The sequence below is a fragment of the Chenopodium album genome, chromosome 12 (genome assembly GCF_948465745.1).
Source record: "Chenopodium album chromosome 12, dcCheAlbu1.1, whole genome shotgun sequence".
In the NCBI taxonomy this organism is placed as follows: Eukaryota; Viridiplantae; Streptophyta; class Magnoliopsida; order Caryophyllales; family Amaranthaceae; genus Chenopodium; species Chenopodium album.
Window position 1 is genome coordinate 55737433 of NC_137845.1, and position 69858 is coordinate 55807290.

At 35.9% G+C, this 69858-nt stretch overlaps 9 protein-coding genes and 1 long non-coding RNA gene across 13 annotated transcripts in view; 6 read left to right on the plus strand and 4 right to left on the minus strand.

Annotated features, from left to right (window-relative positions):
* The first annotated feature begins 2744 nt into the window (after positions 1 to 2744).
* On the plus strand, positions 2745 to 11678 carry LOC145570681 (uncharacterized). 2 transcript variants are annotated; one of them, XM_081629838.1, is made up of 9 exons: positions 2745 to 3218; positions 3330 to 4006; positions 4540 to 4616; positions 4705 to 4873; positions 6603 to 6691; positions 6813 to 6977; positions 7062 to 7139; positions 8108 to 8211; positions 11272 to 11678. In XM_081629838.1, the coding sequence occupies exons 2-9, from the start codon at positions 3376 to 3378 to the stop codon at positions 11375 to 11377; spliced, it is 1419 nt and encodes a 472-aa protein (XP_081485964.1). In that variant the 5' UTR covers positions 2745 to 3218; positions 3330 to 3375; the 3' UTR covers positions 11378 to 11678. The 2 variants fall into 2 exon arrangements, with proteins under 2 accessions (XP_081485964.1, XP_081485965.1); XM_081629839.1 differs by having other exon boundaries at positions 3336 to 4006.
* A 1174-nt stretch (positions 11679 to 12852) lies between these two features.
* Positions 12853 to 26435, minus strand: LOC145572702 (uncharacterized). Its single transcript, XM_081631677.1, has 6 exons — positions 25805 to 26435; positions 15303 to 15458; positions 15089 to 15217; positions 14704 to 14943; positions 14178 to 14342; positions 12853 to 13633 (listed from the first exon to the last, which is right to left on the minus strand). Exons 1-6 carry the CDS (start codon positions 26114 to 26116, stop codon positions 13127 to 13129), a joined length of 1509 nt encoding a protein of 502 aa, XP_081487803.1. The 5' UTR covers positions 26117 to 26435; the 3' UTR covers positions 12853 to 13126.
* Positions 26436 to 30510: 4075 nt separating this feature from the next.
* LOC145571424 (uncharacterized) lies at positions 30511 to 31418 on the plus strand. The gene is made up of 2 exons (XM_081630458.1): positions 30511 to 30810; positions 30915 to 31418. The coding sequence occupies exons 1-2, from the start codon at positions 30511 to 30513 to the stop codon at positions 31416 to 31418; spliced, it is 804 nt and encodes a 267-aa protein (XP_081486584.1).
* A 1824-nt stretch (positions 31419 to 33242) lies between these two features.
* On the plus strand, positions 33243 to 35079 carry LOC145572703 (uncharacterized). Its single transcript, XR_014096924.1, has 2 exons — positions 33243 to 33746; positions 34804 to 35079. It is a non-coding gene; the product is annotated as an uncharacterized LOC145572703 (long non-coding RNA).
* A 3311-nt stretch (positions 35080 to 38390) lies between these two features.
* LOC145571425 (uncharacterized) lies at positions 38391 to 41325 on the minus strand. The gene is made up of 8 exons (XM_081630459.1): positions 41318 to 41325; positions 40786 to 41070; positions 40452 to 40504; positions 39510 to 39567; positions 39292 to 39337; positions 38990 to 39088; positions 38713 to 38781; positions 38391 to 38624 (listed from the first exon to the last, which is right to left on the minus strand). The coding sequence occupies exons 1-8, from the start codon at positions 41323 to 41325 to the stop codon at positions 38391 to 38393; spliced, it is 852 nt and encodes a 283-aa protein (XP_081486585.1).
* A 3837-nt stretch (positions 41326 to 45162) lies between these two features.
* Positions 45163 to 53905, plus strand: LOC145572704 (uncharacterized). Of its 2 annotated transcripts, XM_081631679.1 has the most exons (3): positions 45163 to 45297; positions 45504 to 45578; positions 51834 to 53905. In XM_081631679.1, the coding sequence occupies exon 3, from the start codon at positions 51834 to 51836 to the stop codon at positions 53481 to 53483; it is 1650 nt and encodes a 549-aa protein (XP_081487805.1). In that variant the 5' UTR covers positions 45163 to 45297; positions 45504 to 45578; the 3' UTR covers positions 53484 to 53905. The 2 variants fall into 2 exon arrangements, with proteins under 2 accessions (XP_081487805.1, XP_081487804.1); XM_081631678.1 differs by lacking the exon at positions 45163 to 45297 and having other exon boundaries at positions 45347 to 45578.
* A 636-nt stretch (positions 53906 to 54541) lies between these two features.
* LOC145572705 (protein PIN-LIKES 6-like) lies at positions 54542 to 63317 on the minus strand. 2 transcript variants are annotated; one of them, XM_081631681.1, is made up of 10 exons: positions 63123 to 63317; positions 62695 to 62909; positions 62533 to 62612; positions 62207 to 62453; positions 61418 to 61609; positions 59441 to 59515; positions 56003 to 56103; positions 55504 to 55556; positions 55178 to 55366; positions 54542 to 55036 (listed from the first exon to the last, which is right to left on the minus strand). In XM_081631681.1, exons 2-10 carry the CDS (start codon positions 62881 to 62883, stop codon positions 54915 to 54917), a joined length of 1248 nt encoding a protein of 415 aa, XP_081487807.1. In that variant the 5' UTR covers positions 62884 to 62909; positions 63123 to 63317; the 3' UTR covers positions 54542 to 54914. The 2 variants fall into 2 exon arrangements, with proteins under 2 accessions (XP_081487807.1, XP_081487806.1); XM_081631680.1 differs by having other exon boundaries at positions 62695 to 62931.
* Positions 63318 to 64954: 1637 nt separating this feature from the next.
* Positions 64955 to 65536, plus strand: LOC145571426 (uncharacterized). Its single transcript, XM_081630460.1, has one exon. It carries the CDS (start codon positions 64955 to 64957, stop codon positions 65534 to 65536), a length of 582 nt encoding a protein of 193 aa, XP_081486586.1.
* Positions 65537 to 66604: 1068 nt separating this feature from the next.
* On the plus strand, positions 66605 to 67240 carry LOC145571427 (uncharacterized). Its single transcript, XM_081630461.1, has one exon. It carries the CDS (start codon positions 66605 to 66607, stop codon positions 67238 to 67240), a length of 636 nt encoding a protein of 211 aa, XP_081486587.1.
* Positions 67241 to 67966: 726 nt separating this feature from the next.
* Positions 67967 to 69858, minus strand: part of LOC145572706 (uncharacterized) — a 2038-nt gene continuing 146 nt past the window's right edge. The window contains exons 1-2 of the mRNA XM_081631682.1: positions 69734 to 69858; positions 67967 to 69029 (exon numbers count right to left, since the gene is read on the minus strand). The exon at positions 69734 to 69858 is cut by the window's right edge and continues 146 nt beyond it. Of these exons, the coding sequence (XP_081487808.1) occupies positions 68282 to 69028 (747 nt within the window). The 5' untranslated portion in view covers position 69029; positions 69734 to 69858 and the 3' untranslated portion in view covers positions 67967 to 68281. The remainder of the gene's footprint in view (positions 69030 to 69733) is intronic.

Consider the following 69858-nt stretch of genomic DNA (forward strand, 5'->3'; position numbering starts at 1 on the left):
TTGGTCAGTTAAGGGGTTACTCACTCGATCGATCAGCTGTCACACCAAACTGCACACAAAAAGTAGTTGTTTGTGAACATAGCTTAAATTGAATCATATCTAAAACCATAACCCATAATAAATTAGTAATAAGTTACTAAACACAAATCTATAAGCCTATATTAAAGTAGAGCTTTTTTTTAAAGGGAAACTTTATCTTTTATTTATCTTTTGCTCTTCTAGATTTTTGCTAAATTACTACCCGTATTTTATTATTGTTGTTATGATTGACTTATGAATTACTCTTTTCGTATTTTTTTACTTGCTCGACTTCTTTTTTGTGGCCGTGTTTTTTTTATTTGCTCTATTACTTTTTTTGGAAGCTTTCAATAATATTTTATTATTTTCCTCCCTACTTATACCGTTATACTTGCTTTTGTTTTTTAAGATTTTTTTTATTCTTCAACCAATACCATTTCTATAAATATTTTATTACTTTATGCTACTCTTTCTTAAAATACCGCATATAGAGAAATAAAGCAAATGTACCATTACTTTATGCTATTCCTTCTAACATATGGAAAGTGTACAAACTTATAGACACTTCAATATTTGAATTTCAATTACCATTTGTTTTAGGGTTTTTTTTAGATAACCTGAATTGGGGTATGGATTCCCTCGGGAGACGAAACGCTACACTCGTACGGCCTCTAACGATCAATTTAGTGACCGGCAACGGAATTCTAGAGAGAAAAAGTAGAGAGAAGTGATAGCATTTTTTGGGCATTGTACCTTTGGTAATTGTGTAATCCTTCTCCCATCATGGAATTTATGGGGTATTTATAAGGATGTGAGAGATCATAGTCCTAGAGTTTCATAACCTTGGAAGATCAACTACCCTATACGTGGTTGACACGTGTATTAGGGTTTGGTTTATGCTAGGCATGTTTCTTTTAATGGGCTTTGAGTCCTTCATTATTTGATATCTTTCTTTAAGCCACGGGTCATGCTCATATTGGCCTTTTTTAGCTGAGCATGATGCCACATGTCGACTTATAATAGGCCATTTATTGGCCTCTTATTTGTCTATAAAGGGGGTTAAAATACCCCGAAAACACCATTAGTTTTTATAAAAAAGAGCCTGGCTCAAAAAATATTTAAGGGGCGTTTAGTTCCATGTATTAGATTCAATTCTGGAATGAAATCTTTCACTATATTCTCTTTTTATTTGATACCTAAGGGAATGAAATGAACCAAACCCACCTCCCCTCAAAGGTTTCTAAATCCCATACCTCATACCTCATACCTCATGGGTTTGAGATATGTGTTTTAAATTCATACTTTTGACAACCAAACATATGATATGGGCTTTAGTAATTCTAAATCCATACCTCATATTTATATTCCGCAAACCAAATGCCCCCTTATAGTAATACAAAACTAGGCCAACTGACCATATTGGTATAAAAATTTGCACCCTTGTGACATACTGGTAAAAAAATTATCTTCGGCGACATATCGGTATAAAAGTTAACAAGTGGCGACAGATTGGTATAAAAGTTAACCAAGTGGCGACATATTGGTATAAAAGTTAACAAATGACGACACATTGGTGTAAAAGTTAACGAGTGACGACATGTAACCCTTATTCTAACCAGAATAATAAATGCATATTGTACACATGATTTGTTCTTATTCTTGTAACTTTATTCTATTGTTTTTCTGTACTTTTTTTTGCTTCAAAGATTCATTTAATATTTTTTAAACATTATTAAAAGTGAAAAAAAAAATCAAAAGAATTAAAAAAAGAAGGAAAAAGGGGAGGAAATATGAGAATATAGAGGATTAATTAAGATTAAGCATAGGAAATAATCTAGAAAAATTATAAGACTAACCTTTGATTATATAGTCTGAGATTACATTGAGCTTTCAATTTTTTTTGCAATATTCAATATTATATATAAATAAAATTTTTCCCAACTCTTGATTATTAAACGTGCATGGGCATGGAGGAGATAATTATTTGTCATTAATAATGAGTATTAACAACGAAATTTTTTTCAAAAATTAACAATAAAATACTAATTAAGCTCTTAATTCGGCAAGAAAAAAAGGGTTAAATGTCACATCTTGTTAACTTTTATACCAATTTGTCATTGTTTGTTAATTTTTATACCAATTTGTCGCTAGTGCTAATTTATATACCAATATGTCACTAAAGTGCTAATTTTTATACCAATATGGTCAATTGGCCTACTAAACTACGAAAGTAAAGTGTTAGTCGAAAGAGTAACTTTTGTATACATCCGGTGTTCAATAATTTACTGTACATCGGGAGTCACTTTTATCAAATTTAGGGTTAATTTTGCAATTTTTGGGTAACTTTTTATTCGTATCAATAAAGCATAAATAGTTCATAACTTTTATTTATGTTAGGATAACTTTTATTCATATTAGAGTAACTTTTGTTGAATTTAGAATAACTTTATAACAGTTTGTACAATATTTTATTGTACATCTGATTTATTTAAAAGTTTGTCTAGTCGAAATTGGAACGGGGAGGTTGGTTGCTTTGAGGAGTTTGACAATTGAAATTGTGAAATGAATAAAATTGAATAAAAAAAAAAAGAAAAAAAAAGAGGAGGAATAAATATAGTAGTGGCTTAAGTTGACCAACATTTAAGATTGCGCAGTCCTGATTGGATTTGGTCCGCAGATTAGCGGCGAGATATATAAACGGAGATTGTAAATATTAAAAGAGAAAATAAAATGCAAATTAGAATTCAGAGATTTTAATAGCTAGTAGTATTATTATCGTGGGTAAATAAATTGAGTGATTGTAATTGAAATTGTTCATCTTCCATCTCGAAAGAAAGAGAGTCGAAGCTGCTTTTCTTGTTCATTTTTCCATTTCCAATTTATTCTCTCTCCTCTTCTTTCTTGACTTGTTTTCTCCCTTATTCTTATCTTACGAACCATTATCAAACTCAATTCAGTCGATCCATTCTGATTTTGTTTTCATTTTTCTCTTTTTCTTCCCAGTTTCTCTATCAACCCTAGAACAACTACCTCTCCATTTCTTTCATTTCCAATGAATTTCAATTTCAATTCATTAATTATCTGATTTTGGTATTCCCAATAATGAATTGTAAATTGTGATTTTGCTGGATTTCGGAATTGAATTGTCAACGACGATCCCTCTTTCTTTTCAGTCGCCCAACGGAGTTTCCCTACCGCAGGTTTCTTCTTCTTCTTCTTCATTCCCCCTTTTCTTTCTTTTTATTTATTACAATTGCAATTTTGTATTTTTATTCTGATTTCAATTGTAATTTTCTGTGGTTGCTGTTTAGGGTTAGGGTTAGGGTTAGGGTTCGGGTTCGAGGATCATCGGCAAGAATGGAAGCAACTGCTGGAAGTTCTGACGGACACAGAGATAGAGGTAGAGATAGAGATAGAGATAGAGATAGAGATAGAGATAGAGATAGGGAAAGAGGAAGCTCCGCTAATTCCAATTCTAGACGTTATAGGCTGCATTTGTCTGCTTCTAATTTCATACGTTCCCCAGTCTCTGCTCTATTAGAGTATTCCGGTCTGTTACGTCCCCGCTCCACCGCCACCCACGAATCCGATTCTCTCATCCCTGCCACCTCCTCTCCCCATATTCATGATTCTTCGTCTAATGGCGGTGAAGTCTCCATTAGGATTATTGGTGCCTCTGAACACGATCATGACCGAGTTGACCCCTCTACTACCACCTCTACAGGGGTTCAACATCAACCATGCCCTACTGATCAGCCTTTTTCCGTGCCTGTTTCTTCCACCGTGTTGGATGCCCAAGAGGACTCCTCCAGGGCTGCTGACACTCAGTTCTCTGCCTCCTCTACGGATGCTGAAGCCGCTGATGCTGCTAACAGTCGGGATGCTACTTATCAGAGGTATGACATTCAACAGGCTGCCCGATGGATCGAGCAGGTTCTTCCTTTTTCGTTGCTTCTACTCGTTGTCTTTATCCGCCAACATCTGCAAGGTATCATCTTTTCCCTTTCTTGCTCCAAATACAACTACCAGTCTTTTCATAAATTAATGTTTATTATTGTTTTCACTTAGCATACTCCTAATTTGGGCAGAAAGCCGTTCAAGAATGCAAATGCATTGTGTTTTATGCATAAGATGGTTTATCATGCTCTTTTTTTTTTTTTGGTCGTCCTTTGTGCTTTGTACTGGCACACTCAAACTCTCTCTACTTGTGAATAGTACGATGGTTATAGTGACTTAGTGCTGTGGTCAGCATTATCATATTAGTCAGTTTCCTAGATAACTTAGTTTCAACGATAGCTTTCTTGATTACAATGTCTAATGTCAGTGTTTGTTTATAGTACCTCTTTGTTTGTCTAGATCTTTGTAACTCTTATCTAAATTACTCTTTTTCTTCATGAATGTTAAATGGAAGGAATATTTGGTTGAATATGCTGTTTGTTACAGTGCTTTGTGCTTGAAAGGTTTGTGCTGCTTGCATTTTGTATATTGATGTATGTTGCTCAACTTTTGTGTGGAATGCAGGTTTTTTTGTTACAATTTGGATTGCTGTTTTTATGTTCAAGTCTAATGACATCCTGCGTAAACAAACTGCTCTTAAGGTAATTGAATTTTTTTGTTATATGTTGACATGCCTGGGTTATGCTTGCTACTAAATGTTATATATGACATTAATTCTTGCTGATACAGGGAGAGAGGAAGATTCCCATTCTGGTTGGCATCTGTATTTTGTTCACACTTCATGTTGCCGGTGTTTACTGGTGGTACAGAAATGATGACCTTCTCTATCCATTGATTATGGTACCTCCAAAAGAGATACCTCCCTTCTGGCATGCTGTTTTTATCATCATGGTCAATGGTGTGTTCTAACCCTTATTTGTTCCTGCATCTTTAATAATGTGAAACTTAGAAGAATAGTTATTGATGATGCCTTTAATGCCATTAACATACAAAGTATAAAAAAAATGCTAATTAGGGTTTTATTTTGTTTAAATGTGTTAAAAGTGTATGTTTTTATTATACTTGTATTACACTTTATTTGTAAATTTGAAACAGTGATATGCTTAATGGATTAGGTAACTCTTGTCTGAAAGACAACTTACCTTGAGATTGTGATCGGTTTGTAATTTTGTTCATGTTCTTTCAGTGCATATGTTAGCAACATGCGTCTTGATTGATGATCTGTGATATTTAATGATTTTGGCTGCCTAAAGCCTGTAATTTGGTAGTTTTCTGGAGGCCATTGATGAATAATATGTTAATTTCTGTTAAAATTGTTCCTGAAGGATTGATTTTTGCAAGTGCCTTACATCCAAGTGATGTTGGTTGCTTAAAGCTTTGTTGTCTCCCAAGAAGCAACTTTGTAGAGTTACAATTGTTATATGTTAATTTTACGCAGTTTTCATTAGTTCCCAGTATGTGGACCTAGTGTGGGAAAGCAATTACCTTGGTTATATTTGCTGTGGCTCTTAAGGTGTATTGTATGATATCGATACACTTGTTAAGATTGTAATTTGTGGTAATTTTATTAACATGGGTGGCTAGTAGTTTCCAATGTATGATATTAAGGAAGAAATGATGATGAATAAGAAGGCTCACTTTTATATATACCTTCAACACAACAATATCTTACTTGAATATATAACAATCTGTCAGAGAACTATTTGCTGCCATTTATTTTATTTTCATTCCCAAAAGTTATTTACGGTAATCGTTTGTACACAAGTTAAGGCAGTGTGTGTCTGAGAGAGATGTTGGTGTGGTGAGGGAGTTTAAGACCTATGTGGATAAGTGTAAAAAGGTAGATTGATCATTGGTGTAAAAAGGTGAAGAACGTAAGAGGCTGGGTGAAATTGTGTAAATATTGGGGGGTAAGGGGGTAAGGTAGTTAATGAGGTTTGCTAGAAATTGAATAAAGTAAAGAACCTCTAGGAACATACTAAAACTGAAAGCATAAAGATATTTTAAGAGTGGAGATAATATATCTTTCTTAAAATTAAAAGAGGAGAAATAGAAGAGAAGAATATAATCAAACAGAGTTGTGACAGGAGCAGCTTTATGATCAAGTCTTAGCATTTCCAGAGATTATTATACCAATGAGGCGATCAGCTAAATGATAATGGTCACACCAATTTTTTTGTCTACTTCTACAAGAGCCCTAATATTGCAACAAAATTGGTTTTAATTTAAGAGATTTAGGATTTTCTACTCAAACCCTATATCTGAATTTTCTTGAGTTGTTGTTCCTCTCCTCTGTATTGATCTGCTAATTATTGACAGTTAACTTCTTTGGGTTTGATATGCCAACTTGATCACTCTTGGTTGTGCGCCATAGTGATTTGATTGAGCCAAGAACCACAACTTGGTTCAAGTGCACATATTGATGGATTTAGATACACTGTCACAAACTTTTTGATGAAAGCAAAATAGAATTGACTTGGCAAGGGGGCCCCTTTTGGCTGGCCTAATGTATCTTCTGGTTTTAGTTATGTGTTATTGGTTTTGGTGGCATTTTTGAACTTGTGAGTTCTGATTTAGGCTTTGATTGATTGATTGAGTTCTGATTAATGTGCATTTTATTCTTTCAGACACCCTGGTCCGCCAGGCAGCTATGATCGCCAAGTGCATTCTACTCATATATTACAAAAACAGCAGAGGAAGAAATTACCGTAGGCAGGTGGGATGTCACTTATACTTGTTTAAGGTCTTTCACAGATAAAAGGTTTTAAGTAGCTTTATATGCATTCTTTTATATGTGCTGCATCTAGGTTTCTGATTGCTATTTACTTTCTTTCCAGGGGCAAATGCTGACTTTGGTTGAGTATCTTTTGCTACTGTATCGTGCATTGTTGCCAACTCCAGTTTGGTATAGGTTCTTCCTAAACAAGGAATATGGAAGCCTCTTTTCATCTCTAATGACTGGGTTATATTTGACTTTTAAGCTCACTTCTGTTGTTGAAAAGGTCTGTCTTCTGTTGCAATGCTTTCTATGTGCTTGAAGTTGTCCTTGGAGTGTCTCTCATGCATTTTTTTTTGCTGACTTACAGGTGCAATCATTCTTTGCGTCAGTGAAGGCATTGTCGCGTAAAGAGATCCACTATGGAGCTTATGCAACTTCAGAGCAGGTAATTCAGCTGTCTATTTTCAAAAGAAACTGCATATATACCATATCTTTCCAACCATATGCTCCACAGGATTGGCAATATTGCATTTCTTCACAGAAGTTTTATCTTCTTAGCCCTTACTGACCATATAAATTGAAATTGAACCAGTATCTGTTATTTATCTAGCAATTTTAAGACTCCTTGGTCACCACAAATAATCTTCTCCAAAGATCATGTTCCCTTGTCTTTATACACCATAAACGGTTTTTTTTGGCAATGTTTCTGGTTTAGATACTCGTATTGATCTCTACATCTACATTCAACAATATATCTTTTTTAAAGAGAGGGCTGGGGGACAGAATGAAAGCCCTGTTGATTGTGTCTGTTGGGCTAGTTGGCGCCCCTTTGCCTGCTTTATGCTAGGCTTGTATATGCAAATCTTAAAAATTCAGGTTATAAGGAAGGCTGTAATGGAGGGTATATCTGTATGATGTTTGCCGGATGTGAGAAGTTAGATGTGCAAATTGTATTGTAAACTTTATTTTATGGAAGTGGAACTTGCTTGAAGGAATTGTGTCTGACAATAAAAAAGCTTCCTATTTAACTTCTAAGGAAGTGCTTCCCCGTGTAAATCTAATTCTCTTAATTTATCTTGTAAAGTTGTAATATATCATGATGTATAAGCTTCGGACCCTGGACACTCGGACATAGGAATGACACTTGGACACTTCACTTTTGGTTCAAAACCATGGATTTTTTTTCACAAAGTAGCCGAGTCGGACGCTTGGACACATACCCGTGTCGGGCATGGGTACCCAAGTCCATGTAACAAATATAATTGTACATGATTAACTACTTTGACATATCTCATCTCAACCCTTGTGAAGTTGTGAACTAAACCTGGACTGTAATAAAAGGTGATGTGTGAGAGGATTGCTTTTTGTTGAATATTTGACCTTGCATTTTTGACTGGCATTCTTCCACTGTAGGTCACTGCTGCTGGAGATATGTGTGCTATTTGTCAGGAGAAGATGCATGCTCCAATCCTACTCCGTTGTAAACACATTTTTTGTGAAGATTGTGTGTCAGAGTGGTGAGTTTTTATCATCAACTGTTTTTACTGTACTTTTGCCTTTGTTCTTTTGGATTTATGTATTCACAATAAGTCAATACGAAGTACTCCCTCCGTTTTTAAATACTTGCTCCATTCTCTTGGGCACGTATGCCGATGCTAATTATTGATCAATAATATCTTTAATTATCAATAAGTATAAATTCTAACAATTGAAAATTAATAATCTATTCATTGAGATGATTCTAACAAGTACCCAGAAGACTATATTTTTTTCTCATTTTTAAATCACAAACGTTAGTCAAAGTAGCACAAATGAATAGTGTAAAAAATAGAAATGGAGCAAGTATTTAAAAACGGAGGGAGTAATATACAGACAGATATGAGTTTTGTTTTTGACTTGGCCTTGGGTTTTTACTTGTTTGTGACTCTGACCTTCAGTTCTTATGATTAAGGTTTCATTGTTAGTTGAGATTTTAGCAGTATTGTAGCTATAAAGGTCTTCAATGCTGTATACATGATAACATAAAACTATTATGTGAGTATTTTGACAGTAACAAATGTCATACTGATCTGCTCCTTTTGTTTTTTGGGAAATCGTAGAGGCACCTATAGAAGATTAAATTCAACATACTAGAGTAGGTTTCTTACTTTGTAGATGGCCTCAATGGCTGGACTTGTTATCTTTTCAAGTTGCAACAGAAGTAATAAAACTGCAAATGCAGAACAGGCTTGCTGTTAACTTTTGAGGATTCTGTCTGACAAACAGAAACAAGGATGCCTATAGGTGACCAATTTTTTTTCACAAGGACTTTGAAATCTTTTAATTCATCATTGGTTAGGACATTAAGGTCGTACCCTTTTCACCTTTAAAATTTCAGGTCTATATTCTTGTTCTTGACTCCTGATTTTTACCGAAGTGACATGATCTATGCTGATTAAACTTTTTATTACTAACTGAAACTTGGTTTGATTTAAAAAGTTGATTTTTATTTATTAGTAGTGATTTTGATTAATAAACTGATTTTTATAGAGCAGGACTTTTTTTTTTGGTATAAGCTTATTACTACTCTCTCCGTCTCATAATACAATGCCTCTTTGGGTTTTTAAGCGGGAATTAAGAAAGTTGTAAATTCCTTAAAACTAATGATTAGAAATACATATGTGCTTGTGGGGTTAGAGCAATGTATAAAAAAGCTCAAGGCGCACGAAAGCGAGAGGGGTTCTGCTGCGCCTAGGTAGTGCGCCTCTTTGAAGTGAGGCGCACTAAATGGGCAGTTAAAAATTTTTGGCTGAAGTGCGCCTCGGGCGCTTAACCCAAAACGCCTCGCCTAGACTAAAATAAGTGCTCACCCTGATCGCCTTGCGCCTGCGCGTCTTAGGCGCGCTTTTTCAAACACTGGGTTAGAGAGATAGAGAGAAAGAAAAAGTAATTAGGAGTAATTGAAGAGATATAGAGAGAAAGTGTTGGAAATTGATATAAAAAGTACAATAAAGAAGAAAAAAAAAAGATGACAACTTATTAAAAAGAGGGTAATAATGTCAAAAGGTACAACCTTTAAATAGAAAGAGGCATTGTATTTTGGTTTACCCAAACAGGAAAAGAGACATTGTATTATGAGATGGAGGGAGTAGTAGATTATATCTTCTTTAGATGAAGATAACAACCGCTAAGTTAATTTCACTTTACCGGTGTAGATGAATTTGATTTCAACAATATCGTCATTTAAATTCTGTTCTTTCCCCTTGATCTTTTGGTTTTGTGTGTATATTGGTAGTAATTTAATTTGTGACTCTTGTCAAACCATTCTTTTTTCCAAAAAGCTCAATTTCACTCATATTTGTTTACCAATGTTAATCCCTATGCTTCAATAACGTTTATTTTCGGGAAATCCTATGAGCTATGTTGATATCTTATAGCATAGTGTTTCGTTCCATCAATATATACTTCCGACTTTACACTATTCATCACGCTTGTTTGACCACATATTATGATTTATACGTAAAGTAAAAATATATTTATGTGAGGTCTTGTTAGATTCGTCTTGTAAAATACTTTCACAGTATCAACTTTTTATAATTTTTACTCTTATATAATTATAGATATTTAGCATATATAATGTGTTTTGGGATGCGAAATTTCATCCTTGTTGCAATATTTGTGGAACAGAGGAAGTATACTTTATCAGTTTTTATATTATAGCATATGGAAATTATTTTAGCAATTGATATGGAGCTTAAGTGCTCGACCAATGTGATGGGAAACGTACAACATTTTAGCAAATAACATTTGCATAATGTATAATATATACTTTTTTTTTTCTTTTTCTTTTCCATGTAAGGGGCTAAGGGCTCGTTCTCTTCCGCTTAATTTCAGCTCCAATCAGTTGAGTTGAGTTCAGTTCATTTCCTAATTTCCTTATCTCATAAACAATTTATTTCAATTCAGTTTAGTTCAGCTCCAATCAGTTCAACTCAGTTCAATAAATCATGACAGGCCCTAAGGGAAGGGTATAATATCTGGGTGTTTGAGCATCTTAAAGTGTGTGTGTGTGTGTGTGTGTGTGTGTGTGTGTGTGTGTGCGTGTGTTTGGTGTGTGTTTGTGTGGGTGCGTTTGTGTGGGGGTGGGGGTGGGTGGGTGTGGGGTTGGGTGTGTGTGCGTGTGTGTTTCTTGAGCTGATGTTTAAAATAATGAAGAAAAGCTAACTTCTATTTATAAACAATGGGTGTTTATGTGTTCTTCGCTATTATATCTACTTCATTGCTGATCATCCCATTTTTAATTTATGCCTTTTCTACTGGCCTTTTGGTAGTAGTTTGTTCAAAAAAACTTGGCTAGCTAGAGACTGAGGTTTTGTTGACCTCTTAGACTTCTCAATTGGCTTGATCTTCCATTATATTCTTTGGTTGATATGCTATTACTCTGATACATACTTGCTGAGGAGGGAGGGGGTGGGGGCATTAAAGAAAGGAGAAAACTTTTATAATTTTGCGGAGTATAATTCACTAGTGAAATGTTCAGTGGATGTGCAAGTTTTTTAATTTTTTTTTAAATTTTTTTAATCTGGTTCCTTTTTCAGGTTTGAGAGGGAGAGAACATGTCCTCTATGTAGGGCTTTGGTGAAGCCTGCAGATCTTAAATCATTTGGTGATGGATCAACTAGTCTGTTTTTCCAGTTATTCTGAGCAAGGAGTTTTTCTTCCTTGAATCCTTGCTTTGTTGAAAAGCCAATTGTCAACCACTTTCATGATTCATTCAGAACCAATGAAACTGCATTTAAGCTGCTCTGCTGGTGGTTGGCTACAGGAATCTAAGCCACTGATTGACACATAACTCGACAGGGTCTTTGTTTATATGTTGTATTAAAAACATCTACTTGTAACTAAGTTAGCTCGTAAATTTATAGAGAACGCGTACATTAAAACATTGTATACAACTGTGCAATCTCCAGTAATGGAAGTTTTCTGAAGGAAACATTATTGTGCATCCTCTCTGTCACTTTGTTGCTGTTTAGTTACCTTTGTTGCTGAAAAGTTACCTCTTCATTGATTTTCTTCAGTGGTTTAACATGAATTGGCAATATGACAATCCTTATTATTTGGTGAAATACTGGAGCCTTTCTGTTCAAGGTATGCACTGACTCTTTGCAGTCTTGCAGATAGTGTAGTGCAGACTAAACTGGCTTTGCTATTCTGACATCTAGGTGTTTATTGTTTAATGCTTGACATTGTGGTATATGCACATAGACAGGCATGACTTGCATGAGTACAGAAAATACTGAAAATGGATGTAGATACGGGAATATTTGCAATAATGTGTAAAAAGGAATTATATTAAATACAGTATTGTGTAATTGTGATTGGAAAGTGATGCTTTGTAATGTACTACTCCGTATGTGGCAACATTTTTTGAAAGAAACGTAACTCAATACTTCCTCTGTCCCTTATTTTTGCCTCATTTGACTTTTCATGGTCTTTAAAGCGCATCTTTAAACATATATATCTTATAAAATATATAATGAGATGATTTCAACAAGATTTCAACAAGATTTCACATGAATAAATTATTACTTATAGATCGATGAGAATTTAGGGTCAAAGTTTTAAAATTTTAACCCAAAAATATGCAATGGGGCAAAATGTAAGGGATAGAGGGAGCATATCACTATCCTACGAAATCAAAATGTTGCAAATTAAATTTTCCACTGTTTTTTCGCTCTACTTTTAAGTTTTAGCAATGGTTTTTAGACTATGGTTTCATAAAATTGTGCATGTAGCTTAACTTGCTAAATTAACATTAGGCTTATATTCTCCACCGGTAAGTAAATAGAGTTAAGCTACATGCACTGATGCACATCAATGAATCAACACACCAATTTCATTAAATAGAGTTAAGCAAGTCTGCTTGTTTTCTTACAACCTCTCCTTAAAAGGTCAAGCAAGTTTTTTCAAGTTGCCGAAGATAATGTTATAACAACGATGCACCATTTTTGCTATTAGATGTACAATTGTACCAATTACTCGAGGAAATTGTCAAAAAAGTTGCTTCCATTAAATACAAAAAACACGATAAAAATACCAAAAATGTCTGAGGGGTTTAGTTTCCATTCAACTCGAGGAGACGGGAGAAACCGAGAAAGCTTTAAACAAGCTGTGCAAAATTATAATCAATCTTTTGAACTTCTCCCTTACAAATACTGAAGAGTTCTAGCCATGTTGGAGAGCATTATATAAGCCAAAATAAGATTAGATACATTATTTAACAAAGTGGGAAATTGTTGACCCAGGCAATACCTCCCAAAAGAATTGATCAAGAATAAATGAAAGAAAAAAAGGGGTAGGGGACTAGGGGGCAAAAATAGCAGCAAGTGCAATATCTATGGCCTATTGGCTACCAAAGGCATCCATAAGGTCACAGAACAGGGCAGTTTATTGTTAAGGAGATGAAGCCGGAGGTCTGTGGAGAGCTTCATCTGTAGCAATTTGTGGTTCACCATAACAGGAAACTTTTATTTCCCCATCAGACACCACTAACTGTGAAGTTGGAACTTCTAAGGATTCTGTCCTTTCGGGTGAGTAGCTGGTAGGGCAAATCTTAGGAGGTGAAGATGGAGATATGAGTAATGATGAAGTGATGTCAGATACCTCTTTAGGAACTTCCTTTGTGTGTTCCTCTGGAAAGTTGAGGGAGGAAACTTCTGGAAGAAAACTTGGGGATATTGGTGATGTTGGGGTACTCGACAGCACCTTGGCCTCATCAATAGAGAATGGGTAAACTTCTGTGACTTCTTCAGCACCTTCATCCAAATAGACAACATCTTGCATTGTCAGTTGGTGATATTCAACAATCTCTCTGAGAAACCGATTTTCCCGTGCATATACAGAGTTTTCATGAGCCAGACGAGCCTTCTCAGCTAAAAGAGTTTCCAGCTGTAGACGTATCTGATAATAAAGAAGCATAAGAATTTTGATTATTACAATGTCAGGCAAAATAATAGAAGTGATGAATCTCATCGAACATGCTATGAGCATTGTTTAAACTATAAATGCATGCTTTCACATAGATGGGAAAATGTAAGAATACTAATGTGTTTGTTCAGAACAAGGTCATAGGTTGAGAAAATGGTAGTGAGTAACTAAATTGTCAAGGAAAATTTCATGTGAATGACTACCATCTAAAGAGATGGTAACGAGTACCATCTAAAGAGACGTGCTTGTTCAAAACATGTTTTTTCTACATTGATTTTCATTTCTACTGATTACCATCTAAAGAGATGGTAATGAATGGCAGTTTAAAAAAAAAAAAACAAAAAACTAAGGTAATCCATGTACTTGAGAGTGTAGATGTAAATATGTAATACACATAAATTATTCTATATAATATTACTCATTAGTAATTACCATTTTTATATGACCTTATACCAAGCAGGTTAAAAGCTAAATGATCTTACTGAAAATTCTCAATGAAACACTAAGTGAGGCATACCAGATCATCATCAGCAGGGTTGTCTCCTTTCTCTCGACTCTCTCGAAGTCTCTTATTTTCTTCTTCTAGTTGTGCACAACGCTCCTTTGCAAAGGCTAAATCAGCTTTCACGGTTTTAAGCTCCCGCAGAAGAACTTTTGCTTTGGCAGCAGTAGCCATTGCAACCTGTAAACCAAATAGAATATAAAGTGATGCTCTTTACCAAAAAGATGGTAGGATGTAGATAAACCTAGTTCCACTAAGTACAATAGTGGACCAGCACAAGGCCATAAGTGAAAAGAATTGTCCTGCAAGACTGAACCTTCTTCAGATCACACTACCTACTGCTTACTCACCCTCTTCATTTTTTCTTCAAATTGATTAAAATGAACCAACTGTGAAGTGTTTTAAGTTTCAATTAAAGACAAAAACTATGATGAGAAATAAAACTAAGCAAGGAGCTTCAGAAAGGGCAACACTATCTCTAGTTGTGTTTCATTGTTCCTGCAATAACTAGCAATACACTATTACATATTTGGCACCTTACGTCGCGAGAAGCCTTGAGTTGCGTTTCTTGATTGGTTAGTGAGCTTGTCTGCACAGGCTGAAGAACTGGTCGCTGCCATGAAGTGTTGTGCACAACAGTTGCCTGATCAGGAGTATCTGAAGTAGTGCCTCCTCTTCTACGAAGTTGGAGTTTGCGTGTTTCTTGGATGAAATCAGCTGTCCTACTGCGAGTTTCTTGAATAATATCAGCAGTCTTGTGCTCCATGATTGTACGACCTTCCTGCAAAGCGAATAATAATAATAATAAAAAAATAAAAATAAAAATAAAAAATAAAAAAAATAAATAAATAAAAAAAAACTAAAGACAGATGACAAGCAGAGGGAGAAAATAGTAAAGCCAGAAAGTGAGGCAATAGGCGAACAACCTCAAAAGCATTGCCAAGGGTATCACCAAGATTATTAAGGGAAGAAGTAATGGCATCAATGCGCTTCCTCAATCGAGCATTATCAGTCTTTGAGCCAGTCTGTGAAGATTGATGATGGGATTGGTAAAACTGTAAAGATAAAGAAAAAAAGGTTAAATTAGAAAATTCTAGTACTCCGTAGGACAGAAAGAAAAATACGGTAGAAGCAGAAGACCTGATTATCTTCATCATGAAGTTGTGACTTAATCTTAGTAGAAGACTGAAATTGCTTATCCTCTTCATCAAGAATTGATTTGGCCTTCCTGGCTAAGATACCCCAAAATCCATCTTTAGGGTCTTCTGAGTCTTTCACTGAACTGCTCTCAGATCCCTACAATATAACAACAATGAAAGTAACAATTGGTTATGCAATTCAAGTAATGAAGTCTATGGCCACAGATAATTGCACCAGCTGCCCACAAAATCAAGTAGCAGAACTTCGTGTCATGTGATTTTTCCTAGTATGTAGCTGTCAAGTTTGTCATGCATTGTCTTTAGCATCAATTTTTGTCTAATGTCAGAAAGCTGGTAAAATCATCCAGTTTCTAGCAGTTGATTGGTGTTTTAGTGATGTGCAGTCAAGTAAGGAAGCCACCATATAAATGCATTGTATTATTTCTCATTAGCGCTTGAGAGGAAATAAAAGTTGGGTTGCTGAAATTTTTTGTTATTGCAACATTCAATCAATCAGATTATTTATAAGGGTAATGATATATGTAGCCCTTAGGGTTATGTATAAGTATTAAATATATTTCCCAAAATGGAATTAAGTTGGGAATTCATGACAAGGTCACGCGCAGATCGATGTAATTAATGTTAATCTATCCTTAAAATTTCTTTTTTGAGCTTCTTATACATAGCCCTTAGGGCTATGTTTATCATTTTCCTATTTATAAGTACAAATATATTGAATCTTTACGAAATCAGGGCTCAAGTTCGACATAGCTCGACCTCTCTATAACTTTCAAGCATTCGATGTATGTGTAATTCTCTTTTCGCAAAATTTTAAAGCTTAAATCTTTAGCATAGAAGTTTTCTGAGTATTTAGTTCTCCATATTTAGTTGTGTATGTCAAGGAAAAAAATGACCACAGATACAACTAGTTCTGCTCCTGCATTCAGTAATGGAAGCAATAGTGTATCTGTTGAGAAATTGCAAGGACACCTACTTACAGGGACAATAAAAAAAGACGCAACAGGTTCTGTGAAAAATGAAGCATGGGATACATGCAATATTAAGGTTATTCCTAAATTATTACAAATGTGAGTGATATCATTAAGAAGTCTATTATGTATGTGAGCTCTTGTGCTGACATATGGAAACTACTACAGTAGAGAACTAGAGATACACAGTCGCCAATGGATCCAGGAAATATAGACTCAGCAAGGCTATGTTTGAAACAAAGCGACAAAAGAAAAACCATAACTGAATACAACACCAAGTTAAGAAGATTGTGAGAGGAACAGGAGGACCTAAACACTCTACCTCCATTCACCAGTGATACAAGTGCATTTGTAGATGCTCTAGCCAAGCAGCAGGAGGAACATAAGCTATATCAGTTTAGATAATGCGCATGGATTTTAAAGAAGTCCTATTCTTATGATATCAACTCTTCCACCAGTAGAAACGGTGGAAGAGCAGTTCAGCAACTCTAGAGATGGTGGAAACGGTGGGTGGAATAGAGGAAGCAAAACAGGCAGAGGTGGAAGCAAATTAGTTGCCAGTGCACAAGGTCAAGGTGAATCAAGCTCAAGCAAAACAATTGGAATGATCCACTGAGAATCAGCCCTATATTGCTTTGATTCGTCCCTCTCCCTCCACCCTCTTCTCTAAAACACCATATTTTGCTAAAGGAGGGTAGCGATGCGCCTTTGGTGTTGGAAAAGGCTAAGTATGGGATTGGGCCAAGGCACAACGCCTAAGTGTTAGGGTGTTGGATGATGCATCTCAGCCAAGGACAAGGCAAGTTGTAGGCGTGTGGCATGGGCACAAGACGTATATAAGGACAAGGCATAAAAACACCTCATTCATAAAGCACCTATTTTTTGCAGTTGAGGTTAGTGTCTTGGCTTGCCTCAGGGCCAAAGAAAAGGCCAAGACAAGGCAAGACATCTTAAGACATGATTAAGGGTGGACTAAGAAATGAATGAAATGGTTTTAGGCACAAAGTAGATGTATCTACCTTGTTTTTGTTAGTTCTCAGACTCTCAAGGCCCTTAGGGTCAAAAGAAGCACCTCAATGCATTATCTTGTCGGTTCCAAATATGTTCTCTGGAAGCCAAATTGAACGTTATAATACAAGACCGGATCAATTTAAGAGGTTTTAGGACCCGGAGTTGAAAGCTAATGGAATCGTATAGGACACATCATGGGGTCATATAATGTTATTTTGAATCCTGTTTAACCATCAGTCTTTCACATTAAGGCGTTTTGGTGGCCTATAGCCAATGAAAAGAGACGTATACTAAAACAACCATATTAACCGTTAAAAGGCAAATTGGACAGTTTCAAACATTGAAATGGCTTCCCGAGGGCCGAGGTGTCGTGGAATTCACAAGAAGAACCCGACCAATTTTGTTTTCAAGTCTCACAAAGTCCAAAACAGAAGGCTTCATGCTTTGGACCAGATGTTTCGGGACCTAGTATCGAAATCCTTGAGATTGTAAGGGATACATCTAGGGGTCATATAATGTTACTTAGAACCATATATAATATTAGTCGATCACATAAAGACCCGTGGTGGTCTTGAGTTGATTAAGATAGACATGTACATAAATGACTAAATTGACGGTTTAAAGACAAATTGGATGGTTCAAACTAGGGTTGGCAATCCCTGACCCGACATGATAACCCGACCCGAAGTTACTGAGAGTAACGCGAACCCAACCCAAACCGAACCAAAACAACCCGAATTCGACCCAATTCGACCCAAATTTCATATTTCGTAATAATATTAAGTTTTACGCTATTTTGATAGTTTTTAATCACAACCCGAAATTCACCCGAATCCTCACTGAGCAATTGCCACCCCTAATTCCAACAATCCAAGCGGCCTCCTAAGGTGTAGTGGAGTCTATAAGAAGCACCCCCAACCACTTTTCAATCCGGGTTAAAAAAAAACCAAAGGTTATAATCCATATTTGTGACCAATTTTAGAGGTTTTAGGACACAGTTCAAAAGTTCTCGTGACATATGGGACACATCTCGAAGTCATATAATATTGTTTGGAACTATATATGACCACTAGTCAGTCATGTAAAGTCTCATGGTGGCCTAGAGTTAATGAAAAGGAAGCGTGGCTTGTAAAAGGATAAACTGGCGGTTTAAAGGCAAAGTGAACAACTCCAACCACCAATATGGAGTCCTGAGATGTCTTGGGGTCTATGGGAAGCACCCCGACTTGTTTCCTTTCCTGATCCAAAAAGTTGAAAATTGTCTAAAACAAAGGCTATTATAATCAACACTTTCGTGCCAATTATTGGGAGAATTTTCAAACATTAGAGTGGATGTGTGGGTGTCTCTCTTGGGTCACGTAAGCTGGTTTGAAACCATAAGTGACCTAAGATGAATCAAGCTCATGCAAAACAATTGGACTGATACACTGAGATTCAACCTTATATTGCTTTGATTCATCCCTCTCTCTCCCCCTTTTATAAAAACACCATATTTTGCTAAACAAGGGTAGTGATGCACCTTTGGTGCTAGTAAATGCTAAGTATGGGATTGGGCCAAGGCACGACGCCTATGTGTTACGGTGTTGGATGATGCATCTCACATTCTCAGCCAAGGTACGACCATGTTGTAGGTGTGTGGCATGGGCACAAAACGTACACAAGGACAAGGCATAAAAACACCTCATCCATAAAGCACCTATATTTTGCTGTGGAGGTTAGTGTTTTGGCTTGCCTTAGGGCCAAATCAAAGGCAAGGAAAAAGCCAAGATAAGGCAAAACATGTTAAGACATGATTAAGGGTGGACCAAGGCATGAATGAGATGGTTTTAGGCACAAAGTAGGACTGTTAAGGCCCTTTAAGTCACGAGAAGCACCTTAATGCATTATCTTGAAAATTGAACGTTATAATACAATATAGGACAAATTATGGGCTCATATAATGTTGTTTTGAATCCTATTTGACCATTAGTCTTTCACATTAAGGCGTTTTGAAGGCCTATAGCCAATGAAAAGAAATGTATACTAAAACAACCATATTGACGGTTAAAAGGCAAAGTGGACAGTTCCAAACTTTGAAAAGGCTTCACGAGGTGTTGTGGAGTTCACGGAAAAAACCCGACTAATTTTGTTTTCAAGTCCAACAAAGTCCAAAATTGTCGGAAGTCAGAGGCTTCACGCTTTGGACTAGATGTTTCAGGACCTGGTATCTAAATCCTTGAGATTGTAAGGGATGCATCCAGGTTTCATACAATGTTATTTAGAGCCATATAAAATATTAGTCGGTCACATAAAGACCCGTGGTGGCCTTGATTTGATTAAGAGAAACATGTACATCAATGACTAAATTGATGGTTTAAAGACAAATTCGATGGTTCAAACAATCCAAACGGCCTTCTGAGGTGTTGTGGAGTCCATAGGAAGCACCCTAACCACTTTTCATTTCAGGTCCAGAAAAGTCTAAAATTTTTTTAAAAAAAAACTAAAAGATATAATCCATAATTTTGGACCAATTTTAGGAGTTTTAGGACCAAGTGTCGAAAATTCTCGTGACAGTAGAAGATGCATCTTGGAGTCATAATATTATTTGGAAGTATATATGACCACTAGTCAGTCATGCATAGTCTCACGGTGGCCTAGAGTTAATGAAAAGGAGGCGTGGATTGTAAAAGGGTAAATTGGTGGTTTAAAGGCAAAGTGATAAACTCCAACCACCAATTTGGAGCCTCGAGATGTCTTAGGGTCTGTGGGAAGCACCCCGACTTGTTTCCTTCCTGATTCAAAAAGTTGAAATTTGTCCAAAATTGAAAGGCTATTATAATCTTCTCCTTCGTGCCAGTTTTTGAGAGAATTTTTAAACATTAAAGTGAATGCGTGGGTGTCTCTCTAGGAGTCTAGGATCACATAAGCTGGTTTGGAACCATAAGTGACCCAAGGTGAATCAAGCTCATGCAAAACAATCAGATTGATCTAGTGAGATTCAGTTCTATATTGCTTAGATCCGTCCTTCTCTCTCAACCCTCTTCTGTAAAAACACCATATTTTGCTAAACAAGGGTAGCGATGCACCTTTGGTGTTAGTAAACGTAAGTTTAGAATTGGCCAAGGCACAACACCTAAGTTAGGCCGTTGGATGATGCATCTCCAGTAAGGGACGACCATGTTTTAGGCGTGTGGTATGGGCACAAGACGTACACTAGGACAAGGCATAAAAACACCTCATTTATAAAGCACCTATTTTAAGGTTGTGTTGAGGTTAGTGTCTTGTCTTGTCTTCGGGCCAAAGCAAAGGCAAAGAAAAGGCCAAGACATCAAAAGACATGATTAAGGGTAGACAAAGGCATCAATGAGATGGTTTTAAGCACAAAGTAGGACTTTCAAGGCCCTTTGGGTCACGAGAAGCACCTCAATGCATTATCTTGTCGGTTCCAAATATGTTCTCTGGAAGCCAAATTGAATGTTGTAATACAAGATCGGATCAATTTCAGAGGTTTTAGGACCCGGAGTTGAAAACTAATGGAATCGTATAGGACACATTATGGAGTCATGTAATGTTGTTTTGAATCCTATTTGACCATCAGTCTTTCACATTAAGGCGTATACTAAAACAACCATATTCACTGTTAAAAGGCAAAGTGGACAGTTCTAAACACTGAAATGGCTTACCGAGGTGTCGTGGAGTTCACGGGAAGAACCTGACCGATTTTGTTTTCAAGTTCAACATGCACATTTCCATAACCTCTATCTTTTAATGTGCTCCTTCTTAATAGCCCAACATTTGATACCATAAAGCAACACTTGTCTTATGGCAATCATGTAAAATTTTCCTTTTAACTGTAAGAGAATGCTTTGGTTACATAACACTCCCGTGGCCGCTGTTCATTTAAGCCACCCCGACATAACCTGTGGTCACGTCTTGATCAATGTCACCATTTTTCTGGATGATGATATTTAAAGCATTCACTCATGATCATGTCCTTTCCATCCAAACTCACCACATCATCGCTTGTCCGGTTGTCCCCCTCCGAGTACCAAAGTGGCATACCCCACCATCTCCATCAGCAATCCCGAGCCGGTCTGAACCCTAGCTCCCGTCCCCTCTGCCGACGCCACCCCCGTCCCCAAACGTTGGCGCCCAATGGAGACCAGCCTATCCCCGAATCCTACTTCCCCCCCCCCCCAAAATCCCTAGAAACCCCCCTTTCCCCCCGAACCCCCCAACCGCCCATCCCCCACCCTCAAAAACCCTAGCGTCAGAAAGTTCTTCAGGAGAAAATCGAACAACTGAGTAATAAAAGAATGGAAACCAAATGCCATGCCTTCCCAATGTAGAATCTGCAAAGATCTGAGCTTAGATTTGAGTTTTCATGGCGGTTTGAGGAAAGATATGGAGTGAGGAAGTTGAAGAAATTAGGAAGGTTAAGAATTTGCAAGAACCATGGAAGAAAGAGAAAGGTGGGGGAGGCCAGCGCATCGACGAGGGATGGGATGGGAGAGGGGTGGTGGCTGGGGAAGGGGGTGACTTTTTTAAATAAAAAGTTATTTCTAAAATCATTTAATATTAAAAAAAAATATATATGGTTAAATATTTAATTAAATTCTAGGAAAAATTAGAAATAATAATTCCAACTTTCATTAATTTTGGTAGAATAATCCCAACTTTAAATTATATTGGAATAATCCGAACTTTGGGGGTCTTCTTTTTCTACAATCCCATATACTGGTTACCAATTGAATGGGTTAATTTATTTATTTTTTGGTTAAAGTGACACGTGTCACAAATTAATTGGTTAAAAAAATATAAAAAAAACAAAATTAAAAAAAATCAGAAAACGCCAGCCACCCCATGGCGCCGTCGGGCCGCCCAAATGCACCGATTTTCCCCTAGAAAACCTCTCGCCACCATCGCCAACCATTTCCCCTCCTTCCGCCGACTAATTGGCCTTGGCCACAAAACCCCTTTTCATTTTCTCTCTCCTCTCAATTGACCCCGACCACTTGTACGCGTCGGCTGGTCATGAACCTCCCTTAGAACCCCTCCCCTACTCTCAAAAACACCTAAACCTCCCCTGAAACCTCCGTTTTCGTGGCTAGTGGCTGCAATTTTGGAGATTCGTGGCTGTGATTGTGGGTTTTGTGGCTGCGATTTTGGGGTTTCGATGGTTGCGTAGGGGAATGGGAGGGGAGGGGGGAAACGGCGACGCAAGGGGTGGGGGAGACGCGGCGTTCCGGCGAGGGGAGGGGTGGTGGATGGGCAGTGGTGGTGGAGGTTAGGGTGGGACGGTGGGGGAGGGGAGGTTGGCTGGGTTTTTTCTTTTTCTTTTCTTTTTTTTTTTTAAAAAAAAAAAAAAAATTGGACCAAATTGACTTTTGTTGAGCGGTTAGGGATTGAAGAAAAAAAAGGAACCCCCAAAGTTTGGAATATTATTCCAGAATAATCCAAAGTTGGGATTATTGTAGCAAAATTGATGAAAGTTGGGATTATTATTTCTAATTTTTCCTAAAATCTATCATTAATATTATGGTAAACTTAATATAAAAAATTCACGATTACCAATAATAAGGGTTTTTGCAATTTAGCGAAGAGAAATTAAAAATAGAGTGTTACTAAGAGAATTTCTTTTTTGGAATTATGTTGCATTGGTAGTGAAAAGCTACAAGAGATGGTTTAAATAATAACCAACCTCGCATCCAGGGGTGTTAAGGTTTATGGACTCTTTTATCTTCATTGGTATTGAAGATTACCACACACACACACACAAATCATATGTATAATAAGAAGAGTTGTGCATGGCCTCTAATCAATGAGCCACTAGGCATCATTAAGCAGAAACTCAGAGAAAAGTCAGAAAAAAACTTTTGTGGAGTAAATAAGGGAGTAAAAGGACCACAGATGTGAAGCTTAATGCCATAATGTATCATGCATGGTGACCAATGTTGATGGTTGAACCACTCAAGAATTAACTCTATGTCACTTCATGATAGGTTATGCTTCAACGAAGAAAATCAAAAGAACGTAGACAGAGATCAAGGGAGAGAATGATGTGTGCATGACCTGTCCTTATGTCAATTTTGTCAAACTGGCTTATGCAAAAAGCAAATCAAGAGATGCAAAATTGATTCACATAGATTTGGGGTCCATATACGAGTAGCGTAATCATAGATATTTCCTCACTCTAGTGGATAATCATACTAACTAAAGAAGAAATCAGATGCCTGAAATGCCATAAAATCCTTTGTTCAGATGCAGAAGACACAATACAAGTAAAGATCATGGGATCTTGCAGCACTTAGAAAGAAACTCAACATCAAACTACCTGTGTTAACAGGCTTTAACAGAATGGAAAAGAAGAAAGGATGCAAATAAAGAATATTGAAATGAGCAAGGCACTCAAATTAATATCAAAGCTCCCACTCAGATTTTGGTAGATTGTACTCCGGATGCAATATACATAACAAATGGGATTCCAAATTCCAATACTGGAGAAGCTGGAAGAGTAAATACCTTATGAAGTACAGCACAAAGCTGTACCTTATATAATAACTTAAAAGCTTATGGATGCTTAGCTATAGCTAGTAATCCAAGTAGAACTGCTGATAAATTTGCTACCATGTGTATCTATGTATCCTCCCAAAAAAAAAAAAAAAAAAAAGATGGTTATAATCACAACACCAATGAAGACGGACTCTATAGACATTAATAGGACCTTAGAATGCCAAGTTGGTTATATAAATAACCATCTCTTCACTACCAATGCAACATAATTCCAAAATAGCCACATACATGAATCAAACTCATTCTCAGGACTTTATTGACCTATTGGTAGGCATGTTATGATTCCATGCCAACTTTTGTGATCTCTAGGAGACCCCATTGCCTTCATTTCAATTTTAGAAAAAAAAAATTCCAAAATTATCTTGAAAACATGGATTATAGCCTTCAATTTTGGAAAATTTTTATCAGTTGGACCCGAAAAGAAAACTGGTGTGGGTGTTTTCTATAGACCACAAGACATCTTTTTAGTCCATTTAGGTGGTTGTAATCATCCACTTTGCTTTTTAACTGTCAATTTACCCATTCACAACTTACACACTCCTTCATCAACACAAGGCAATCATGGACAACAAGAATCCTATTAATCCATTCATGGCATCATTAATTAGGCGACGAGGCATTTGCTTACCTTAAGAGAGACATAGTTTCTCTTATTGTTTACCCACGTTTGGCTGAATTTCTTTACTTTGAATTTGGAGCAACGAGTAAAATCACGTTATGTTCACCTCCACATGGACTATTGCAATGCTTTATTTTAATTAAACAGTCATATTCCCTTGAATAGACTATTCAAATGGTCATTCCCAAATTGTCCCCCTCACCCACACCTTGCGCCATTGTGGAATCTAGGTTAGTGCGTAGTTCGGCACTATAACCTGGCTTCCGGTTCATCCCGCATCGCCAATTCTTCTTACCAAATTTGGCCCACTTAGAGCTCTCAATTCCGTGGCACGACTCAACAAAACAGCTGCTTCATCCTACCTATTTACAATTTGAGAATAGGTTCAGAGTGTTGCGCCCAGAGGCCTTTAATCATTGGCTTTACCGGAGGTTCAATTACTCTTTCACCTTTATACCCAACTCGGGCCTCCACCACACTCAAGCATAGTACAACATCTTTTGAGTCTCTACAAGTATTTTCTTACTCGAACCCTTCTCAAAAGATCAAGGTCGATTGATGATACGAAGACAAAGCATGCAGACATTAATCGTCACTTGTTTAGGGATGAAACAGCAGATGGTTGTATTACTCCCAGTTATGATCCTTCATCTAATTAGTTAAGAAACATATTCACTAAGTGTTTGCCACCAATCAAAATAACAAGCTTTTGTCCAAGCTGGGAGAGCTTGAGGGGGAATAATGAAAGTAGAAAGTGGTATGCAGATCAAGTAATGAAGGCAATGGCCACAGACAATTGCATCAGCAGCAACCCACAAAATCAAGTCGCAGAACTTGGGTGTCATGTGATTCTTCCTAGGTCAAGTTTGTCATGTAGTGTGTTTAGCTGTTGGTTTTATCAATTGTTAAAAAGTTGGTCGAATAATGATAGGCGAAAGGCATGGTGTCTAGCAGTTGGTAAGTGTTTTGGTGGTGTGCTGTCAAGTAAAATTGTAAGACAACCTGCATATAAATGTGTTGTATTGTTGCTCATTAAAGCTCGATATGACATCAAACAAAGCTAGATTGTTGATATCTTTGTTCTTGCTACATTCAATCAAATTATATATAAAAATGCAAATGGAATGCTTGGCATTAAAAAGAAGCATAAACTTTTAATTGGGAATTACAGGACAAACAAATTGGGAATTGCGAAAAAAGTCGAATTCAATAACAAGAGTAACAGGTTCATCCAGTATCCCTTATAGGAAGGAAAGCATAAACCAACTTTTAATTGAGAATTACAAGACAAAGAATGGTAAAGCAAAAAAATCCAAGAAGGAAAAAGAGTACCTTTGAAAAGGAAATGGATCGGAATTGTTGAGAATTACGAAGAGAGAGAGAAGGAGGAGGTTCAGCGGTGGCGGCAGCGGCAGCGGAGGGAGACGCATAAGCAGAACCATAGCCGGAAGAATCGCGATGCGCAGCGGAGGCTCGGGTGGCTCTGGCAGCCAAGGATCCAGCAGAATCATCATCATCATCTTTATCTTTTTTCAATTTAAAAGAATTGGTTCTATTGTTATGATCATGATCAAATTCTTCTTCTGGGTATTCCTTGAAAGTGGTAGACTTGCTTATACCCCCAGCTCTCCTTCTATACGCCATTTCTGAATTCCAGATAATCGATCAAATCAAACAACCCTAAACATATGAATGAATCACTCAATAATCTGGAAATGAAGAGGAAACCCAGATCAAATAATTCAATGGCTCAACAACAATGGCCGCCAAAAGAAGAAGAAGAAAGCGGTTAAATTGATCATGATAAAGTTGTGATTGAGTTGCCAAATCCAGGTTGTAAGTTGTAACAAACTGCCCAGACAAGCAACATACAAGAAAATCAACCCCGGGACTACTATTTTTCCGGTGCTTTTTTTTTGCCAGAGTCAACCCCATTTTCCCCTTCCTTACATACATCCCTGCCATACACCTCCTTTTTGTATCAACACGTTTCTTTGTTCCGTAACTCTATACAAAAGTACTACTCTCTTCATTTTACTCCGTGTATTATTTGCCCCTGATTTTTTAGTTGATACGTATATTTTTTTAAAAAAATTTATTTTTAATTATTACATTTTTTTAGGTAAGTTTTATATTTAGTTGAATATAGTTTTGTTGAGCCGGACCCTGTCATTGAGAAGGTGAAAACAATCGTAAATGAGCAACAATGTAGCAAAGTGGCAACCCCTTTTAATGCTAAGGAGGTGCGCATAGCACTTTTTCAAATGCATCCAACAAAAGCCCCTGGGCCCGATGGTATGTCTGCAATCTTTTTTTAGAAATTTTGCGGTGTTGTAGGTGTGGATGTGATTGGGAAAGTGCTTGATATTTTGAACAATAATGGTGATATAGGTGTTATTAATCAGACTCATATTGTTTAAATTTTGAAAAAGAAAGAATGTGAGTCTCTTGTTGATTATAGGTCTGTTAGTTTATGTAATGTTTTGTATAAAATTGTCACCAAAGTTCTAGCCAATAAATTGAAGCTAGTTCTTCTGTTCATTATCTATGAGTCGCAGAGTGAATTTGTTTTGGGGTGTTTGATCACATATAATATTCAAGTTGCAGAAAATGATGATTAAATTAGGCTTGTCGGAAACTTTTGTGAGTTTGGTAATGAAATGTGTTAGCTTTGCAGATTTTGAGGTTCTTGTGAATGGGCAACCGTCGAGAAGTTTTAAGCCTAGCCAGGGGCTCTGGGAGGGGGATCCTCTATCCCCTTTCTTCTTTATTATGTGCGCGGAAGGATTGTCGTCATTGCTTAGGGATGCAGAGAAGAGGAAATTCATTCATGGGATTAAAATTGGCAGACATGTTAATCCTATTTCTCATCTCTTTTTCGCAGATGATAGTCTGTTGTTTGTGAGGGCAACGGAGGAGGAGGTTGAGAATGTGTTGGGAATCCTTTCTACTTATGAGGTGGCTTCTGGTCAGAAACTGAATATGGACAAATCAGAGGTGTCTTTTAGCCGAAACATTGAGCAAGAATGATGAATATGCTTCAGAATGAAGTTATCTTTTAAGGTTGTTGAAGGACATGACAAATATCCTAGGTTGCCAACTTACATTGGTAGCTCTAAGAAACAGGTGTTTCATAATATATAGGATCGAGTTTGGAAGAAAGTAAAGGGGTGGAAAGGAAAAATATTGTTAAGCGGAAAAGGAAGTTTTGATCAAGTCGATAGCTGAAGCAATTCCAACATTCGCAATGCAATTTTATTTTATCTTTTTATAATCCCAAATAGCATTTTAAATGTGATTGAAAAATGTGTCGGCAATTTTTCTGAGGTCAAAAAGGTGAAGAGAGGAAGTTATGTTGGGTGGTGTGGGAGAAGTTATATGTGCCAAAGAAGGATAGGGGCCTCGGTTTTCGCAATATGAAATTTTTTAATAAAGCCCTCCTTGCCAAACAAGCTTGGCGTATCTTGTTGAATGAAGAATCGCTTGTGGCTAAAGTTCTTAAGGGGAAGTATTTCCCTCACACGACATTAATGGAAGCTAAGGTGCAAGCAAATGCAAGTTACACATGGAGATCAATTATGGGTGCTCGTGATGTTTTAATTAAGGGGGCTAGGAAAGGTGTTGGCAATGGTTTTACTGTACATTTGGAATAATCCATGGGTCCCTAATCTCCCAAATTTTAAAGTCTGCTCCAGCCAAAGAATGGGAGAGGGTGAGCCTATTTTTGTACGAGATTTGTAGGCTGATAACTCCTGGGATGTTCAGGCACTTGAGGCTTGCTTCTCTTCTGTGGAAGTAAATGAAATATGCAATATTCCTATTCCAATGTTTGACAGAAATGACTCTTGGGTGTGGCTGTAACACCCCCGATTTACTAGCTAATAATAAACAAGAATTTAAAGGAAAATAAACGACCTTTAAATAAAATTGCGGAAGCATACACCTAAATCGGAGGTATTACCGCCACACTCACAACCTGTCGAGTGTTAAGGCTTACAAAAATCCCAATAATTACAACCCAATAAATCTAAGTGAGCTATTTATACAACTTTATAAACTCGTTATAGCATACTAATCGAAACACTTGAGCTCCTTTAGCTACGATCACTTCATCAACCTGTTTAAACAATCTTTTCTGCTCACCATTAAGGACAAATTCCAAAATAGATCGTCGCAGGGCCACCATAAGAAAAAGGCATGGCCGCAAACACAAATAGGATAACAAAATAACACACACACACACACACGTCGGCAAAAAGCTGAGTAATCACCACATATCAGAATACAAAGAATAATTGAATAATCTATATTACTAGCTCAATTAAATAATGTAGTTCGAAACTACATTACACATTGTACTCTGAAAAAAAATAACCTTTATCAACTCAACCTCGAATAATATAATACAACCCTTCACTCAATTAACTCATAACCAATAAGTGTGCCACGCTCTTTGCTTTATACCTAGCCTTGGACAAGGGTAATTCGAATAACAAACCAACAAGTATAAAAACTTGAATACTCCCAATAACCAGAAAACACCTTGAACCAGACCACATACGGGTCAATTCCCACTGTAGGGGACCATAGAAAAATAAATAGTAAAGATTGTACCTCATTCTTAACTCATGATTATCATCCTCTTACCAACATGCCAAGGACTAAGGTATATAACATCGAGCCTCAAACCAAGAACAAAATAATAATATTCTCCCTTTTGATCTCATACTTTGATCAAATAATCATTGACAAACTTAGATAGTATCTTAACAATGGCACATGTACCCAAATAATATAACAATTCGAACTCTGTTCAATCATAGTATATCTCAACTCTTATAGGACAATAAAACTAATACCCAAATATAATTAACTCACAACCCAAAATTATACTCTGCACTAATAACCCTAAAACCTCAATAAAACAATACTCCCTATAGTAACAACATTAAAAACCCTAGAAATAATCAATCATACAATAAAATAATACAACAATTAACTTATATATCAAGACATATTAACCAATATGTACACAAAACTTGATCATCCTAGAATAACAACAATTTATAATATTTGCACATAATTATACAAAAGTATATCACAAACATCTCCAAAAAGTTTCGTTTAATTACAAATTTACAATCATCCATATCAACAGTAGTATAGGAGCAGCGATAATCGCCAAAATAACATACGAAATCAATAGCAACAAACGAATTCGATCTATATTACGCATAAAATTATAAAATAATGAATATTATCATCGTAGTCATGGTTGATTACATGGTAAACACTTCAACTCCAAAAAGAATAAAACACAAGAGTATATATCAATCAACTACAACAGTATAGAAATTGTTTGATTACATATAAAAAAAACAAGCGCAAATCAATTAACTCCAAATTGTAGGGAATCGTGTGATTACCTCTTTGAGATGAATGTTTATAGAAGAATTGATGGAGATTGGTCAATGAAACAAAAGTACAAAACTCATGAAATAATTTTGGGATTTGGTTGATAAATCCCACGCATCCAAGAACAAGAAAACGCCGGTGCTTTAATTTACTTTTTTATTTAATAATCATAATATTAGAATAACTAAAGAGAATATTAGGGTTTAACATATTTCATGTACGCTTTAAATTATAGAGTCCTATTTAAATAAAATAGGGTTTAAAAATTTCCGAACTCTGAATTAAAAAAAATATGAGATTAGGAAAGTTATTTAATAAATAAAAATAAACTATAATTTTTTTTTCATAAAATATATTATATAAAATCGTAAAATATTCGAGTATTACAATCTACCCTCCTTAAAATAAATTTCGTCCCGAAACTTAAAGTTAGGAAAATTCGGGTATTACAGTGGCACTATACGAAGGATGGAAAACACTCGGTTAGAAGCGCCTACAACCTACTCACCACCGAGCAAAAAAATGATACAGCTTCTAATTTAAATGCGGGCTGCAAGGTTGGCTGGTCGGTTGTATGGGATGCTGAACTCCCTCCCAAATTAAAATTATTTGCTTGGTGTACTATGAAACGTGTTGTGGCTGCCCATTACAATTTGGTTCAAAGAGTTATGCCTATTGACCCTACCTATCCTATGTGTGGTTATGAGGCTGAAAGTGTTCTTCACTTGCTGGTTTTTTGTGAAGAAGCGAAGCGTATCTGGTACTTATCTCCTCTACGGCCGAATGTAGAGAACTATGAGGGTGAAACCTTTGGTGAATGGTGTTATTATGTCAAGAAATACCACAAAGACTCCCTCTGGTGGAATTTATTTTGGAGCATTTTGATGGGGGTTTGGCTGCGGAGAAATGCTTGGGTGTTGAAGGTAGGAAAAAGGACGTGTGCAAGATTATTCACAAGACCGTGGGATTGGTGGGAGATTATGAAAAAGCGAAGGATGACTCTATCTCGCTCCCAAATCCCTAACAGCTCGAGTCACGTTGGAAGCCGCCTTTGGAAGGAGTGATAAAAATCAACTCGGATGCAGCGATTTTTAGCACGAACTATGTGGGTCTGGATGGTGTTAAGCATGATGGAGTGGGGGACGTTGTGGTCTCGACCTGTCTTTGTCTGAGAGGAAATTTTGAGGCTGATGTTACTGATGCATTGGCCATGAGACACACTTTAACTATCTCCCTAGAGTCGGGCTTTAATAGGGTGTGCCTAGAAACGAATTGTTTGAAGCTCCACAACCACCTGAAGAAAGGAAATGCTCCTTCTACTGCTTTCAGCCTGATTGTTAATGATATATTGAAGCTTGCTCTTCGTTGTCAGGGATGCTCGTTCTCTTTTGTGAAGAGGGATGGTAATCATGTTAATCACGAGTTAGCTAAACTTAGTTCTTCTTTTAATGAGCTTAAAGTATGGATGGAAGAGGTCCTTATGGGCATCTCTGAATTTGTAATTGCTTATTTGAATTCTTTGTTTGATTAATAAATCTCTCTGCTAGGTTCTTGTAAAAAAAAAATTTAAACCTTGCTTTCATAGTGTATCCCACTTGCTTTATCATTCTCTCTTGTCTCCTTAATTTGTGTGCCTCAATTGAATGCGTCAACTCAATAAAAACAAAGGAAGTATAACATTTTCATTGAGAAAATGATCACTAGTGTTTTTTATTGGGTAAATCCATGTTTCTCGTATTGATAAACAATATAAGTATCTCAAAGGGGTATTTGTGTCATTTTGAGTATATAAGTGGGGTTAATATTGTAAATTGATCTTATTTTGGCCTTCTAATAACACCATGGGTTCTTCATCTTCCTCCATTCTCTCACCTCCAATCACGCAGCACAGCCTCAATGGAGGAGGAAGCCAAACCTTGCCCTTAATTAAGGGTTAACCATGCCATAATTTCTCCAATTTTTTTTAGGGTTTTTCGTTTCGGTGACGTCACTGTCGGAAAGGCAAAGGAAGGTGAAGAAGATACGGGGCAACGAAGGTGATGGTGGTTTGCGAGCAAAACAGTGACGAAAAATGGCAAATCATACCAGTTCAATGGTGTACAGGGGTGAAGTAGCCATGAGCCCGTGAAGGACGAAAATTAAGATCCAAAAAAACTATTAAAATATTTAAAAAGTTGTTTTATTTACACACATACCATTTTGAGATACAATTATATTTCTCAATATGAGAAATTGGGGCTGGTCCTTTTTATTTCAACTTTTAAAAAGGTATTCAAAATGATAGGGAATGCCATGGCCCGTTTTGATAGAATTAGCATATATGCTAAACATGAAAAACACGTACAAAATCAACTCATCAAACTTGAGTTGTGCTTAGTCTATCAGCGGCGGATCCAGGGGGGTACACAGAGGTACAGTTGTACCTCCATTCTAAAAAATAAAAATAAAATAAAAAATGTGTAATCCCCCACGATTTCGTAATTATTATAATTATATTTTATTATTAATTATATGATTATTTTACGATAATTATATAATTTTATAAATATTTCGAAAATAATAAATTAGTTTTAAGCTATTTAGCCATTACTAACTATTGACAATAATCATTTTACCTATACAAACTAAGAGCCTAGTCCAAGTTACCTCAAAGCCCAACCTTACACCTTATGTTTTTTAAAGCTTTGGTATATGTTTGGGCCTAAACAAGTTATCCTAATTATATTTGGATTAGGAAACCCTCAAACCCACTTCTTATTATTTATATCCACCTAAAATTTTTCCCCTTATTTCCCCTCCAATCTCAAGTAAAACCTCACCCCTCACAAATTATATTTCTGCTTTGCCTCTTCTTCCTATTCACGCATCAACCAGCGAAAAAAAAAAAATTCGATGCTGCTACACCAGCCACCGAGCAGCACCACCACCAGCGTCCGCCTGCTGCTGAGCCGCCCAGCACACCACTAGCGACCCTAGTTTGCCTCTTCTCTCCTCCTTTCTTTCTTCTTCTTTTATTTATGCTATTTTAAAGTTCAATTTTTTTTTTAATCTTGAATTCGACAATTGTGATTATTATGAGTTGATGGTGTTTATTTTATATAAAAGATTACAAATTTATGATCTTTATTATGTTTAAATTAGTGAAGTAATTGTCAGATTTATTTAATTAAGAAAACAAGGGTTTAAACCTTGGTTTTTCATGATTTTAGGGCTTAAAACGTATTAGTCAAGTTTCTTAAGTATATAGTGTTTATATTATGTTAAAATCATAATTTTTAGTGGTTAAAACTAATTTTCAGATTATTAAAAATGTAGATTTGGGAATTTAAAGCATTCTAAATCATGTTTCTTAGAGTTTTCTATATACTATATGACCGTTATGATTAATTTATGTTTATAGCTTATTAAAGTATCAAGTTCAAAGTTTAAATAAATTTTCCATATTTTTGTAATCTGAATTTTATTATTTTTGGTATAAAAAATAATAGGTTTTGATGTTTCTACATATATATTATTCCATTGTTACAAGTATGGATTGTTAAATTTGCAAAGGATGCATATAAACTAAATTTTCAGATTTGGTTAGAAGCTTAAACATGCTGTAATTTCATGTACAAGGGTGTATTTTAAGGTTTTTATGAAGGAAATTTAAAGAACTATATATAAGCTTTTGATTTTAATTAAAAGGAAGGTTTTAACGTGTTGTTTAATTGGATTTTGAAGGTTTTAAAGTAAGTTAGTATTGCTGTAAATTTGGTTGTTTGGGTATTGATTGAAATCTTATTGTTTGGTTTAGGAGAGGACTTTGTAGAAGGTGATTTCTAGTTGGTTAAGTGGCCAACCAACTCGTTTATTCAAGGTACGTACGAGTTACGAAACCTTGCTTTTAAAAGCATGTTTAGGGATGTATCAAGAACTTAGTATCATGTATAGAGAACACTGGGCTTAATTGTTTGGTTATACATTGTGATTTCCGTACGCTGTGTATTATTCTACTTTGCAAGTATTATTTATGCATTAATTTTGTAAGATGCGCTTATAGGCAAAGGTACGTGAATATGTGGAATGATTTATTTATTACTCGTTCATGATCATTGAGATAGAATGAGTAAAGGAAGAGTTTAAGTCTTATAAGACGAGGTTAAGGTTTTGAAGTGCTTTATGCACTCAAGGTGTTTATACACCGAGGTAGTTAAAGGAATCAATAATAAATATTGCTTGTCACTAATAAATCAAAAATCGAATTGGAAACTTGGTTTACTTGATTGAATTGATATTGGATTGATTGTATTGTTTTGCATACGAGTCATCACCAAGTCTAAACTTATAAATCACATAAAGTGCAAGAAAGATGAGCAATAAAACTCTAGATTTGTGCACATCTAGAGTAATGACAATCAGGGATTGGGGTACACGGGGTATTAGCCGTGCACTTTTCTAGAGGTCGTCTGATCTACGAGTCTCTTGTTTCAAATATTTTTCAAAAACTAGGAGTTAGATGAGATCTCATACTAGCTATGGTCACGGAGTCGCGCCCATGGCCATTGGATGTTTATTGATGTTTTCGAAAGGAGGCATGGGGTTTTTCTTTTATTGATGTTCCAAATGGAGCATGGGATGGACAACCTTGTCTATTGCTTAATCCGATGAATAAAATGAAATAATTTATCTATTATTAATTAGTGAAGACTTAGTAATGTAAACAGTTGAGTCATGTGTTTGAGTCTATAATTAAGTTGTATTTGATGATTGATTATTAGTAGCATGTTAGGAATTTCTTATTATTTTTCTTCGTAGCTTGTATGTACTCAACGTTGCTGATTGCGTGCTTTTGTGTGTCTTTCTTTGGTCATGGCCTTCGCCTTTCAATGACCCTGTAATGATCCAATCTTTACACTTGTAATATTGGGGAGCAGACTTATCAAAGGTGTTTACATAGTTTGGACTTGCATCAAGGTGGTGGAATTTTGAGTGGAGAGTTGGTTATTGATTGCAGTTTATTTCTTTTCACAAGTTTGAATTTATTTAAACTCTGGTTTTATTTATTTATTACTTTTTTTGGGTTTTGAATAAGGGCCTTAATGGTTCCAACTTGTAACACTTAATTTGGTTTTATTCGTTGGTTTTGAAACTCCTTTATAACTGAGTTAGTTTTTCCGCTGCTAAATTCTGAATTAGCCTTAACGTTTGAATATGTGGCGGTAGCACGTCAGTAATTCTCTTGCATTTTATTAAAGGTATTTACAGGTTTAAAGAGAGAATTATTGGGGTTTTATAAATTGTTAATCAAAGAGACCCGTTTTTATAAATAGGCGTTCTTTTAGGTTCCGCTATTGTAAAATGACAGCCTTTAGTAGCGCTTCAGATTTAGCGCGTGTTGACTGCTATACTATTGACAGTGAAAGAGACCAGTTGTTCTAAATAACTGGTCTTTTAGGTGCTCTCTATTTTATTTCACAGATTCACTTAGATCTAGCGCGTGTTCATTGCTATACTATTCAAAGTTAAAGAGACCTCTTAGGTGTTCTTTTTTTTGTTGGAATTTATTCTAAGGGAATTTTATATGCTCTTGTTTGTCTCAATTTTCTTTGTAGTTTATAATTTATTTCCACCAACTTAAATCGATTATGGAGTAGATATATATCAGGTATTATTCATATTGTAATTGTAGTACGTATCATTTAAGCCATATGTATTCTCGTGTGTTAAAATATGACAATGTATTTAAAGTAAGTGTATGTTATTAGCTATACTACATTAAATTATATATTAAAATTATGTATCTTTTAATGTATATATCTTAGTCATTAACTCATAATTATAATTGGGTTAATCTAATTCTTTAGCTTAGGTAAGTGTAACCTTGCTTTAATTTATATAATTGGTTTCTTTGTTTTGCTCAATTGTGTTCACCATTTAAGTGAATAAAATACAAACATGTAATGACAACTAATAAGAGTGTGGAATTATAACTAATACATATTCTACTTTACCAATTTTTTTTTTTTTTTTTTTTTTTTTTTTTTTTTTTTAACAAACCTAATTCCGTACCCCGATACCTAAATTCCTAGATCTGCCACTGATGTCTATACAAGTTGAAATAGTTCTAAGCTTAGAGTAACTTTGTCAAGCTTAGAAATTGTTTTTAATTGAATAACTAGTTGGCTCGAGTTATAAGTAACGTGCAAGTAGTACTTTAGGGTACAGCAAAAGTTTAATCAATGAGAAATATATTTCCTCCATCCAAATTTATTTGGCCACTTTTCATTTTAGGTTGTCCTAACACTTTACTACTTTACAAAAATAATAATAAATATACCCTTTTTCAATCACAACAATGTAATCATGATTAATCCTTTTTCGTCCTTCATTCTAACACTTTATAATTTACTTAACTCTTTCAATCAACAATAAAATGGCCTCCAGGCTGCCATCTAAGGGGAAAAAAACAGAAAGAAAGAGCAAAAAAAGGTTGTTGCATTGGACATCATAATGAGAGAATTATTAGTGGTAAGATGGCAATATGCTATCTCCTCAAGTATAAACTTTAGGTAACTGAATCTCCATAATATAGGGTGATGTCATATGATGGTTTTCAAGATAGAATCCATGATTTTGGTTGGTGTATCCGCCAGACGCCTTCCCAAAGCTGATTTTAGATGCATTTGGTGAAGGGCTGCTACTATTCAGCTCCGGAGGCAGCTGCAATGCCGATGGCTGTCCATTTGTGGTACAGCTGTTTTCAAAAACTTCATCACCCAATTTTCCCATACTTGACTTTAAATAAGGAAGATTAAAGTTAAATTGGCTGGGAATTGATGATGGATGCATATTGTTCAAGTCCTCGTATATTGCTGCTTTGGCATGACCAGTAGAGGAAAGATAGTTGAACTTGGTTGCTTCAACCAATCCAGAATATGATTTCACTTCACGAGTCTCTAAATTGTCATCTTCATAAGAACACCCAACTAGATAGCTTGGACTTGGGATAGCCTGAACCTGATTCAAGTCAAAGTTGTTGCCAGCCTGAAATTGTTCCAATATTGTCTCTTTCACAGCTGGAGGCATTGTATTCAGATGGCAGCTTAGCGTGCCACCTTCTTTCAGCAGCACTCTTGGTCTTGCAAATTCAGTATTTTCATTGTCCTTGCTACTAGTGTGGGTTACATCCAATTCACCATACTGATTTAAAGAGATTTTTTTTTTGAAGTTTATCTCCGCTAACAATGGCAGAAATACTGTTATTGTTTTTCATGTTGCCTTGAGCTTGATCCCTTAAGACACAATCGCTTCTTCCCAGGCTTGTACATGGGATGATAGATTTAATATCTACAAAACTTTTGGCCGATTTCTCTCCACTTGTGCTAACATCACTTGTTTTCCTTCTGTCATTGGCTGTTTCAATGTCAATCACACGGTGAGATGCAGCAAGACTTGTGCTGGGTATGGTACCACATAAAAAAGAATTAGCAGGTTCTTTTTGAACAAGAGATGAGGCAGCAGGGGCTTGAGAATTGTGGGCAGAAGAATTGTCCCAACCATTCATTTGAGACCTACTACTGGAGGAGGATTGCGTCCATAGTCCTTGCAATTTATTTTTTGCAACTCTATGAGCAGTAGGCCCCAAATTTCTAGCAAACAACATCAAGCTTGCCTTGTATCCAGACTCCTCCAGATTTTCCTGCAAACAGAAGATATAAACTCACTCTCCCAAAAAGGGAAGAAATAAGGTTGTCTCCAATGTGAATGCACAACCAAATGATCTTGGCTTCATATTGAAATATAAAGAGCAACATAAATTGACATATGAGCAACACTGATAGGCATCTATACCCATCTAGCTAATACCAATAAATCTAAGTTAACCGCTTAATGCAGTCAGCTGACAAATCTTTTCATAACCTCTGCTTTCTCAAAACTAGCTAATATGGCAAATAGGTACACGGAGACATATAGCAATAAAACCTTACAGGTATGAGTGGTTTTGTGCCGCAAAATAGTGGTGAAACAGCTGAACTTGTTTCATCAAACAAGCAAATCCAAGGTTTGTATGTAGAACGCCGATCAATTCCAGAAAAAGAAGTTTTTCTCTCTTTTCCAAAACCTGTCTTCAAAGAAGAGATGTTACCAAGATGATGCATAAACTAAGACTGAAGAGGATATTCTCATCTGAGGAGCTTACAAAATTAAAGATTTCTGCCAATTTCTGTTAATGCATGCGTTTATGCTCAATAAGCTATAAAATTTCTTTTTCCTTTTTTTTTCCCCCTTTTCCTGCTTTTCGTGTTGATGGGTGTAGGTTCCTATAGGTACACAATGTCCTGAGCACTGAGCTAAAAACTATAAAAGAAAGAATGGCTTATGACATCACTTCTTCCTGTTTGAAGTACAAATTCCTTTCAAAAGTTGATGTATAATCTCATTGGCTTGAGCACTTGACCAACTGAAAAGGTTTTTCCTCTACTTGAAAAGGTAAATACATTAACAATCCCCAAAACCACAACTAAGAAGTACTTATCAATAGTGACTGACCTTTACGACCAAAATCAGTATGCATGCTATTGGATCCCAAGTCCCTTGCTAGTTTCCCGGATGAGCCAAAAGTCAAACCACTATGTTCAGCACCAAATTTTCTACTTGATCTTTGCCTTATTGCAGTGAAGTCCATTTTGAAATTTTTAGGATCCTTTTTCAGGACAAAAAAAATATTTTTTGCTAAATCCTCCAAAGCACGTGCCTGGGAAATTCAACTTTTCATATCACAACATGACAAAGTAATACTATTATAATCAGCACTTTCTAACATACAAAATATAAAGGCTAACCTGTCTGAAATACACAGTGGATGATGAATTGAAATGCATAGCATTCCCAAATATCAAATATACATCATGCTACAAAGAACAATGACAAGTCAGATGACATTCAAATGTCTGCATTAAAAATGAGATAATTTGGGTAGATCACACGCACACGCACACCCACGCCCACACCCACGCGCGCACAAGCACACGCACACAAGTTCAAGCTAGGAGATCAATAGGGCTTCTAGTAATTTTTCAAAAAAGAAAATAAGACATTATGCTTATGGAGATATCAGACCTCAAACTGCTGAATATTCTTGTACATGCCTTCATGAAGTTTAGCTCTCATTGTACCAAAATCCATTGGCTCTTTGATTATTTCATAGTACTCTTCGACCTGAAGATATATTGGAAAATGACATGTAGAAAACAAGAATAATATTACTACACTATTATACTCCCTTCGTATCTATCATACATGGTCAAAGTTGTGCATTGGCACGTAACCGGTCAAAATTATGCACTTATTTAGATACAGTGGAGTATTAATCAATAATCAAAATCGATGGGTTCAAACATGATGATAGAAGGGTAGCTAACCTCACTAGGATCCACCGGCTCTGCAAATATATCATATGTATCTCTCCTGAAAAATGAGAGTTGTTTTTTATTGGTTATGGAATTTAATTGGTACTTTGAACATTTCATAGCCAGATTTGCCTTTTGTTTCAAAAATGCAAGTAAATCTAGAAGTACACAAAGAGGATAAGACATCTAGCTTTATAGTGATACTACTATTTGCAAGTAATTGAGATTACCTTTGCAATGTGTCAAGGACAAGCTCAAGGCTACTTTTATCCGGTAACCAAGACTCATCTGCATATTGGAAATACAATTTGCTCGTTAGTATAAGCTTTGAATCTGTTTAGCCCACTAAGGTTAGAAAGTGAAAGTTCTTTACTTTAACTTCTAATGCGTGACAAATAATCCTTACATGCTTGCACTTAGTGATCTTCCCCTTGAACAATACATATAGATTCACATTCAGACCTGACAAAGCCAAGCTCTAAAGAGACACCAGCATATGGGCCTTATAGGCACAAGGCCACAAGCCCTAGCACAGATGAATCTATCAGATGGTGCGAACAATAAAACCTGGCTCAAATGCCAATTTATTATAACAAATGGAGGAGGGAAAAGAGAGAGAACCCAGTCACTTTGCCCAAAGTGAGATTTTGTCTTAAATCCAATTGGCAATGGAAGAGTAGCCTACTTGGGTTATAAAGTGAAAAAAACTTTACTTTATCTTTCAACATGGGGCACATAAAACTCACACAATTGCACTTAATGATCTCCCCCCTCAAGTGAGACCATACACTCACCATAGAATGAACACGTATTAATGTACACCCAAAGCCAAGCTTCGAGAAGACACCAACAAATGGGCAAATGGGCCTTATTTAAGGGGCTGGGGAAAGTAGAATGAGTCAATGTAATAATATGATTTGTACTCTTATGTTATGGCTTTCTTTAGACTTTATAAAATAGTTTATCTATAGATCTAGATAGATTTATGAGAAGCATCGGAAACAATAGATTACTCTCAAGATTAGAAAATTCAAGGCCTATTTGGATTTATAAATCTTACAGACGATGTAACTACATGCAACATAAGTAAAGTGACAACCATGTCTGTTTACTTAGCTTTGGGCAAGGGCATACATATCACTTTAGGTGGTAGGAGAGAAACATAGTCTCACCATCTTTTGAATGATCGTAGCGATGATTTGGACCTCTTTCCCCCTGCTCATGGCTTATAAAAAGACAAAGATGTAATCACTAAATAAGTTATATAAAAAGAATGCATATAATATAAAATTCAAGAACATAAAAGTGAGTAGAATCAAAGCCTCAGTTTGGCTGATTGTAATTCAATGAGATAAATGTACAAGATTATGCAATGGCACAAAAATAGAAATCGCGAAATATGTTAATCACTAAAAATGATAAAGAAAAAAGAGTGCATGATATGAGAAAGATAATAACTAATATTGTTGTGTTATGTGTATATGTGTTGATAGAGCTAATAGTTACCTGTTGAGTGGACGTGGAAATTTTAGAGACTGTTTGAGTTCAAGCTTAGCACAAGAGTGTGAATGTGAGTCAAGTTTCTTGTCGTCGTCTTGATCATGATCAGAGTCACATGATGGTGGTAAACGGTGATGATGCTTTGACGGTGTTTCCCTTGCGATAGTTATAGGATTGTTATTGGATTGTTTAGTATCCTTCTGAGATGAAGCAGAGATTGAGCCAAATAGTCTGGGGCTCCTCCTCCTTTGTCCATCCCCAAAGTTGACTCTCCTCTTTTGTCCACCTCTTCTGCATCATTTAAATTGTGTAAAGTCATGATATACCACAAGTATTAATGACTAGCAGAAAAATCAACATGAATATGAAGTTGTGTTTTTTATCATCTCATCTGATTAATCTCAATTCTGGCTCAAGTTTTAGGTAAAATCATTGACCACATGCTAGCATTTCAAAAGGTAGCTGCTAATCACAATTATGAAATATGAGTATAATGTATATATTAAAGAAGCAATTTCTGCTATATGTTGATAATCACCTGGACATCTTGTAAAAGCTGACAAACTATGATTACAAACACAAAGCAATAGAATTATACCAAGTAATTTATAATGTGAATGAAAAATAATATACTTGATTGATTTTGTATTTATAGCAAATGAAATCATAACAATCAAGAGATTAAAAATACAAGATTTTCCACAAAAAGAAAATTAAAGATTATGCACCTTCACACTTGAATTTGAGGATTGAGAAGGCAAATTGGGGGATTCTGATTTTAGTTTGCTCACCAAAATTGGGAGATTCTTCTGAGGAAGTTCTGAATTGGTAAAGTCATTAACCCTTGATATCTCTTCTCTCTCCTCACTATATATTTCTTGATATGGCTATGAATATCTTATGGAGTTATGGTAATAGATTAATATAGTAATAGAAACAAGTTACTAATATACCATAATAATTAATCAACACCTTTCCATCTATTCCTAAACCCATCTGTGTAATAAAACACAAGAATTAATCGCAAATGATCTCAATCTCAATCTCAATCTCGAATATTGAATACTTTTTGGTCTAATAGTAAAACTCAGTAGATAGTGAGATTAAACTTCATTATTCACACTTTAGGAATAAGTCAAATGGAACAACGGTACAAATGAAAAGTAAAGAGAAGAGTAGAACTATAAAGTACTTGTTATAGACCAATTTTAATATTAATGAATTAGGATCTGTTCACTTCAACTTAATTTCAGTTTAGTTTGCTTTACTTCAATTCAGCTCCAATCAGTTTAATTCAGCTCTTAATTTCCTTTTCTCATAAAATATTCATTTCAACTCTATTCAGTTCAGTTTAGTTCAGCTCCAATCAGTTCAATTCAGTAAATGTTAATGGTCTGTTCTTTTCAGATTATTTTCAGTTCAGTTCAGTTCTTAATTTCCTTCTCTCATAAATTATTCAGTTCAGTTTAGTTCAGTCAATCAGTACAGGCCCTTAATCTATTTGGCTTAACTTCCTATGCGTTCGTCCGGATATAATCGATACTACAACTTATCATATGAGGCTATGTGTATGATGTAACAATTAAATTGATATAAATAGTGTATTAATTATTATTATTATTACTAGATGAAAGCCGTGCGATGCACGGTTATTTCATATAAGGTTTTTAATTATTTGATTTATTGTATTTAATAATTTCAGACAAAATTACAAAAGCTTAATTTTAATTTTTTTTTTTTACTGTAATTTATCATGAATTTATTAAATATAAATAAATTGTAAATATGACATTTTATCCGTTATATAAAATCTTTAATGTGAAAAGATAAATTTTTAATGTTTTTAATAATTTAAATCCTAAACCATTATTCATTGTTTTACCATATCTTTTATTTCAATAGAATCACCAACTTCGTTCACAACCAACCTACTACATCTGTGGATAAATTGAATCGTGACATGTTAGCAAAACTGAAATTGATATAAATCAAATATTTACATTTATATAAAAAAATCAATATATTTACCAATAAATAAAAAATTATTGCGATATAAAATCAAATCTATGTATTCGAACTTTTTCATCATCTCCAATAATAACCAAGCCATCCATATAATAAGTATACAACATCAAATCGTGTGTCATTACATAAACAGATAATCGTTAAGTATCCCGAATAAATACAATGTAAGTTGTTTCGGGGTTTTTTGTGATCTCCTCGGATACTGGTCACGCTCTACTAACAATGAGACTCGGACACCTGCAAAACAACGAATATTCCGGTGATCGGAATATTCGCCTCCGACGATCAAGTTAGTGATCGGAAATCGGAAAAGCTAGAGAGAGAAAGTAGAGAGAAGTTGGAGCTTTTTAATACTCTATATTTTATGTTATGTCGTAATCCACCCCTTCCATCATAAATGATTGGGGTATTTATAGGGGTGGGAACATGTGCCCCTCTAGGGTTTGTACCCTAGAATGTTGTGACGTGATTGGCTGCGCAATCAGGGGTCGCCACGTGTCATGGGGGGCGCCGTTTTACGGCTTTCAAGGGTTTCTCGGGATTTGGGCCTGATGTAATCAGGGCCTTTTTCTCTTTCTGATGTTGTATTGTGTATTTAAAGATAGCTGACATGTGTCACCCTGTCAGGTGGACACGTGTCACACTCTCATAGGGCCACGTGTCGCCTTCTTATTGGGCCACGTGTCACTATGAGATTGGGCCACGTACCTGGGGTATTTTTACCCTAAACATAAGTAATAATTACAAATATAAGTTTAAACATAAGATTTTAAAAATTACCCGGATACTAATGACCTAACATTAACACAAAATTACTAACACAATATTCGCTTGATGAGGTTTTGTATTGATACGAAATTTTGTTTGTGTCGTATGATGCATAGATCTGCACGTAAAAAAATTAGTAAATAAAACATAAAAATATAATCGTTAAGCATCCCAAATCAACACAATGTAAGTAATAATTAAGAATACAAATTTAAACATAGGATTTTAAAAATTAAGCTAAAAATTACCCAGCCATTGATGACCAAAAACTAACACAAAATTGTAAACACAAAATTCGCTTGATGGGATTTTTTGTTAATACGAAATTTTGTTTGTGTCGTATGATGTGTCAATTTATAATGGTAAGTATCGCAAATTTATTAATTATAATTAACGAATAATTTTTTTTCTTATCATGAATACTATCAAAATTTATCTTATAATGATAGATATCAAACTTTATTATAAACGTTTATCATTTGAATATTTTTTATTATTGGAGATTTATCTTTTCCTATATTTTTTTGGATTTCTTATACTCGAAGTATCGATTTAATAAATTTATCTTTTCCTATATTTTTTTACTTCATTTTTTTTTCATTAAAATAATTTAATTCGTGGATTATAATCTACATGGCATTAAAATTTTAGATATATCAAATCTAATTCGTTACTTTTATCTAGGTGGAGATATAATTTTTTAATTCAAAAATAAAATACAAATTTTTTTTCTTATTGGTCGAAATAAGTATACTTCTTACGTGGTGCTCCGAATGCTCTCCAAAATGCCTACTTTATTTATATAATAATATTAGATTATTATTGTTATTATTTTAGTAGAATCCTCTGATAAAAAAGATATTATACTAAATCAAAATTCTAAGCTATGAAAGTTGAATGGCAGAAGCCCTAATTTATTATCATGATAAACGAAAATTGTTTATGTAATGACATTTCTGTAAATAAATCAACAGATAAATTTTAATCAGCATCGTATTTTTGTAAATAATATATTCCTCCATTTTTTTAGTTGACACATTGATTTTTACACTATTCACACACTACACTTTGACTCGTTTTTGTGATTTATAGATACTATAAAATATAGGGCCTGTTCATATTTATTGAACTGAGCTGAACTGAACTGAACTGAACTGATTGGAGCTGAACTGAACTGAACTGAACTGATTGGAACTGAACTGAACTGAATTGAGCTGAAATGAATATTTTATGTGAGAGGGAAATTAAGAGCTGAACTGAACTGAACTGATTGGAACTGAACTGAACTGAACTGATTGGAGCTGAACTGAACTGAACTGAAATTAAGTAAATGTGAACAGGCCCATAGTCATGTGAGATTTTATTTGAATCGTCTCGTATATTATATTAATATCCACTTTTTTATAATTTTACAATTTTAATAATTAGAGATATTAATTGTTAAAAATATGCATTGACAAACGTAATAATTATTGTATTTTTCTGGTCGAATAAACCCAAATCCAACATATGTCGAGTAGGCTTTGAAAACGACCGGACACGAATGACCTGACCCGAATTCATAATGCACCAGTCTCCAGGCGGCGTCATCTTGACTTTAGTTGATGGGCTAGCAGTTGTGGACTGTGGTTAGGTGGATTGAAGTGAAAAGGCGGAAAAATGGCAATGAGTAAAAGCAATCATCTTTGTCCCTTTTCTGTGTTGAAGCCGAAGATCTATTCGTCTGTAAGACTTTCTGATTCCCTGTTTTATAAATTTTATTTTATTGCCTGCTTCATTTGCTCTTATTAGGTTTTATTATCATTTTCCCAAACCCCGATTCAATGAGAGGCGCGCATAAATACATAATTGATTAATTGCTCATTGCTAATTGATTAATTGATTGAAAATGTTGGTTGCAATGAATTTTTGGGATGGAAACAAATACTCAGCTTTGCCAACTGCGGTAGATTGGGAGTTTTCTTTGATTTGAAGAAGCGGTTTTCCTCATAAATCACCATTAGCAGGTAATAATATTCAATTATCTTGTATTGATTGATTCCATTCTGTTACAAATCTTTATTTTTGACTCTTTTTAAGAACATGTAATCTCATTTATTTTGGAATAGTATATTATTATACGAAGTAATTCACAAGTATAGTATTAAAAAGATTACCCCTTGCATTTGTTGGAATGGGCAAACATATCTCATAATCACCTGTATACATACAACAAAGGAGTGTGTATTACATAAGAGGGATCAACCCTATAAGCCGCGCTATATATATTTGTATATAGTCACACTTAATATATACTGGAACTTCGTATCGTAGTAGTGTATATCTTCTGCTATTTGTCCAAGTCAAATCATTTAAGAAACCAGATTATGTCCATTAACTATGTTGTCTTTGTTACCTACTTCAAACATCAGGGACATCATTCTCAGGGGCTGTTGGAGGCTCTCTAGTCTGATCTGGTAAAGCTGATAGCATTATAAACTAATCCCTTTAAGGATCCTTTTCATCCAACTCTAATTGTTTAAGTTTCTAAAGATTCATCCTTGATGCATCATTTATTCAGTCTTGTGCTAAAATATTGTCACTGAAGACTCTTTTAGCTCCATTTGCAATTGGCAATTAGTAGAACTTTTGCAAAATAGCAAGTCCAAAACACTCGCCCAAATGGTTATTAACTCATGCAAGCCCAAAATTTTTTCTCAAAAATCAATCTTTATTTGAGATTGTGATATATGTTCAGCTTTGATAACAATGATGCTCGCTACTCATGCTCAATGAGCTCTTCCTCAATTTGACTTATAAACATCCTAAGGGATTCCTCATTAATTTCGAGGAGCATTATTGCTATTTCTTTAAATCTTGTAGAATATGCTATTTTGACTTTTCACTTCACCTATAGGAGGGTGTTTGTCTTATGAACACCAACGGTGTATTTGGATTGAAGGAAATGGGGGGAAAAGGAAGGGCAGGGAAATGGAGAGATGAGGTATCTTTCATTTGGATAACAAATGGGAAGGAAGGGAATTAGAGGGGAGAGAAATGGAGGGATTAAATTGCAAGAAATTGATCCCTCCTAGTCTCCAACAAAGGAGAGATTTGGAAGGAAAACTCACCATTCTTCCTTCCCCTCCACTTCTCCTTCCCCTTTATTTATCCAAACACATTGTAAAGGAAAGGTTGTGAGTTTATATCACAACTCAATAAATTCTTATGTTTGTTTTAAGAGAATGAGAGATTAACTCTCAATCTCTATTATCATAGTTCCCTCCATTTTATTACCTAAAGGGGGAAAGGGGTCGGAGTATTTGGAGGAGAAAGGGAGAGGCATGTTTAGTATGGGCATATACGTGAATTTGTTGTTTAATCCTAACATACTCTTTCCAATCACCAAATAAGGGATTTATTTTATTGTCATGAATTCTCACCCACCATTCTGCATTCTTAACCCCACCCTCTACTCCTCCAACACCCATTCTCGCATGCTAAACACTAAACACCCCAACTACTCAGGTTAGATACTAAACAATCAAGCGTTAATATGACACTTAGATACTTTACTTGGCCAAGATCATGCAAAGATTTTATAAAATAAATGTGTTTGACACTTGGGACACATACTCGTGTTTGACACTTCTAGTTGAGTTTGAGTATTATTGCTTATAGATGCCATAGGTAACACCTTGGATGCCAATATTGGAATCCATCACAGTCTCTCTCATCATTCTTGTCTTTTTAGTTTGCACGTTGTTCTTGTCTCCTTCCTTAATCTCTCTCCTTGATATCGTTTGGTTTTCACCTCCTCTCACATCTTCATCCCTTAATTGGTGATCATAAAAATATACTCCAAAACATATTACTTGCAACTAGAGCTGTCAAAAGCTGACCCAACCCGAAATACCGACCCAAACCCGATTATTAACTAACGCATCTGAACCCTAAAAAATGGTGACCTAAACCCGACCTGAAACCAACCCTAGACCCGAGTTGACCCGAGTATGTGAGACCCGAAGCCGAACATGAACCGACCTAGAGATGACCCGACCCGAATGTAACCCGTAAATTATTGACCTGAATCGAACTCGACTTGAACCGAAATTGACCCAAACCCGTTTTAACCCATCAAAACTCGAATTTAACCCGACTTGTTACTAACTCGACCTGAATTCAACCCGACCCGTTCCTAACCCGACCAGAATTTAACCCGACCTGTTGCAAACCCGACCCGAAATCAACCCGACTTGTTATTGACCGACCCAAATTCAACCCAACTTGTTATTGACCCGACCCGAATTTTACCCGACCTATTACTAACCCGACCCAAAAATTCAATCTGTTACTAACCCAACTCGAAATCAACACGACTTGTTATTGACTCGTCCTAAATTCAACCCAAATTGTTCCTGACCCGATTTCAAATCACCTTAAATCCAATTTAGATCACCTTATTATTGTTGATCAAAGCATTTTGTCTAGGGAGACTAAGGCGGTCCAGGCCAGCAAAAGAAAGGAGCATCATCCCCAAATTTAAGAGTTAAATATAGTATATATTTGTTGTGTGGTCAAAGGAGATAATTATCTGATCTTCCTAAATTATAAACTATAGTTCCCTAGTATGTTGCCATATAAATTATATACAAAGGAAATAATTAGCTTGATAAAAATGATAATTATTTATTTATAGTTAGTTGAATTCGAATATGATCTGACTTGGAAATGACCCGACTTGATCGTAACTCGCAAATTATTGACTTTAACATAACCCGACTTGAAATCAAGAATGACCTGACTTGGAAATGACCCAATCTGATTATAACCCGCAAATTATTGACTTGAACCGAACCCGACTTGTACCCAAGAATGACCCGACTTGAAAATGAACCGACCTGATTATAACCCACAAATTATTGACTTGAACCAAACCCGACTCAAACCCGAGAATGACCTGACCTGATTCTAACTTGCAAATTATTGACTTGAACTGAACCCGACTCGAACCCGAGAATTACCCTAATCCGTTTTAACCCGTGAAAACTCGAATTAAACCCAACCTATTGTTCACCCGACCCAAATGTAACCCGACCTGTTATTAACCCGATAAGATGTATGACCCGGCGTGACCCGACTCAAGCATAACCCAACTCGAACCCGACCCGCATAGGTTACGGCATTAACCCGAATTGACCCGACCCGAGTTGACCCGACCCAAACCCGACCCGTTTACCCGAATTGACAGCTCTACTCGCAAAAAAGGAATATTTTATGCCTCACAAATAATACCCTTTTGAATTGTGGAAGCTTGGTAAGATTAAATTGTGCTCAACAACTCTGTATATCTAAATTAGTTTTTTTTTTTTTTTTTGTTTGCAAAATTGGCCTTAACAGCACAAACTTTTAACAAGGTGTATGTAGCTGCATGAATTTTGACTTTGGCTTTAACCGGTAGCCATGGCAGCGCAAACTTCTTCATTGGGTGCACAAAATATAAAACTTGGTATCGGAGATTTTGTCAGAGATGGAGAACCTTTAATATTATATTATTATAAAAAAAATGCTTTGGACTAGTCAGTTAAGAGTTTGGGGGTCATTTTATCCTTAAAGGATCAATTTTAAGATCAAATTTGCAATGCAGCGATTTGCATGCTATAAAATGCCTTGGTTAAGGTCTTGGGATTTATTTAGACCTTAAGGGCCAAATTTGAGGTAAAATTTGGCCAAAAAATAAATAAATTAAAGATTTCCCTTCTCCGATAGAATCTCTAGTGCCAGGTTTCATTTATGATATTTTGTGCACCAAATGAAGAAGTTTGTGCTTTTATAACTACTAGTCAAAGTTCATGCTGCTACGTACACCTTGTTAAAAGTTCGTGTTGTTTAGGCCAGTTTTGCCTTTTTTATTTATTTATTTATTTATTCTGTTGGAACTATTGTATTAGGGATTTTTCTTGTATTATATTTAAGGATTCTGTATTGGTGGCATTAGATCCTCATTGGAAAATGTGATTGAGTCATCGAGGGTTAGACTTTTTTTAAAAAAAACAAAAAAAAATTACTAATACTTTTGGTTCCTTCTTGTATATTGCGACAGTTTTATTATTCTGCACTTTTTTGGGGTTTATATTTGAATAGTAATCTTTCTGGATATTTATTTAGAAATCATACACGAAGTATAGTTTTAATTAGCTTTGATACCAAATTTGGATCTTGGATTTGTTACCCTTTTGTTAGTTTGGACCTTTTAGATTTGACTTCAAATCTGGACATTTTTATGCTTGATTTTTAAAATTAGAAGCTCTTTCCTTTGGGGAAATAGCTCATTTTGTGGCTCGGATTGGGAGGCAAGGGTAAAATTTTGACTATACTCATGGGTTTGTGTGTCTAGATTGGGAGGCAAGGGTGGTATCTTGACTGTCCTCATGGGTTGGTGCATATGGCTTTTGGTGGCAGAATTTTTAAGTGAAATACTGAAATACGATGATCTTCTCATAAACCCATAATATAATGGCTTGCCAACCTATTGGAGGGGAAGGCAATGATGATAATTGGGGAGGAGTAGGCAAGATTGACTGGCTGAAGGAGATGGAAAAGCCATTGTAAAAGGTTGAGTAAGAATAAGAGAATGAGAGAGTGAGAGTCACACAAGAGTACAAGAGAGAAGAAAATGTTAGGAAAATAAGGAGTAAATGCTAGAAAATTGACTTCTTCTGGACAGTCTTGGGTAGGTAGAGGGTTCTGTGACAAATTCTTGTATTGCTCTCTGATTTTGTTACAGATCAGTTTCCCTCCCTGCATTTACGCAATACTGATAGACAGCAATATATGAAGAAAGATGGAATTATACGGCTTGTTTGGTAACCGGTTATAAACAAAGGTAATGGGAATAGATTTGTATGTAAATTTGAAAAGAAAATCAACATTCATTCCCATAATCAATCAAGATGATCCCAATTTTTCTATTTTTCCTCATAAATTTTCATTCCCACCTAGTACCACTTCCCAAGTGGTAAATGGATTAATGGAAAAATATGAAGAAACACAAGTTTGGGGAATGCAAAAGTTTTCCCGTGGAGATTGTTGGTTGTGTCCATACTAAATTACACTTAATATTGATTCCCACTACCACAATTTACTACCGGCTACCAAACAGGCCATTAGATAATTAGAGTAAGGTGGTTTCTTGATCAATATTTACAAAAAAAAATTTATAGCAGTGAGCTTTTGAGAGGCTCTCATACTCTCCCAGTACACTCAAAATTAGGTCTCACTTCTCAATGCCCTCTCCTTGCTATTTATTACGAGTACATCAATTCCTAGGATGATACACCTGCTCGGATCTTCTTTGTCCTCTCTGGCAGCTCAGTCACTTTGCCTGCCCGCAATTTCTTCTCTATTACCTGTTTGTCTTTTCTGGCATCTCACATATGTGATTCTGCAGGTGGTCTGCTATGGTGCATCACAGATTTTCCATATTAGAAAGTAGAAAGCTGCCTTTTTTACTCTACATACTCCAGACCAATCTATTTGGGTGCTTCCGCAGATCCCTTTAATAATGAATTACTGTGGAGTGATGTTCTACTCACTTCGGCATTTTTGTATTTTGTTTGACAGATCTTTGTTTACAATTCAGAATCTATGGAACATTGTGTGGCCTTTATCTCCCAACTTTACCCCTGCCTCCTCCCATAATCATCATTTAATTCATGTTTTGTTAATGGAGTAAAATATAAAGGGAAGTTTTAGTCATCTTTCTATGGGGAAATAAAAAAAGTATTTTGTTTACTGTTCAGTACAATGGTTCTATGCCTTTTTCCTTTCCAACTTTACCCTTTCCTCCTCCCCTAATTATTATTTGTTTGTGTTTCGTTATTGGAGTAATATGAAGGAAAATGTTAGTCAATTATAGGATTCCTTGATTAGCATGCCAGGAATTAAAACAATAGATAGATAAGAAGCAGAGTGACTTTTGATGTGCTATTTTCTAAAAGTATTATCTGTCCACCTATTATGACATTTTACGATCCTGATGCTTTAATTGGTCTTTTAAGCTTTCAATTGCTCATTCTTTTTTAAAATATGTTGAAATATTTTTTCTGAAAACTTTTCTCTTTGATCTCTGTATTTCTATTCTCAATTTTTCATGTAGTTAAGGTCTTTTGATATCTTGTTTGTATAATATGTGCCCTCCCACATTTTAAACCTTTTTCATGAATATTACCTAATGTTCATCTACCTTTATATTGATTTTGAATTGCCCTATATGCCTACAGATGGAATTGGACTTGCAAACTAATTCACTAGTATCACCTCATTCCAATTTGCTTGGTCACATCAATAATGGCTTGACAAATGATTGTGTAGAAATGCCTGAGGCATGTGGTCTTTGTGGAAGAACTCTATCATTGGAGGATGAAAATAATAGTGGTCTCCAAAGTGTCAAAATATGTGATGACTGTAAATTTTTGCTGGATGAAGATTTTGGCACCCCAACACACAACTCTCTTCCAAGACGGGTCCCTGGAGGAAGGTCAATTAATGGAAGTTCTGAGGCGATTGAAAATTTCTCACAACAGTTCTCACAACTAATTAACCTAGCAAGACATACTGAGCCTGAGCATGAAGATGTTCGTGGAGATACTGATCCTAATGTGATGGTACTGCAGCCGGCTAGTTCTAATACAACACCTAATGGTTCTAGTAGATGGCGGAGACTATTTTCTGATACAGGAAGTGAAGGATTCAACTCCGATTCGTTTTATGGAGAGAGTGAATCTAATGTCAGCGTTGGTGGACACAGGATTTATCATAGTGACAGTGATGCTCTGTCTTTTAGTACTTATGAAGGTGACTCTGGTGTTTCAATTGATGGCCATACATACTTTGACATAGACTTATATGTCCAATCTATGGAGAGAAGTGATATTGACAGTGACACTGATATTGATCCAATGCATGCTGGTATTGTGCACTGGAATTCTGATGAGGATGAAGATGGTGAGTGGGAAGAAGTTGATGCTGAGGAGAATACTTTTAGGCCTCGTGAAATTGGAGCTCATATTGACTCAAATGCCGGCAATGATTATTTTGTTGAACATAGTAGAACAGATTCTTCTGAGTTTGAGGGGATGATTCGCCGGAGAATTAGGGAAGTTAGGGACCGCCAGATTCCCAGCATCCCTGCAAGCATGGAAGTATTTGGTGAAGCACCATATAATGGTGATCCTGCAGATTATCTTGATTCTTTAGTATTTGAAGAATTTTTTGATCATCTTACCGAGACTGATAATGCAAGAAGAGGAGCACCTCCTGCAGCTGTGTCTTTCATTGATAAACTGCCCCTCGTAGTCATTACTGATGAGCATCTGAAACCTGATGGCTTGGCTTGTGCAATCTGTAAAGATTTGCTGATGATTGGCACTAAAGTGAATCAGCTGCCCTGCTTTCACCTATACCATCCATCCTGTATATTGCCGTGGTTGAGTGCAAGGAATTCTTGCCCCCTTTGTCGATATGAACTCCCAACCGATGACAGAGAGTATGAGCGAGGCAAGCGCCACACTAGCCATAGAATGTATATTTCTGAAATCCAGCAGCAGGAGGGTAGGGATGATGGTTTGTCAGTTGCCACTGATACAAGTGAAATGGGTGAATCTCAAGATTTTGTTGCCGCATTGGGTGATGTAGGTCCTCCGGCAATTTTTTCACATACCAATGGTAGGAGGGGAGGGTGGTTATTCTCAGCAGCCGCTCCTATAGTTGGCCTAGCAGGTATTGTCTTGGTGCTTTGGTTGGGCAATTCTCTAGCAGGAAGAAGGTCAAATGGGCAAACTAATGCAAATGGTTGGCCTCCACAACCCATCCAACCTTCTGGCTCAGGCTCCCGCAACGAGCAGGAAAAGAGGTGGTGGTGGTGGTTTTAGTCTGTCTGTCTGAGCCTTCAAAACCATAGAAAGGGTTCTGTAAAATAATGATTTTGCTGATTGTATAGGGTCTTTGTATAGAAGATTGATTTGCTCTGTAGCTTGAAACTATCTGATTTCTTTATTTCACTCAAGAAACCTGGGCATTGCTTCCATTTTTCGTTAGGGTAATAGGGTTGGTCATTGTTCATGTGGTATGTGGATGTGGCACTATCTACATCCAGATTATATTTTTCTTTCAAACTTGAATACATGACCTCAATTTTAAGGGTTTGTCATACACTAATACTACTACCTCCGTTAACTTTTAGTTATAACTTTGGGATATTATTTGTGAGATATAAAATATTCCAAACTTCAACTAAAAGTTAACAGAGCTAGTACATGTTATCCTTTCAATATACTGAATATTTTTTTTGGTGCGATCCAATATACTGAATATAGATATAAATAAATGAACTTAAAAAAGATTTGATCATGACATTCATGCACTCTCGGATGGGCTTGCTTAAGTCTATGTTTTACCCCAAAAAGAAAAAAGGACATTTACATGCCCACGGCCTCACAAGTCACAACAGTACAAGGAATAGATGTTATATTGTTATGTCATTATTTCTGTAACAACATTAAAATTTAAAATATTTATCATAGAATTTGAACTTGACACCAAAAAGAAACAATTTAGAAGTCTTCACATCTTTGTTTCCTAAAAAAAAAACATTAAAAATTGTTATGTATTCATTCCCGCATCACTCACAAAATCACAGCTTGCAAAATTAGGCATTTTGAAAATGTATGATACATTGATATTGAAGGATAAATTTATGATGAGACTCCAAATGACCAACTTTATAGCCGCTAACTAAAAGACTTAACAGCCATTTCTTTGTTAAAGTGGGGATACATGAGAGATAAGAAAATTGTGGCTTGAGAATTTGTATTACTAGGACTAATGTACGGAGTATAAATCAATTACTCGTATTGAAATATCTTCGTGTCAATAAAACATTAAATTTGATTATAAAAGTGAGTATAAATTAGCAACTAAGGATCAGAAGAGTAAAACTTTGATAAATTGATCTTTATTCAATATAAAAATAAAAATATAATATGCCAGTACCCCCATATACTGTATGAAGACTATGAACTTTACTCGATTAATCACAATTTTTAAAACCACAAATAATTGAGCTAAAGTGTACATAGGCATAACCAGCATCATATGTACAAAGCTGCTTCTCCAAAACCATTAGCAGCCAGCATCATCTGAACAATGAACAAGGTCTTCTCTTTTTGCTGTTTCCAGCGATCCCAGATGTATCCAACCAGACTTGTAAATTTAGTTGTACAAGGCATATATTATCTCAACTCTCCAATTTAGTTGACGTCAAAAAAATGATAGCATTCGGCAAAAAAAGACATCTTGAATCCTCAGAAGAGTAAGTGAATGTATAGCACAATCCACCCAGCCATTGAAAAAATTGCAAATATATGAACCCAGAACAGTATTGCAGCCGATTCCCTCCCACATCCTCTCAAGTTCGCCACAGCACCTACAAAACATTGAAAATATAGGCATGAACACTAACAAATCAATAAACTAACAAGTGTGGCAGTAAGATTTTCTGTCACTACTGAAAAATGATAAACAACTGCTGTAATGTACTGTGCTAAAAATTGTTTAAAAAAAGTACCTGAAAGTACAGAAGTAGGCATTGTGTGCTGAAGGAGAAGCACGAATTTGAACATCTTGTCACCAGCAGGAAGGAAGCCCAACTTATCAGCCAGAGTCACTATGCCAAGCCCTGCTGGGGGGACCAACACCAACCGCCCAAAAATTATTGCAGCAGTTGTCCTAAAACCAAGTTTTGAACTTCCAGGTCCTGTATGTAACAACACATCAACTCAGTTCTGACCCACTATTTCCTTGGAACTAAAATCAAAGGCGACAGACCCGTCCTTAGAACCACCAATAAGAAAATGATTAGCAAAACGCAAAACTTTCAAAAAGTTAGCTTACCATCCACAAGGTTGCCTCCCAATGCCAACAAAATGCATGGAATCATAGCGTCCCTATAAAAAAAATTTAACAAAAAAAAATCAAATGTAAGAATTTTTGTGTAACAACTAACAAGCTCCTATTATTTTATAAAGAGCATCAACTTTTCTTGAGTGATTGTTAGAAGCTGCAATACATATTCATTTTAACACCTTTATAAGCTAAATTCCAGTCACTGAGATATTCAGGGTTTTATTTTTACTTTCATTACTTACTATTCCATTATAGCCGACCCCACGTATGGGATTAAGACTTTGATTGATTGACTGACTTACTATTCCATGATACATATTAAGAGAGAGAGAGAGAGAGAGAGAGAGAGAGAGAGAGAGGGGGGGGGGGGGGGAATCAAATGTGGAACTAATATAGAACAATTTCCAATCAAAAAAAATATGAAGCTGATATTATCATACCAATAAATTTTCCTTGAAAATAATATAAAAGAGATTAACAAGCTTACCCAAGAATCATGCAGCTGTCAGTGAAAAAATATAGAGGAGCATCACTTGTAAAGATTAAACTTTTCAAGAAAGGCACACACCCAAATGCAATTGCTAACACCTGCAGCATAAAAACATTTAAAAAACCTCAACAAGAAATATGACCAAACAACTCTTGAGGAAAAATAAAAAATACTCCCTCCATCCTTTTACTATGAGCAGCTTATTTAGGTTTTTTTTTTTTTCACGGGAATTAAGAAAGTTGTTGATTCCTTAAAACTAATACTCCCTCTGTCACACTATACAAAGCCTATTTGGTTTTTTTCACGGGAATTAAGGAGGATGAAGATTCCTTAAACTCAATGATTGAGAGTACATATGTGCATTTGGGGTAGAGAGAGATAGAGAGAAACAAAAAGTAGTTGGGAATTATTAAAGAGATGGAGAGAGAAAGTGTTGGGAATTGACGTCAAAAGACATCATTAGTACAAAAAGAAAAAGAAAAAGAAAAAGAAAAAGAATGACAACTCATTGAAAAAAGGTAATATTCTCAAAAAGTATTACCTCTAAATAGAAATAGGTTTTGTATTTTGGTTTACCCAAAAAGGAATACATGCTTTGTATTGTGTGACAGAGGGAATAGTTGTGAGTACAAATATGCATGTGGGGTTAGAGAGAAATAAAGAGATAGAAAAAGTGGTTGAGAATTATAGATGAGATGGAGAGAGAAAGTATTGAGAATTGATATCAAAAGTACAGAAAAGAAAAAGCAAAAGATGATAAATCATCAAAAAGAGAATAATATTGTCAAAAAGTACAACATAGGCTCTTAGACCATCTCCAATGGTGAGACTTGAGAGAGTATTTTTAGGAGAGAGAGAGTATTTTTTGCAATCTATACCAATAAGTTGGTATCTAAGTTTAGATACTCAACTTTGAGTCTCTTTTGATAAAAGGTGTGGGCCCTTTATCAATATTATAATATATTTTGAAATTTATTTAAGTTTTATTTTTAATTGAAAGTGACATTAGTATACTTTAGAAAGTCTCAATATTAGGAAATTAGACTTCACATGAGTTTCTAAATTGAGAAGTGGGTCGGGTATCACCATTGGAGGTAAAAAACAACTCATTTTGTATTTCAATACTCAAAGTTGAGACTTACTGGAGATGGTCTTAATTTTGATTACTCCAAAATGGAATATAGGCTCATAATAAAATGACAAAGGGAGTAAAAAATTACACTCCAAAATAAACAAACTAAGAACACCCAATTTTTGGGATTCAGCAGTAACATACCCAAGTTTTTGATTGTTTGTTTGCTTGTGTAGATGTGTGTGGGCGTGTGTGTCTATGGTTGAGCGGAAATACTAACATTTTTAAGTATACAACAATCTTGCTAAGTTTTGGTGTAGATGCAATAAAGAGACTCAAGATAAATCTTTTTAGATATTAGAAGTAGTTTATTAGGAGGTTGACATTACATTTGTATATTACACAAGGTCACAAGTTGATTGACATCATTATTATTATATGGGCTAGTATTATTTTTAACATTATTGACATTATCTTTAGCTTTTAATTAGAGTTTGTGTTAGTCGAATGACCCTATATAAAGGAAGTCATTGGAATAACATACACGGCGCGTGATCTATTAAGATTTAGCAATATATCATTTCAATTCGTACCCCCTAAAACCAACTATAATTAGCTAAAAAAGGGTAGCATTGTGCCATATGTACAAAAGAAATTACTATATATAAGGGCCAAGGCACAAGGACCTTGGGCGCTACTAATCTTGTAACTATCATGGCTAAGGTATACACGAACATACAGGGCATGAGTATGAGGACAAGGCATAAAACACTTATTTATAACATTAGAGGGTAGCATCTTGGCTTTCCTTAGAGCAAGGCATGGCCAAGACTAGACAAGGCAAGTCATGGTAAGGCCCTTTAGGCCTTAACGATTTGCTCGATGACCTATAAAGAAGGTCATCCTTCTTTCAACATGAAGAGATTATTAATCTTCTAGAATAGTTTAGCGACCTTCAATAGAAAGAGGAATCGTAACTCACAAAGTTACTTTGCCTTTATAATTGGTCCTAGATATTATAGAAGGGTCCTCATATTTGTGCTAATAGAAGCGTGGATCCAATACCAAGACGTTAGAGATAGAAGGCAAAATTAGACAATAAAAGGAACCGCGCTAGAGCGGTAAATGAGACCCCAAAGATCCTCTCTGTAAGGCAAGGCATGCATCTTAAGACATGATTATGAAGAAGGCAAAGTCATGGGCCAAGGCATGAATTAAAAGGTTCCAAGCATTAAGTAGGCCTCTTGAGGTCCTTTGGGAATCCCACCTTGCTAGGTCTAAAAATGTTCTCAGGATACCAAAATTAAAGGCTAAAATACATGAAATTGAACAAGATTTCACAACCCGGTGTCAAAAACTCAATTGATAGTAGAGAATGCATCTTGGGATCATAAAATTTTGTTTGGAACCATATATGGTCGTTAGTCGGCCATGTAAAGGCTAGTGGTGCAAGTAGAGAACCTAGGAAAAACCATGATGCCTAACCTTGTAGGTCGAATACACGAAATCGGACCATTTTTGAAAATTTTGAGACACCCCATATAGAAAACTCAAGTGATGGTGGAGGATGCATCCGGAGGTCATAAAATGTTGTTTGGAACCCTTTACAACCACTATTCAATCACATAAAGGCCCTTTGTGATATTGAGTTGACGAAGTGAGGCGTATATGTAAACCAGCTAAATTGATATGCTAAGAGCCAAAGTGCATGGGTTGTCTATAGCACTTTCCATTATAGCTACGCTATTTCTTTATTTCTTATGTTTCAGTAGTTATTGATAAGTTGGCGTTGTCTATGGAAGTGGCTGCTATTCCAGCAGACAATAATTGGGGTTTATGAATTGTATAAGGTACTAAAAGCACAAATCTTCTCTTTGCATGAAGATGAACTTGGCATTTTACTTGTTGATCAGGTTGTCATGGATTATTTATTGGCTGCAATTATAGATAGGGAATTTCAATTGAAAAAATTCACGTCATTTATCATTCTGTTGTAAAATTTTGTTAACCACTTGGACTCATGTAGTCCCACTGTCCCAAAAAGTCAGCAATTTCCAGCTACCCTCCTGAAATGACTCTATGAGGGACCGCAGACTTAATTTTATGATCGACAAACAGTAAATGAGTTCTAGTGACAAAAATATCAGAATGGAACATCAAATTGAATTTTACTGACATATTAGTATTATTTCACGAGGTAGTCATTTCCATTAATTATTAAGCATGAATTACACTTTTACATTTGACACGCATGTGTAAGGGAAAGAGTGGAAGAGGGGGAGGGGGGACACGTTGATGCACAACAATGACCAACATTTGCAAGTTAAATACTTAATGTAGGCAGATGGGTATAATATACTTACAGAAGCAATAATAGGAGGCTGTATGAGCTGTTTCAGCTTTAATTTATCATATATGAACAACAAGAACTCCTTGACCTGCATCAAACGGATTGAAGCTTAGTACAAATAGAGAGATTACCGCTACAGTAGACTATGTTTGCAGATGCATCTCCTAAATTCAGATGGATGAACACTAAATTGAGCATTACTTTTTTTGAATAAAAGAAAACAAGCAGTACATCTCTCAGTATCTGGGAGACAATTCTGAGTCAACTTTAAATATAGGTGATATGTAAATCTTCATCATTTGTATTACTTATAATTTTTAGCAATCTGAGTATAAATCGGATGTCATAATTCCCAACCCACCCCCACCCCACCCCCCCCCCCCCCCACCCAATCCCCCACAGTCACTGCCACCATTTTTTTTTTCAGTCACAATTCTTGCATTTGGACTTATGATAGTTGTCCACAAGCAATTGTCCTTCCTTTGTGATTTAACAGATTGTATAGATAAATAACCCATACTCTCAGTTACTGATTCAAAACGAATGCTGAGACAGTCATCCCATCAGTCTAGTAGATCAGGATAATTGTGTTAGGGAAGAAGAAAATAATTCATGTGAAAGAAAAAATGTAAATATTGTATACAATTGGATATCAGATATTATCATAGAGACACGAGACTAGAAACTCACTAGTATGTGAGAGAATTGTAGTCCTCCCGTGCATAATTTTTGACAAATGCATAACCAGAATGGTGCACATTACTATCTCTGCAAAGCGATAGAAAAGGATGAAAATGAAATTACAGGATGACAAATTAAGAGATGGATGATGGATGGAGATGGTTCCAAAAGGAGGATGAGGTGGGGTCCATGGGGATATTGTTACCTTTAAATGAAGGTCACATATCCCCACCGCTAGGGATGGACATACCCTAATTCGAGCTCATCTAAGTGGTTTAAGTTCTTGGTTCAATAAAGCTGAAGGCTCCGCTTAACTCAGCTCACGTCCACCCCTATTCACCATTTCTTAGAGATTTACCCCCTATTTGAGAATATAAAAATTCCTCATCTCTTCCTCCTCCTTCAATCACCACTAATTCATCCCATCTACCACAAGTTCACGGCTCAATTAACCCCTAAAAAATTTCCCCATTCCGAACATGCCCTATCCAAAAACAAAAATTCACTTCCACCACGACACCATCAACCATCAAAGGTGAACACTCAAGCAGTATTCAGAGACTATATCTTGAAGTCTGCATTTCTAAATATACAAACTTGATAGGAAGATTAGTTATGTATTCTTAGCACAGGTTTACTAAAGAGAACCTAAAGAAACTCCAAAGACTTGAGTTATCACTTATTAGCAGCCAAACAGATCTAGTGGATTCAACAATCCAATCCCAATTTATCTTGGCACTTCTGAAAAGGGTTTAGCTACACTTTTCAAAGTAAGTTGCTGACTTATAAAGTTAAGATTATAAACCCCTCAGTTATTCCAGAAGATTTTACCTAAAATAAAGCTGGAATTCAGAAAAAAGCAAACACAAGTTCTATACATATTAGCAAGTCAAGATCATGAGCTAAGGGCAAACAGAATTTCAGCATGATTAAAAGTTCTTCGCAAATTCAAGTTCTTAACGATTATAGCCTGATTGTCAACACCAAATTCACAGTTTCCTTGCCAATAAATAGTGCAAACATTAAAAAGATTTGATATCCATATTGGAAAATGATTAAAGCAATAGACAATAAGTGGACAGTGGTAGTCACTGAGACTTAAGTCAAACTATTTAACAGAAATCAATGAAAGACAGAGGAAAGGAGGAAATATATAGAAAAACATATGATTAAGAGTGGAATCAGTCATATAAATGTAGGTGAAGCAGGTACATTAACTTCTCTCAGTAAACAAACAATCACTGTGTTAAAGTGCTAAACACAAAGAGGTACAACTATGAAAATATAGGAAAAGTAGAAAGACTCTTGCCTTTCCTTTCTGTGACACATGCGATGTCAATGGCCCTGGACCTTGAGGAAGAAAAGGAACTTGTTCTGGTGTTTCACTTCCACTGTGCTGTTGACTTTTGATTGGAAGATGTCCACCTTCAACATCAAAGGTACCTTCAGGAGGGGGTGCCAGCATTTGGAATACATATGTATACAGGACAATTGCACCAACCTGGAAAACAAGGAAAACGGCTAGATTTAAGTATTTGAAAAGGCGCTGAAAAGAAATAATGTAACACGTAGGATCACTATCACTTCAGTGATGAAATACAAGTAAAGCTGAAGGGAAACATGGGATCACTATCACTTCTATAATTCTGGACTGGTATCATATAGCAATAGCTAACATAGTTGTATTTTAACAACAATGAACAATCCAATAAAATCAGTTCAGCCTTTGAAAAGTTCTTTTGTATTGTCTATGAAACGCTTTAAGTTATCAGATAAACTACAAGGTGTAATGCTTTACAAACAACAACAACAACAACAACAACAACAACAACAACAACAAAAAAAAAAAAAAAAAAAAAACACTACATATTCAATAACAAATGGAAACTATCATAAAAATCAGTATATTCCTTCACAGAGATTTTATCTGACAAACAAGTATCAAAAAATTTTGAACTATTGAATTCCTGGAAACTTTAATTATTAATCTACAGGCTAAATGCAGCTATTCAGGAAGTAAGTCCAGCATGTGTGCACAACAAATCTTGTACAAGAGCATTGATTGAACACAAATTTAAAAAATAAAATAAAAACATACCCACTGGCCAAATGAAATATAGGCAGTTCCATCTTGACTGCACTTATCTGAATCGCCAAAAGGATTAGATTTATCTCTACACAAAGCAGCAATCAAGACAAGGGGTACATTGCCAATATTTCCAATTCCAATATGCACAACCGTGAACTTAAAGAAGGGGTATGGAGGGTGGATAATGGTGGCGACGAGTAGGCCGATGAGTGAGCCAGAAATAGTAGCGAGGATAACATTGAAAGGGATGAACCACCTGCATAAGGAGGGCGTAAGTAGATTAGATTAAAATAATACAAATTGGCAAAAGTCCAAGAATTGAACAAGTATCTGACCACTCAAGCACTTTCTGGAGGGTAATAGCTTGGCCTAATTGGGAGAATATCAAACAGGGGAGCAACAGAGTAAAAACCAGCTGCAATCAGAAACAGAAAATCAGTAATACGTAGTAAAAATTAAACCAAAAAGAAAGAGAATTGTAAAAAAAAAATACCGACCCCGTTGAGCAATTTGCGGCCATTAGAAGGAAGGATATTGACATACTTAGAGGCCATAAGAAATCCCAGGAAACACATGGTAAACACCTTTACTATGGGAAGCACGGCAATTTTGATGGTGGACAACATAGATTGCCCTCCTCCTTCCGTCCCCATCAAAACTTGTGTCAACAACACTCTCATCTTCATTCTTTGATTTGATATCAAATCCCAATCTGGAGAATTCAAACTCTAAATCTACACAAATTCTCAAACATTCAAATCAACTGGGGTTTGTTTGTTTGTTTGGAAATATTAAAGTGACAAAAAGAAATATGTATGTATTCCGTGACTTGAAAAACCAAGTCTTGGGAAAAAGGAAGAGACTTTTCCTCCGGAATAATGGAGAAAAAAAGGATGAGGAGTGCAAGACTCAGCAATTAATGTACCTGCCTGCGGTTTCTTTTGTCTTCTAAAACACTTGAAATATACCAAGTAGGAATCTAATTTTTCTTATGATTTCTCTTCTCTTCTTCTGTGCTGAAAAACCCAGACGATCAAGGAATCAGATTTTTAAATTAATTATGATTTTAATGATTGATGGAGTTGATGAATTATTAAGTGAATAGGACTACGTCTGACAGACATCCCAATTACAATTAAGCCCAATGTGCTTAGGACTGCTTACATCCACGTCTCCTTCTCTTCTTCCGACCTTTTATTCCAAAGGGACTGATCATTCAACTAATCCCATATAGAGGTGTCAAAAGCACTCTCAATCCGACCCGATCCGACAAATATTTAATTCAGATTTGGACTCACATAGACATAACAATTTAGTATGACTTAACTTTAAAAAATGACCCGACCCGATCCGATCATATCAAACTCGATCCGATCATCCGAATTGACACCCTATTCCCATATTACTAGGGCTTCGTCTTCCCGTCTTTTCCGCGATTATTCTATTATTCTCTCCCACTACCAACTGTTATTAGTGGTGTAATCAGAAAAAATATTTAAGTGGGTCAAAATATATTTGATAAATTTTAACGGGTTAAGAGGGTAATTTTACCGGGAAAGAACTCAATTTTATAACAAAAAGACTTTATTTTGAGAAAATACAAGTTTATCTTCTTGATACACAAAGTATGTTTATCAAATGGCAAGATTGTAAATAAATCAACAACTTTTTATTAAAATGGACCCACAATAGTTGATTTATTTACAAACAATAGTTTATTTATTTACAAATATGCCACAATGATTAGACAAAATTGTTGATTTATTTATAGTTTTGCCATTTGACTTAATTATTTTACTAATTTAAATAAAACAAATGTTATTGCATAATACATTGTTGGATTCGTCATAATGTATACTTTTATGATATCAAATTTTCTATAATTTTACTAAGGTATAATTAAATAAATTAATAGTCAAAGTTGTGTCTCAATATGTGTATTTGGTCAAATTATAACCTTTAAAAAACACAGAGGGAGTATCGAACTTTCATCTCAAGGCAGAGATAAGGATGAATTGTTAGGATTGACAATGAATCACACTCAGATCAGATGGGGCCAAATGAGAATCCGGTCCATTTAATAAACAAACCTTGGACTTGATCTCAATCTGATTGGTCCGAGTCCGAGTCTAATTCGACTTAATTATTTAGACTCTGAATTCAGTTTGTATAATCGGACATTCGACAAACTTTATTTTCTTTTGCTTTATAATAAAATATTAATCCCACTATATTTTCTTATAATTTTTAATATCCAATTATAATAAAGTTAATTAATTGCCTCTTGTCTATAATCGTATGCCGATTGATGTGTGTAGCACTGAAAACAAACGAAAGGGATTACTCGCAATAAAGATGCATTATGTTGGGCCTTTAATAGAAGCAATAGCCTAAACTAGTTGAGTTGAATTCCTGATGTACTGTATACGGAGTAAAAAATAATTAAGTACTCCGTATAGTTTGTGATATAGGTGGGAGGTTATAAAAGGAAAGGAGAGAATGAAATGCAAAAGTCGGCATTCTGGGCAACAATAGTCAATTAGGAAAGTGTTTGTTTAGTGCCGTTGTAGAAGGAGAGGCGTCTGAGTTGGAAATTGGAAACACAAACAGAAACAGAAAATTCGGAAATTCCAGAATATAAAATAAAGGAATGAAGGAGGTATGAAAATTGAGAAACAGAAAGCAAAGAGCAGCAGTAATTAGTAGCCAAGAAAGAAAAAGACAGGCTTTGTGAATTGGGTTGGAAAATCAATAATAATGGATGAGAAGCGGCGTAAGAGGAGACGGTGTTGGTTGGTGGCGTTGGGGGTGGTAATCGGGTTGGTATTACTATTTTCAATATTAGGAGCAACCGTGTTTAAGGCGAAGCGGCCAGTGACCACCGTGAAGTCCGTCTCCCTCCACGACATGGACGTATCCTTTGATGCCCTCAGAATGAAAGTCCACCTCAACGTCTCCCTCGATGCTTCCATTACTGTAAAGAATCCTAATAAGGTCGGACTCAAGTTTTCTGATAGTTCCGCCTTTGTGGATTACAGGGGTCAGATGGTTGGACAAGCTCCCATTCCCTCCGGTCAGATCTCGGCTGGGGAGACCCTGCCTATGAACCTTACTCTCACTCTTATGGCCGATCGATTTCTGTCTAACTCTCAGGCTGTCATTTCCGACCTTCTTTCCGGGACCCTGCCTCTTACCACGCGTACGCGTATCTCCGGCAAGGTCACGGTGTTGTTTGTAAACATTCATGTTTTGTCTTCTGCCTCTTGTAATCTCAATATCTCCGTCTCTACGCGATCTATTTCCGACTCCGATTGCACCTACAACACTCGTTTATCTTGATTTTTGATACTATTAGGTTTTTCTATTGTTTTAATTAATTAATGGACCGTATAGTATATTTATTCATGTATTCACTTCACCCTTTTAATACTTGTATTATTATCTTTTTAGTAACTGTAATTGAAATATCTTTATTTGATTATTGATTCTGATTTCGACAGGATATCTTTCACCAGCATAAACAAGTTTCCATCTTAGATAATTGCCTTGCACTTCTTAATTAATATGACAGCTTCAGTGATAATTATGATTTGATACTGTCTGTCTATCTTAATGAAAGAGGAATCGACCAAACATAGGAGGTGCTACTTTCTAACAAGTTTTACTAACCTACTTTTCTAAAGTTGTTACGACTCTTGTCAGATGTTTCACTCATGCCTTCAAACAAACGATCTCTTACCAATTATATTGGGGTTCGGACTTGTTATAGTCTCCAATCCAAAAATAAATCAGCAATTACTCTCTATACAATTTGAATTTGGTATGAACATATTAATTAGTACTGTAAGATTTGTTTAAGTTTGACTACGGTAAAAGACTGGCATTTTGAGCAATAAATGGCTCGATGCCTACTCGTACTGTAGTTATTAGTCGGACGATTTGGCAATCAAGAAAACCGTGTTTGTTGAAACTCAAAGTTGTGAATTCTGACCTCAACGCAGCGCATACATACAAGTTAGGTTGTTGAGTAATGAATTTCCTAGTAAAGGAAGACTTGGTATTCAAAGAAAGTGACTTGATACCCAAAAAGTGCAGTTATGTTTGCACGAATCATCAGCTTTCTGTTATCACCCACAAGATACATTCCAGTGGGGTATCAACATTTAAGAAGACGGGGGTTGTATGGTAGTAGTTGGTTAGCTGGGCAGTTGAGGCTCAGCATTTAATCACAATTTCAGTATTTTACCTGTATAACTAGATTACAAACTCTAAATTACAACACAAGGAGTATATGTCATCACATTGTCTGCTGGAAATCTCAACTCTCCTCTAATATTCGATCTATAAACAACTCATTATTTAACTCCCGTTTGATCATCCTCTTCATATAGAGTATATGCTCCTTCAATGAAAACTTTCAACACTCAGGAAACCGCTACGGCTCCCCCTCTATCTCATCCAAAACAGAGACGGAGGAGGTGTAAGTTTGCTGTTCTGGCCACTCTTCTGCTCTTGCTAGCAATAATAATTGTAGGGATTATCTTAGGAGTGACGGTTTTTAAGGTTAAACCTGCGAGGACTCAGGTGGCGTCTGCTTCCTTGGAAGGTGTTGCTCCCAGGATTTCTTTCCCAGCCATAAAGGTAGAACTAAATATCACTCTCAACCTCACTCTCCTGATTCAGAACCGCAATCATGCCAGCTTCAAAAGTGATCAAGGAGAGGGTGTATTGCTGTATCAAGGGGACCGGGTTGGGGATACTCAGCTTCATCCCGGGCTGATTCCTGCGAGGGGTACATCCACTTTGATTTGCCTTCTTACTGTCGAGGTTGATAGGTTTGCGAATTCAGGACTGACATCCCTCTTCAGCGACATAGCTGACGGAGAGCTACGCTTGGAAACCAAAACCAGGATCCCAGGCAGGGTGACTATTCTGAGAATCTTCCATAAGCATATCGTTTCTGCCTCTGATTGCCAGATTGTAATCGGATTTCCAGATCTGAAAATAAAAAGTCAAGACTGCAAGAACCACAACAAATTTTGACTTCCTGTCAGCTTTTGCTGCTATCCTTATGTTGTTAAAATATGGAGACACACTTCCCTTTTGTACATAAAAACATAATTACAGTTCTTGGCACCTCGTACTTGTTTGATACTTTATATTATAAGTACAACTTTTTTGGTTTTTAATGATTCTTTTCGCTCTTTTAGACTTTATTATCTCACTTTCTTGTGGTAGTTTTACTCAGTAAACAGTTTAACAATTCAGGTAAAAAGCACCAACTACATTTGGAGTCAGTGTGTTTTTTCTGTATGGCCGACAGCTACAGTATGCAAAGAAATATTTGGTGGTTGAACAACTAGCCTTATTGTGAAATTTGATCCATGTTATGAACATGTTAAGTGTACAAATGGTGCCTTTTCGCAGGTTTTTAAAAGCAACTTCTATGTAACACATGCATGTGCTCTGAATGATAAGAGCAAGAAGCCAAGAATCTATGACATAAAAAATGTGCTGCCAAGAGTGGTATAAAAAATCACGTGAGAAGAAGACAACCATCAATGCTGCCAAGTGAGGTACTCTGTATAAGAAATTCCATGTGAGAGGAAGGCAACCAATCTCAACTTGTGCCTCCGCTATCACTGGTGTTTCATAAGTAATACTAACACCTACATAGTTATACTCTAGTGTACTCAAATACCATGGTTTCAGATTATAATGCCGTAAAAATGCAGCAACTTGAATAGACACTTAGACAGTAGACTAACGTTCAAAGCTATGAAGCCTACAAGGGCCATAACAATAAAGAAGAAAACTTCCAAGAGAACTGAAGCACTTGTAGATATTTGCTCAAATTGATTGTCTGAAACAGCTGTACAAGGGCATGATAATCAAACACCTCTCTAAAGGGTGAATCACTAAAACTAAGAGGTGAACATACAGGGATCTAGAATACACATACAACAGTAAACGACTTGCAACCCTTGGAGTCAGCAGTATGTGCAGATATGCTTGCGTCTGTGGAGCATTAAACAATAAGTCAGTATAAAAATCCAGGCTTCTCTGCCCAACATCTGAAAGTAACTAAAATTCAAGCTTCCTGCACAGTGCCACGTCAATTATCCTTGACTTATAGGCTGCAGCCTTCATAGGAGCTCCGGGGCAGGTCTCAGCAACTCCCATCAGGGGAGGTGGTGAGGTTGGTGTATGAAGATTCTCCAATTCCAAATGCTGATTTTCAGCAAAAAACTCCTCTGACTGCTTCAAGATAATGGCTTCCAGAAGAGTTTCATAAACAGACTCCAGCAACAACTTCTCTGTCAATATATCTGCATTTTCGTTATCACCCTTAGATACTGGAAAATTGTCAAGGTCATCAAAATTTAGCCTTCGAGCAACAATTTTTCGAGACTCTTTCACATGCTTTTTACAAATAGGAGCGAGAAGCATCTCATCAGGACCTGGGGCAAATGGATCGAAAACTCCCTCATTTGGTGTGCGAGGGCTACCATCAAGACCTAAAGCCACAACTTCTTCATTTCTTGGGGAATTGAAGCCATCCACATTTGGCAATTGAGGAGATTCAACCGACAATGGGGAGCTGGTCACAAAAACAGAATCCCCATTTTCTCTGCAAGAAATGGGTGTAATTGGGCATAAAGCAACTCCCTTTACATTGCCTTCACTACCATTTGTTGTTGGTGAACCACTATCTTTCAAGTGAAATGATACACTTCCGTTGGCCTTAGCACAAGATTCTAAAGACTCCTCGCAGACACTATCTTTTTCCACTGATTTCTCACGAATCTCTTGTGCATCCATACCTACCATACTATTTCCGGGGGAAAGAAACCAATTAACTAATTGCACGAGATCACAATTCACAGAAGCCTAAAGATTTTTTTTTTTTTTTTAAAAAAAAACGCAATACATTACCAATTACAATAGGAGTCCTTAATAACTATCAAACAATAAGAATTCGGACATTAAGCTGCAATATGTCACTATCACTTTTATTACCCCAATTTGTAAACTAACTACAATTAATTTAAAAAAATAAAATTTATTCTTTTAAGTACTAGTATATACAGATAACTAGATAAGCGCCATTTCACCTAATAATTAAACTTCATAAAATTTCAAGCTTAAACCCGGAAATGGAGAATCAAGAAGGATTTAATTTGAAGAGGGTTGTTTACAGAGACCAATCTCAACAAAGAATCCAAATTTACTTAAAAATAAAAATAAAAACACAGGAAGATTGAATCTCATAGAAGCAGGACAATATCACCAATTAGATTAGAGAGCATAAAGTTTTTTTTTTTTTTAATTGAATTTAAAAAAAAGACACAAATTTGTCACACAGAAGATCAATGATTCATACATTCAAATAGAGATATAAAGAGAATAAGAGGGGGAGGGGACATGCAGGCAGATCAATTTGGGGGAAAAAAAAAAAAAAAGAATCCTAGATTAGATTAGATTAGAGCAAGAAAGAGGGTATATATAAATGAAAAAGACAAAAACAAGGTTTACCTCCAAAAATGGGTAGAGCGGGAGCCAGAGGAGTGTAGGAGAGAGAATCTGGGTGTGGAGGACAGAGAGAGAGAAAGGGAAGGAAGAAAGGCAGTAGCAGCAGCACAAAAAGGTGGCGGGGAGGA

What these genes read in the sequence shown, in the direction of transcription:
- LOC145572702 (XM_081631677.1), bottom strand. Translation starts at nt 26,116, where the DNA reads ATGGCGTATAGAAGGAGAGCTGGGGGTATAAGCAAGTCTACCACTTTC. An exon ending in CCCTTGGCAATGCTTTTGAG is followed by an intron (nt 14,944 to 15,088) that starts GTTGTTCGCCTA and finishes TTCGCTTTGCAG; the next exon opens with GAAGGTCGTACAATCATGGA. An exon ending in AACTCAAGGCTTCTCGCGAC is followed by an intron (nt 14,343 to 14,703) that starts GTAAGGTGCCAA and finishes TTTGGTTTACAG; the next exon opens with GTTGCAATGGCTACTGCTGC.
- LOC145571425 (XM_081630459.1), bottom strand. An exon ending in CTACGATCATTCAAAAGATG is followed by an intron (nt 39,568 to 40,451) that starts GTGAGACTATGT and finishes TCCAATATGCAG; the next exon opens with ATGAGTCTTGGTTACCGGAT. An exon ending in GTCCTTGACACATTGCAAAG is followed by an intron (nt 39,338 to 39,509) that starts GTAATCTCAATT and finishes CTCATTTTTCAG; the next exon opens with GAGAGATACATATGATATAT.
- LOC145570681 (XM_081629838.1), top strand. Translation starts at nt 3,376, where the DNA reads ATGGAAGCAACTGCTGGAAGTTCTGACGGACACAGAGATAGAGGTAGA. An exon ending in GAAGAAATTACCGTAGGCAG is followed by an intron (nt 6,692 to 6,812) that starts GTGGGATGTCAC and finishes CTTTCTTTCCAG; the next exon opens with GGGCAAATGCTGACTTTGGT. An exon ending in TCACTTCTGTTGTTGAAAAG is followed by an intron (nt 6,978 to 7,061) that starts GTCTGTCTTCTG and finishes GCTGACTTACAG; the next exon opens with GTGCAATCATTCTTTGCGTC.
- LOC145571424 (XM_081630458.1), top strand. Translation starts at nt 30,511, where the DNA reads ATGAAACGTGTTGTGGCTGCCCATTACAATTTGGTTCAAAGAGTTATG. An exon ending in GAAATGCTTGGGTGTTGAAG is followed by an intron (nt 30,811 to 30,914) that starts GTAGGAAAAAGG and finishes AATCCCTAACAG; the next exon opens with CTCGAGTCACGTTGGAAGCC.
- LOC145571426 (XM_081630460.1), top strand. Translation starts at nt 64,955, where the DNA reads ATGGATGAGAAGCGGCGTAAGAGGAGACGGTGTTGGTTGGTGGCGTTG.
- LOC145571427 (XM_081630461.1), top strand. Translation starts at nt 66,605, where the DNA reads ATGAAAACTTTCAACACTCAGGAAACCGCTACGGCTCCCCCTCTATCT.
- LOC145572705 (XM_081631681.1), bottom strand. Translation starts at nt 62,883, where the DNA reads ATGAAGATGAGAGTGTTGTTGACACAAGTTTTGATGGGGACGGAAGGA. An exon ending in GCCGCAAATTGCTCAACGGG is followed by an intron (nt 62,613 to 62,694) that starts GTCGGTATTTTT and finishes TTCTGATTGCAG; the next exon opens with CTGGTTTTTACTCTGTTGCT. An exon ending in GGGAGGCAACCTTGTGGATG is followed by an intron (nt 55,367 to 55,503) that starts GTAAGCTAACTT and finishes TGTTACATACAG; the next exon opens with GACCTGGAAGTTCAAAACTT.
- LOC145572704 (XM_081631679.1), top strand. Translation starts at nt 51,834, where the DNA reads ATGGAATTGGACTTGCAAACTAATTCACTAGTATCACCTCATTCCAAT.